Here is a 72,089-nt window from a genome sequence, read left to right as displayed (position 1 = left end):
TTTAATTTATTTAAAACTCACCATTGCGGCATATCTGAATGGCGGACTCATTCTCGCAGGTGGGGCTCCATTGTTCGAACTCGAATTATACGGTTAGGTTAGTATACGGTTCTTCAAAATCTCTCCGGAATTATTCATCACCATCAAATATCGGTGTAATGGGACTTGCATGAACAGGACTAATACGATTCTAAAAACAGATTATACAGATTATTATTTAATTATTAAATAATTTAAGTATAATATAAAAAAATGTTTTTTCTTACAATGGCGGCAGATCTCAACAATAATAATAATAATAATAATATGAAAATGCCGACTACCATTTTTTTTTAACAATTATGGGTATTTATAAATAAAAATAAAAATTCTATTTTTTTTTTAAACATAATTATGAAGGGTATATAAATATTACAATAATTGTATTCTTCGATTTTTAAAGATGCCCAATCATTGACAATATTGCTTAAATTAAGTTTATCCACTATATATTTCTCTATACTGAGGATCATCAATGAATTTAACCCGGAGTTATAAATTGTAGACCTTAAGTGGGTTTTTATGAGTTTAAGTTTGCTAAAAGTTCTCTCTTTTGTTGCAACACTGACTGGAGCGGTAAGAGCTAGATCACAAACCATTTTTGCCATTGAAAAAATATGTTTCATTTCTTCAGATTTTTCAAATTTATTAGCAGTTGTCAAATCAGGCTTATTTGTAATACTTCTCAAAATTTCCAATTCAGCTTGAACTGCTTCTGCAGTTCTGCGTCTTTGCATGTTGCCACAGAACCATAAGGTGGTTAATGCATTTTTAACATTTTCAATAGAAATATCTTCCTTTTTGAAAGGGACTGAAAATAATGAATACAATGGCAAAATTACATCAATACATTTTTTTAAATTATCTTTAGATAAATTGATGGAAGTTGATAAGATACACTGGAATTCTTTTCTATAAACTGTATGCATGTTAAATTCTACCCACATCTTAGAATTATTATCTAAACAAGTAGGTGGCTTTTTATGACGACGGTGTGTTTTAAAATAGTGTTCTGGATTTCTTCCTAAAATTGTTGAAAAGGATCACTGTCAATTAAATTATTCATTGAGTTTGTATCTGAATTAATGTCTTCTCAAATGTTAATAGTTGTATCTATTAAAGTAGCAGCGTCAACTAGAGATAAATTTTTTGTTTCAAGAGTTTCTGCAAGAGCTTTTAATTTATACATAATATTTTTCATAAACATTAATGAAACTATAAAATCAAAGGAGTGTAGCATTTTATTAAGACCACGAGCTTATGTTCTTGTCGTTCTATCATAAGCATCTTGATGTGAACTAATATAATGAAACTATCACAAATAGCTTCAAATGAACACCAAACAGCTTTTATACGAGACTATATGAGACTCGTAGACTCTGCCCTAGCTAGTTTTGGACAGGTTTCTCAGCTGCAATACATTATCCAAGTCGCTGATTTCTTTACACAAAATACTATATCGTTTATAAATAGATGAAAAGAAAACGTACAAACTTTCTAAGTTGTCAATCATATTTGAAATGACCGAACTAGAATACATCTGTGCTCTGGAAAAGTGTTCATTCTGTGTGTTTGGCATGGAATGTAAAGGACATTGTGTCCGACTAATTCTGAAACTTTAGCTTGAGCTCCATTTAATGAGTCAGTCATATTGCTGGCAACGTTGTAGGATTGAAAAGCTAAATTATCTGTACACAGAGAGTTCTTTGTCAAAATATCAAAAATTTCTGTCGCAGTTCCGAGATCCGTTTTATCTTTTCCTTCTGCTACTTCTAATAGTCTTTCAACTGCTTGTCCTTTGCTATCGACATATTGTACACAAATTGCTAAACAATCTTTGTGGGAAACGTCCATGTATCCATGTAAATGTTGCATCAGCCATAACTGAATAAAAATTTGACTCATTACTTAACATTTCAATAAATTAATTTTGTGAATGTGGTCCGGGATAAGTTACTTTATAAGGTCTTAAAGATGTCATTTAACCATCGTTTCATCAATGGATTATGTCTTGATAATAACTGAACAAATTGATTGAAATTTTTGCTTGATTCATCACTGTCCCCCCCCCCCCCAAAAAAAAAGGTAATTCTTGTCTACATAGTGTACGAGCTATGTCAAATAATATTAGAATGATTTCCTTATTAAATTCTTCTTCTTGCTCTAATTTCATAAAATCACTTTGTCTAGGCCTATACAAAATAATGTCAATATGGTTTGAATTTTTCATGAAATTACAGTTATCACTTAAAGCGGCTTTAAGAGATGGACAGTTTAAGTGTTGCTTCAATTTTCCAGGCTTATTTTTGCTTCTGCTTTTTATCTGATGCAATGAGTTAACTCCAAAAGTGGTCCATGATGAATTTGCATGTGATCGACCCAACTCAATGGGAAATAATGAACAAACAAAACAGTGAACGGTGTTTATAGACAAACTATATTCTCACATTGGATATTCTTTATACCAACTTGGATTAAAAGAACGTTGTTTGGATTTGTCTATACTATTATTAACTATGTATCTTATAAGCTTAGGTTGATGTGGTCCTAAATTTATAAGATATTGCCTTTGAGCAGCTGTTGTAATAGAAATTCTATTGCCTGGATCATGAGGAACCAAGTGATTTGTTTCAGATTTTTTTGGCTTTGAGTTTTTATTGAGCAACTCAGACAGAAATATTGTGCGACACTATATTAACATTTTTTAAAAATATTTCAGATTTGATTTTTATATTTTCAATAATTTGTTGACTTTCCAAAAAAAATAAAATTGGATTAGGAAGTACTTCAGCTTTTAATTTTGTTATTAAATTGTTGCAATGAGTTAAGTTAGACACAATGTCTTCCAATTGATCCGCACAAAGTAACCAAGATATTTCTTCTTTGTTTTGAACAGATAGGTAATGTTTTAATTGAAACTATTGGTGGAACAGTTAAATCTTGAAATTACAGAATTAATATTAAAAACATTCTTGAAAATAATTTTAACATACTAAAAAATATTTGACTTTTAACAAGGTTATAAGATTTATCATTGTTTCTCATTTTTTTGTAATATTATTTTATCAGAATAATTATTATAATATAATACTTATTAATACTTCAATATAACATTAACAATTATAATGTCAGTTATTTGAATTTATCCTTTCCTTAATTATTATTTTAATCACGTGATCTGTGGAATTTTCTATATTCAATTTTGAAAAACCACTACTTTGTTCATTCAATATTTGTGAATAATCTTGTGTTAATCGTGGAGTAACACTTTCAACAATTCGCAACACCTAAATAGTATTTAATTCATAATGTTAAAATGCTAAAGTGCACATTATACACACTACTAATAGAGAATAAATCCTCATTATTCTTGAAATATTACATACTTTATTAAATAATTATCTTAAATAATATTTAAATAAAACCTAACAATTATATTAGTTTTAATTCAGTTTTCATTAAAGAATCACTAAATATTCTTCAAATTGAAATAAATGTTATATCAAATTGTAATTCAATACATCTTAAAATCAAATCTAACAAATTATTATTTTCTGTAATCTGCATATATAGATCACCAAATGATAATTTTGAAATTTTTATCAATAATCTTGAATTTTTCTTATCTCAAAATAAAAATAAGTACCTAAATATTTTATGTGGTGATATTAATATTGATATAATGAAAATTTCTTATAATAGCAATGATTATTTGAATATACTGGCTAAACATGAATATATAGTATGCATAAATAATTTTATCAGAGTCACTGAGTCCTCAAATACTTGCATTGATCATATATTTATTAAAAATGTAAAATAAAATAAAATTAATTTGTACATATTACGATGTGATATAACTGATCATTATGCTACAATACTGATGTTATCTGATGAAATGTTTAAAATCAAAAATAATTGTAGAAATATAAATATAAAAAAGATAAATTTTGGGATTTTAAATTAATTAATTTTGTTAGAAAATTGGTGTTCCACTATGTCTTTTGATGATGTTGATTCTATGCTCGAGGTTTTTAATTCTAAAATAAATGAATTTATTAATCATTCAACTATTTTGGTAACTAAATTGAAATCAAAAAAAAATGTCAAAATTAAAAGAATGGATTTCAACCAGTATAATAACTTTTATTAGAAATAGGGAAAAATTGTTTGCTAAATTGAAATTGAGACCTTTTGATACACGCTTTAAACAATTTTATAAAAAGTATAGAAATATATTAAATGTATTAATACGAATATCTAAACAATTATTTTATCAAAGTAAATTATTAAAAGCTCAGTCTGATGGGAAACAAGTATGGAATATTATTAATGAGGTAATAGGAAAATCAAACAAAAATAATAAATGTGATATTAATAAGATAACAATGAAAAACGGTTGTAGTACTGAATCAAAAACAGAAATTTGTAATACATTAAATGACTATTTTATTAATGTTGGGAATAATTTAGAAATAGAACACATAAACCATGTGCCTGATGACCATGAAGTTATAAAAGATAGTTTATTTTTTAAACCAATAAATAGTGATGAAATAATGTTGCACTTAAATAAAATAAAAGACTACCTATAATTCTTTTTATGAAAATAATTTGTCTAATTACATACTAAAAAAAAAACATCTAAAGCTATTTCATTACCATTGTCAATTATTTTCAATAAATCTCTATCAACAGGTAAATATCCATCATATTTCAAAAAATGTATTGTAATCCCATTATTTAAAACAGGTAACAAACTAGAGTGTGATAATTATAGACCGATATCCATATCTCTAACTTTATCAAAAATTTTTGAAAAATGAAAAAAAAAACAGAATACTTGATTTTTAAATAAAAAATGTTTCTTTTCAAAATGTCAATTTGGCTTCACACCAGGATTATCTACTACTGATGCACTTTTTAAGGTAGACAACTTTGTTAGGAATAATATTGACAGTAATGATAAGGTAATGAGTATTTTTTTAGATGTGCAGAAAGCTTTTGATTGTGTGAATCATAAACTATTAATGTTTAAATTAGAAAACGCAGATATTCGTGGTATACATAATAATTTACATAAACCCTTCTTAAGTGGTAGAACTCAAAGAGTCAAACTAAATGATAAATATAGTGATATTCTAGAAGTATCTTGTGGTGTACCACAAGGCACAATCCTAGGTCCCTTATTATTTATAATTTTTATAAATGATCTCCTAAAAATCAATATCAATTCAAATACCTACTGAAACTTTAGTTTCATTTGTTTTAATCCACAAAATTATAATACTTTAAATACTAACAACTTAATAGTTCATTCATTAAAATGTGTCTCAGCTTTCAACAATACATGTAAATCACAATGTGTTATTCTTGAAAATGTTAAGGAATTAAAATACCTTGGCCTAATCTTAGATTATAGATTAAAATGGGTTAGTCATATCAATTATTTAAACAATATTTTACGTAAATGGTAAATCTTTTTCATTTTTAAAGAAGTCAAATATATTTTTAATTACTCATACAAAAGAATTATTTATTTATCCTCTGTACAATCAGTTTTTACTTATGGTATATCAATTTGGGGAGGATCTTACAACAATCATTTATCTAGATTATTAACAACTATAAACTGCATAATTAAATATCTTCTAAATCTATCATTTCAAACAAGTACCACGTAAATTTATAAGGAACTAAAAGTTAATAATTTTAGACATATTTTTAATTTTAATACACTAGTTGAACTTAATAAAAATAAACATTTAATTATTCCTTTTGACCATGATCATTATACAAGATATAAACATAATATAAACATATGTGTACCTCATTATAATAAAGTCTTTAGTCAAATGAGTGTTTTATATAACGGTCTAAAGCTATGTCAAACCTTAAATGTCAACTTTAGCCATTTTAGTAATTTGAAGTCATTCAAAAATTATATAAAAAGTCTTGATCTGTCTATTATATAATTCATTTATTAACTTTAATGCAACGTTTTTAATTATAATATATTTTTGTTCTTCATACTTTTATCTTTTACTCTGTTTATAATATTGCATAACTATACTTTGCTACTTCTTAATAAAAACCATTACTAGTTTATTATTTTATGTATTAATTTTTAAGTTAATATAATTATAAGAACCGCTTCCCCAGCACAAGCTTTTTGCTTTTAGGGGGTGCTGCAACTAACTAATTTATGTGTTAATATAATGTATCACATGTTGTTTCGCAAATAAAGTATTATTATTACATCAGTTATTTCAATTTATCCTTCCCTTAAGAGGACGCTACACCTACATCGGGGTGTTGTCTCCGTCTTACAAACGTACAACATATTAAAAACCCTTTAAAAACTGTTTTGTGCGAAATAGAGCCACTCAAGCTGTAGTATAAGCTAAGCAACAAAATTTTCACACTGTAAACAAGAGAATATTTACTGTACAACGTCATATTTATTTTTTCGATATCACAAATACAAGAAAGTTCTTATTGCTTATAAATTAATTATTTCAAACTTGAATAACTTTTATTGTATTTGTGATATCGAAAAAATAAAAACAATGTTGCACAGTAAATGTTCTCTTGTTTATAGTTAGTGTGTACATTTGGTTGCTAAGCTTGGACTACAGCTTGAGTGGTTCTATTTCGCGCAAAACAGTTTTTGATATGTTGTACGTTTGAAAGACGAAGACAACACATGCGGGTGTAGCGTCCTCTTAATATTGAATACAAAATTATTATTTTGATCACCTGTTCTGTGCAATTTTCTGTATTTAATTTTGAATCAAAACCACTACTTTGTTCACTCAATGTTTGTGAGTAATCTTGTGTTAATTGTGGAGTAACACTTTCAACAGTAGGCACCTCCTAATAGGTATATATTAAATTTATAATATTTAAATAGTAACAATTGCCAATATATTTACCTTAAATGGAGGATCATCAAAATTCTCATCAAAATCAGTTAGATGATCATTACGGGTTTGTATATTTTGTATATATAACTGCACCTAAGTATTATTTGTAATAAATAAAAAAATGATATGTTTTAATTTAAGCAATACATATTTTGTTGATTGAGTATATATTTCTTAATGTATGATATAGAAAAGAAGTACTATTAAACATATTTATCAATATCATTAAGAACACAAGATATTTATATATTAAAAAGTGTATACCTATATCTACAAAAATAAGTAAGTTAGTAGGTACCTCCCTAAATGTATAGCTAATTATTTAATAAATTATATAATACTCTTATAATTGACAAGTAACCACCTACATTATAATGCGTATACATTTAATTTATAATACAATACTTTTTTATTTACCTTAGATCTTTTAAAAGGGGCTTCAAACGGATTTTTAGGAGCACCAACATGCTGAATATTAACTTTTTCTCCATCGTGTTCAGTACGTTCGTGTTTGCCTTGGTAATCTTTATCGAATGTCGAACCACATTCGAGGCATTCAATTTTAACTCGATTACGTTTGCGTTTTTCCTGTACTAGACATCTTAATATTTATAATAAATGTTAAAATGTATAAACAAGGCTATGAAAAATTGATCGGCACGAAAAATGTAAAAGTACGTACAACGCACGTGCCTATTATTTTTAAAAATATAAAACAAATGCACACTACACGTTTACTCAGTCTTCAATCTTCACTCATAAAATAAAATGATTTAACTAATGTAGACCGTAGTAAGTATATAGTAACAACTATAATAATAAATACTAAATAGTAAAAAGTAAATAGTAATCTCATGAATCACAATTCGTCTATTGGCAGCACCGCCTGCACCTCGTATGACGATTTACCGACTGGCGAGTGGCAACATTCATGGAAAATGTAGTAATTTCAGTTTATTTTTAGATAATTTACAGTGAAAAATAAACCCAACAACAGATTAAAGATACCAAGATCGTAGCTGATTGTCAACAACCAACTATAATTGAACTAGGTACCTACTATAATATATTATAGGTATCATTTTCACTTTTCAGTGTGGCGGGTCAACAGCCTACGTGTCAGTATATTGTAAATTGACAATTTAATTATGAATATTAAATGTATAATAATATTTTATATTGCATAAGTGGTCATTTAAATGTTATCCGTGTACTCACTGTATTTACAAAATATGTAATAATTGTTTTCCTTAAGTAAAATTAGGTCCTTCTAGGCTATAATGAAACTGGCGGTATCCATTTCCACCAAAAGTGTACTTTTCCCTTTTCCACCAATACTCGTTTCCACCAAGACGAGTTATATACTACCTACGCTTATAAGTTATGTTAAAAGCTGCTAAAAAGTAATAAATTAATATACAACATAATATAAATGTATATGTTACCTTATAATAATAATATTTAATATTCATAATAGTCAAAATTGTCAAAATTGTCGAATGTATAAGTTTGATAAAAAAAAAAAATGATTTAATAGTATTATATAATAGTAAAATGTTACTTTATAATAATTAGTGGATATATATTTTTTTTAATTGTATGATATAGATTGTGCAAAAAACGTACTTGTAATTTAAAACAATAATTTGTTTTAATTAATAGTTTTATTATATAGTATTAAACACAATATAAGTTAAAAAATTGGTTAATACCGGAACACAGTTATATTATTACTAGCTGTCTCGCTCTAACTTTTATACCATATTACTGCATATATTTGTCGAGCCGAAATAGTTTGTACTAATGGCTAAAAAAAAAAAATTAAAAAAAATATATACCTAACCTAACCTAAAATATATTTTTTTTTTGTACATTTTTATTATGTTGTATATAGATTTATTACATTTTAACAGCTTTTAATATAACTTATAAGTGTAGTATATAGAACTTGTCTTGGTCAAAACGTGGTCAATATCTCATTTAGTGGAACCGAGTATTGGTGGAAACGGCCAACGGGTAATGGGGGAAAAGGGAAAGTTACACTTTTGGTGGAAACGTGTTACGCCCAATGAAACAAGTCCGACTGCCGACTGGTATTTTCGTTGGTGGGGAGGGGACCCCCCAAGACCCCCCCCCCTCGGAACGGCCCTGCCACTACATTACTTAAGGAACAGTTAATAGGGGTGGTCTCCTATATGTATAAAGATACACATATCTTAGATTTTATTAGTTCAATTGAAAAATAATTCGTTAAGTACCTATAACTGTATTAAAACAAATAAATACTTAATTTTTTTTTGTTTAATTAGCGGAATTACGCGTCTTCGCCAGTGTGTAGTTTTTGCTTTCTCAAAATGAAATTCTTAAATCAACACACACTGTTGTATTTTAAGAAAAAAATTTATTTTACTTAATGCTAGTGCTAAATAGTATTAGTAGCTGAATTATAAATAAAACAATAATAATAATAATAATAATAATACATATTTACAAATGATTCTAATAATTCTATACACAAAACACATATTGTTATTGAAAAATGATTCTATAGTTATAATTATAATTTGAATAAACACGTTTATCGCACATCGATAAGAAAAGTTTAATTATTTTTCGATAACGCAATAAATTTGTATAATAATTGAGCTATTCACCGTTCTCCATACAACTTTAAAGTCTTAAATTAATCAAAATGTTATGTTAGTATAGTTTGTAATTTCAGCAAGTATTCCTACGTCATAAATATGGCAGTTATTGCTGCCGTTGCTAAGTACGATCGTCAGTAGGTAAATTAACTGTCGTTGTGTCGTATCGAATCAAAGATCTATTATATTATTATTATATCTTTTCTAGCTGATCCCTTGAACTTCGTTGCCCTTTAAAAATGCCAACTCTACATAAGACTCACTTGTGATAATGTGAGCAATATATTATCTGGTAGGCAATACTTCGCAGGTATAATATTAATCTATCCTCAAAATTTCAATTCGATAACTCAAATAGGTTCGGCTCTGCGTTGATTATTGCTAAAATAAATTTCCTTTATACATAGCGATTCTTAAATTATACATATACTTACAATAGCGGCATATCTCAACAGCCTGACTGGGTCGAAAAAATCCGGGCTAGAATCTTCCCCCAAAGGCATTCCGGCTAGAATTCTATAGTATTCATCTCCACCATAACTGGGTGTAATTGGAGATGAATTATTAAACATATAAAAATCAGATTATGTTTAATTCTCAAGTTCTATATATGAAAATCGCAAAATAAAATACTTACATTTTACAGTGGCTGGAAATGATGTTTAAATGTAAACCCGGCGGCGACAAGACGAGCAAAGACGATGTGTGGGTTAGGGTAGGGGGTAAATATACGTCACGCAGGTGACAAGTCGTGATGCAGGGATGCGGTGATGCGGCAGCAGAACCCCCCCCCCCCCCCCGAATCATACTACTTACAATAAAATGTATTTTTTTCAAACAAATAGGCTACTATTAGATCGTGACGATCGTGGCTAGTACTATATTGGTACAGTTATCTAAAAGATAATCCAAAGAACGTCAAAATAATCTTTTATATTTTATCTAGATAAATCCGGAATATCTTATATTATAGATACTTATCTTTTTGCATTTTTTCTGACGAAAGATAACATAATATTATGTATTCAATACAGATCAATGTATAATGCTATACTATGTGCGTATATTTTTAATATTTAGTAGTTTAGGTTAGTTATATATTATTATTATTATGTTTTAAGGCAGTATAGAAGTCGTGGCATGTTGCAAATAATTTTCTCCAGCTAAATCAAAAACATGTGCGACGTGCTGTACGTAAATCACTGTCTAATGCTGCCAAAAAAATAAAATATAATAGTAGTAGTAGTAGTAGTAGTAGTAGTAGTAGTAGTAGTAGTAGTAGTAGTAGTAGTAGTAGTAGTAGTACTAATAATAATAATATTAATTACTTTGACAGGTTTATGCTATAGCTCGGAACCAGCATTTTAATATATCGTTAAATTTTGAAAACCTTATATGATGCCGCTTGAATCAAATAAACTCTCAGTGGTTCCTATATCTATGAGATATTATATTATGATGTCTGCGAATGTGTTTAAAATAACCTTAGGACGTTTTTTTTGTGCCAACATTTTCGTGAATTTCGTTAGAACCGAAACGATTTTTGGCAGTGTCATTAGTTTGGTGTATAATCAACCGGTATATTATCTAGGCCTACCTAGAATGATTAATACTAAAATATGGCGTTGATAAATGGCAGTTTAAAAAAATATAATGTACTGTTTTTTGTTTTTACCGGCGTATAATAGATCATAATATAACATATTAATCACACGTAGTTGGTATATTTTAATTGCACTTTGATTTGTTTATGGTGTATGATACAGTAGAATCCAGTTCTAACGATATTCAAGTGACCCAGAGAATAAGATAGTTATATCTGGATGATAAAAACATTAATACTTCACTTGAGATATAAAATCTACCAAGTATATGGCTGCTAACCGTTATATACGGAATATCGTTATGCTCAACATCTAATTCTTCTTTTTTGTCGTTGAGAGCAATTTATTGTGTCTATTGACCACAAAAACTACATCAATCATCATAATCAAATTTTACTTTAATAAACAATTTTTTATATAATATTATGTAGTATATTAATTGTACGTGTTAATTTAAAAATAATAACCTATTAACAACCTATTTATATTGAAGAGTTATAATAATACAAGTGAAGCAAAATAATATTGGAATTTTATGTGTGATCTAAGCACTATTAAAACAAAATTAATATAGTACTTCAAATGTGATTAAAAGGTCAGAAAAATATATTTTGTATCATATAAATAATATTAAAAAATGAAATTTTTATATTAATCTTATGTATTATAAGAATAAATGTTTTTCAAGTATTATAAAAAATAAATGTTTTTCAAGTATTATAAAAAATAAATGTTTTTCAAGTATTATTTCATTGCACACAAAATGTTTAAAACACACTAAATAAGCATTTTTTTAATATTATATTTGAAATTAAATGTTGGCCATTAAGACATTTAAAAAATGTTTTTATAAACATAACTTTTATATTAAAAATACATTTTTATAAATATTAAAAAAACATTTCTTTGCTGCTTGGTTCGTAAAAAATGAACTCTGATATATATTTATTATTTAATACAGGTAATGTATATCATAATATGTTTTTCTATATGCCCGGTGTATGACCATAGGTACCTACATTTGTATTCTTTTAGGATGTACATATTTTGTAAGAATGATTTCATAATAATTATATAATATTTTTATTTTTGCCCTTAAGCCTAAGCATATTCATTATTAGTTAATACTACAATTACTATCCATTTATTTGTATTATTATAAACTGTTAAAAATTGTATTATTTGTAATTGAAATTTATTTCAGTTAAATAAAGAATTATTATTATTATTATTATTATTATTATACATATGTCTAAATCGTAATATTATAATAATGTTTGGTATATCGTAATGAACCTTGAGTATTGCTTATTGGTTTGCTTATTATTATTTAAAGTAAAAAATCTACTTCAGTTACTATTATATTAAAAATTGTAATTGATACATTTCGGAGATAACATTTTCAATGATCATTTTACAGTCTTGTAAAGTATTCAAATAAAGGAATTAAAATACCTTTTTATTATTCGAGTACTATTTCAAATATTTTTTGAAAACAATTATTTGAATTGGCACTTTACGAACAATTTTGTTTGTAATTTGTATTCATTAAAAAAGGTATTTGTGACAGCAAATTTTTCTATTAAAAATTGGACACATTATAAGTAAGATATAACAATAGTTTTTTCTTTGGACAAAATATGATTGACCAACTTTAATTTACAACCAATCTAAAACTTGTCATATTAGACGGAAAAAAATAGTATTCGAATACTTTTTTGAGTATTCGATTATGTATTCAGGATATATATATTTTTTAATGTATTTTAATACGTATTCGGAATACTTCAATACTCATTTACTCGAATACGTATATTCCGAATCCGAATACAAAATAAAAGTATTCCTTACAAGACTACCATTTTGTGAGAATAATAGTGTGTGCAGTTATGTATTGTTATACCTTCCCTCACAAAAAAACTCGTCATAGGTATTGTATTCGATATTTGTTTATATTTTTTGTTTGGTAAAAAGCTTCAACTGTGAAAGACACTAGTCTACAATAGTATTTTTTATTCATTATTATATTGATATAAAAACGTAGAACTACAATGATATTATGCCAATCGTAGTTTTTTATCAATTAGAAATTAATCTCGTATGCGAATGTGTTCTAGTTTAAAATTTTAAATGCTTATTTTTTTAAGAATACGAATATTGTCGATAGACAATGTATTGTTGTTACAAGGTCACTCACAAATTGTTGGCACAATGCGAAGAACGCACATTTTTTAAGTTTTTTATATTTAAAGTGCAATGTGCATCTACATATTATCACACATCCACACCTTACCCCACCATTTCGCGGCGTCGAATCCATTGTAACTAAACCCAAACTACACATTAACCTAAAAAAAGTCAATGCCAAAAATGCACTAGTCTGGCGGCACACGTCAAATCCTCATTAATACTTCTTTCACGCGTACAGAAACTAAAATTAAGAAAAATATGCGTTTCACACACGAAGAAATTATTTCAGCACCAATAGTCGCGAAAAATATATGCAATATCTGATTTATTTTTAATTGCCGAAATTCCATTAATGAATCTGAACTGCAGATTTAAATCAATGCTGTTTTAATTTTAAACGATAATGTCTTCTTACACATAAAACTACAGGAGTACTTATTATTATTTATTATTATTACTTAACGCTAGTCTTGTTTAGTATTCGAATACTTGTATTTAAATACATTGCAAATACTTTTTGACAAGTGTGTATTCTTAAATACTTTCAAAATACATTTTCTTTGTATTTTATTCCAGAATACTAAATACTTTTTTTTTATATCGCGGTGTTTCAAAGAACAATATTTTTGTCCCATATTTTGTTCTAATTTTAAAAACTGGTCTTAAAATACTATTTTATAACGCTTCTAATAATTTTTAAATAACACAATACCTAAAATTCATATCATCTGCCTCGCTGATGATAAATCGATGACAATATAATAATACATTAATATAGGTATGTGACATCTAACATTTTTGAACCAATTAAAGAAAGTATTTATTAATAATTTGAAGTATACATTTGCGATGAACTTAAAATGAATTTTAATGTACTACAAAAAAATTATTTTAAAGTATTATTATTTATGAATACTTTTAAAATGTATTTGTATTTAAATGCATTGAAATATTTTTGAAATGCAGTATTTCAAATACAAATGACACGGAGTATTTAAATACGCATTCTGAATAAATTATTTAAAAAGTATTATTAACAAGATTAATGTTAAAGCTCACTAATAACTAAAGTAAGTTTACGTTGATTTGATTTAATTTTAAATTAATTGACACTAATCATATAGGTGTTGAAGTAAAATGAATATTAATGTCAATATTATGTTATCATCATATCATAAATCCAATAATTATTATTATACGCTCGTATACTTATAATGTTATTTAATAAAAGTTATTATGTCATAATCTCTAAGTTATCATAATAATTACTACATTTATAAAGTAGAAAATGTTTCTAAATTGATCATACAGGTTCTAGTGTTTCTAGTCATTATAAAATCATGAGAATGCTTCAATAAATACCTAAAATGTACAAGACACACGTGGTGTTAAATTGCATATTCGTGCGCCGTCAATAAAAATAATTTAATTATTATGAAACTTTTTGATAAGTATAATAATATTATGAGAAGATTCGATAAATAAAATAATTCACAATCATTATCTGTTCACTTAAAAAGTCTCGGGTTGATCCTTATTCCTTATTTATGTGGAACATACATTGAATGAAGTACAAAATATTATTCCTGTATCGGTTTTTAGTAGAACCGACAATCTGGAATTTATAGTCATTTTAATGGTTATTTTAAAATTGAAATATTGAAATATTATAACAGAATTACAAGAAGTAATTAGCGTTTAGTAATAATATAAAATATATTAAATTGTTTATACATTTTTAACACCTAATTATTCATAGGAATTTTATATATTTTTTTAAGTAAAAATTATAGTTCGAATTGTAGGTACAAGTCTTAAAATAATATAACTATGTTTATGTACTTCTATTCTGTTATGTTGATTAATTCATTGCAGTTTATAAGTATGCAATTTCACCGTGTGTACAACCTATATCATGTATTTTTATGTCTATTCTTAATAAATATGCTATAATTGGTACGACTCAAAATTATTTTAAATAATGTACTCTGTGTGATCTATTTAGAAACTTGTTTTTTTTTTAATGTAATTATGAAAATTGAATGTATTCTTGTTACCGGTAGTATAATTTGTTATTAGCCAAATTTAATCAACAAAATGTATTTATAAGTATTTTATTTAATATGTGTTATTATTTATCTGCAAAACAAGTAATTTATTATAATTAACTGACCTAACCTACATATTAGATAATACCTAACCATTATAAATGCAGAATGCTAAATGTACCAAACCATAATACCTATATAATGTACAATGTATTATAATATTATAAAAACTTGTTTAAACGGTGTTAAAAAAACTAAATTATCAGATGGATAAAACAATATTTTATAAATGTAATTATGAATATTTAAGAGTAACGCTTTGATAAATTTAAATTTATTACAATAAAAATTAAAAAGAAACGTTATATTCGTATAAAAATCAAATTATTTATTCATTGAAAATTGAAAGTAAATATTTTTATTCGAGTTTAAAACATAACATATTTATTTATTTATTTTATAAACAACAATTTGTTTATTAAAATCTCGTTTCGGTGACTTTTCATAACTTAGTGTCGAGTAACAATAATTTATAATATTTAAATAAATAAAAAAAAAAATATGGTTTGAACAGTTTAATATCTCGGAATTAAAAAAGTTTTCTCTCACATCCATTTTGCTATAAACAAGAATCTTATAATTATATTACATAAACAGATCAGACGTAGTTGTATACGATTATTGGTGCGTTGAAATCTCGACCGACGTGATGAATGTATTTTTCGGTCTGCAAATAAAGTATTATTGGATTATTGGGCGATTTAACATCTGGCAGAAAAATGCATTTTTGGCATCTTCTTTTTTAGGCTAATCGTGCGACTGTATGATCAGTGCAGGTCGCAATGGATACTCGACGATATAAAATAGCGCAGGACGCACATAAAAGATTAAAGATTTTTAAGTCTCATTTGTTTGTGTGAATAAAATATTTCTGACAAATATCAAAGCAATACAGTGACACGTTAAGGTGTGATATCTAATAATAATAATTTAATTACCAGCAACGGTTTAATTTTGATAATATTATATAAATATACGAAATGAATGTACCTACGGATAGGAAAGACATTCTCAAGTATACGTACCTATAATAATTATTTGTTTTTCAATTATGTGAAACTGTATACATATTACATATGAAAAGAAAACAATCATCAACACTATATGTCTATATCATATACGCTGAGCATATATTGGTACTGCAGTTTTAAATGTGTTTTGGGTAGAAATATAATAATTGGGTTATACATGATAGGTGTATTTTGTTTTCTCAGCTCAATTCGAAGACAGAGAGAATTTTACCAAACCAAATTGAATGAAATAAGTTCTTGATATATATTATATACCTAACTAAGTAAATGTAACTGATTTTCGTTGATGTGCCCACGTTTAATTTGTTGCAAATGGAGTTGAATTAAAAAAAAAAAGTTTCTACAAATTGTCTATATGATAATACCTCCGTCATAATACCGTGTTCGCATTGACCCGAAATCCGGTTTGAGGAAAAAACTTGTACCATCGGAGAATCAATTTGCAATTTTCTCCATTCGGCCTGCTGTTGTTGAGTTTAAAATATAATAATTTGTTTTGTATACGTCGTCGTATTCATTTACATAATATTAAGTTAACCTACCCATATACGTCTATAATACTTATTTTATACGATGTATTTTAATTTGTATTATTAATGTCTAAAGTGAAATTAAATCAAATCGATTCCCTATAATATTATTATGGTTGTGAAATTATTTTGACACAAAAACAAATTTGATAGTATGGCTGATATTAATAGGTGTATATTTAATACATTTTGGCCAGCCAACACGTGCAATGTGTTTTATTTTTAATCGCATTCGGTCAACGGTGTAAGTATTATTATGTCTTGAGATAGTCAAACTATTTGACTGAAATACTGCATCGTTACACATTCAATTCGATGTAAGTGTACCTAATAATGATACACATGCGCGCGATGTCTGTACGTTATGTTTTGTTTTTTGTGAAAATAATAACTCGTGCGTTTTCGTCGATAAAAATTACAATTTGTAATTAACGTGAGTGATAACAAATAAATAAAATATTAACATTATACAATAATAATAATATAGTAATAATAATATTGTAAATAATAGTAAATAATAATAAATAAATAATACAAAACAGTTCTGTAGTACAATGTTATAATATTATATGATACGCCTTAAGTATTAAAATCAAAAAATAATGGTAGATTTTCCACAGTGGAAATAGAAAAATACATCATACCCGATAATATATTATAATACTACGGTCATAGGTATTATATCAATAATAATATTGACTCTTTGGTAGCATTCGATTACTATTAATATATAATAGTAATCGATGCTGGGACTTAAATTTTTAATATTTTATTCCCCATGCCGAATTGATATAAGTAGAGTATACCGATTTTAATAATATTACGCATGCGCCAGATATATTATAATATATAATTAATATTTATACGGACAACGTTCGTAGACTCGGCAAAAATATAAATAATACAAACACGCATTTTCAAAATATAGTTAATAATAATATAATATTAAATAATGTATAATCATGTATATAAAAATATATATTTACTCATACGCATGTTAGCACTTAATAATTCCATGTAATCACATATATTTTATCTAGGTAACTAGTACTCGTAATCAATATAATAATAAAAAAAAAAAATAAGAAGAATATTAATAACAGTAAAATAATAATAATAAAGTAATATAATGTCAATATTAAAGGTGTAAAAATGGTTTTCGTCCTAACCAACATCCCACACGCTCGGGAAGGAGGTGGCAGAGTGAGCATGGGTATATTATAATTTCGAAGACATTATTATATTATTTTGAACATTATTTTATTGTGTACATATAATGTTCTGTTATTAAATAAACCGTAAGAAACTAACATAATATAATAATAATATTTCGATGTTTGAAAATCGGACTTATTTGGTGGGTGGGCGTGAAAAAAAAAAAAGAAAATACTCGGTAAACTGCTTAATATCAACATATACCGTGGTCGTAGAACTGATGACTTAAGTCGGGCGGTCCTCCGCCCCCGCCGGAAATCAAGTCTTTATTGTAGTCGTACAATTCGTCGACGCAAGACCCGTAAACATTACCGGCACCCCCGACGCACACGTTTGGATAGGGAACGGTGGCCATGGACGCGGCCGCCGTAGTGGACGGTCGGTGGTACACGCCGGCGGGTTGGTCGGCCACCGATACCACCGGAGCGTAACCGCAGCCGCCGTTGAACATGGTGTCTTTAAGTACCGGTGGGTCGACGGCCACGTGGCCGTGTTGGCGATAGGGGTCGTTCGCATAAGGTTCCACCGAGTACTGCTCTTGGAGCTGCTGCTGGTGCTGTGGTTGGTGCTGCTGGTGGTGGTGCTGCTGCTGCTGCTGCTGCTGGTGCTGTTGGTGCTGCCGAGGGTGCCTTTTGGCACAGGGGTGCGCCGAGAGCATCTTCATCAGTTCGTTCCTCTGCGTTTCCAGCTCCTGGATCTGCGACTTTAGGTCGTAGTTTTTCGTCTCCAACACGTTCGATTCCTGAGAACGTATACAAAAGTCGGTTAAAATAACATCGAGTCGAGTCAATAACAAAAATACACATATTAACATTTAAATTATAAATCCATTATAGTTGCACGCCGTGCGTTATATCCCTATACAATATCAAAATAATATAAAATATAACTGGAAAGCATTTTTCTATGAAAAAAATGTAGTTTTCCGTTACTAAAAATGTCATCTTTCACTTGGCAATGACGCAACGATTATGCATCATTAGAATATCGGTAATATTGTCAGCATTTATTTTTAATCGACGTGTATAAATTTGTCATATACCTTGCGGATTCTACAGATTCCATCAGCAAAGCATAACGCTGCAGTCGGGTTTTGCTATGTAATGGTATGTTTTGGTTATATGCGCGTAGAATATTAAAACCTAATAATTGGAGTAAGTTTATACATGGCGATTTACTGCTTTCAAAAAATCTCGATCGCTTTTAAGATTCGCTATCTAACGAAATAAAAATCAATGTGTGAAATATTTGACATTTCGGAAAGGTAGAGAAAAACGTATGTAGACAAATAGTTTTCACACGATTAACATTTATTTTTCTCAAGTACATGACGTATATGATGTATTTGTTGCTACGATTTCAGACGTGCATTTCAATTTCCTAGATTTCGATTTGTATTTAACTCGATGACAGACTACAGTGTAATATTATGTACGAACTATATACCGTATAGTCATACCTCCCGGTATATGGTATTGGGTTTTGAAGTTAAAATTTTAAAACCAACTGCGCGTTTTCTCCTAAGAAAGTGTCCGAGGCTCGAGCCGATCCAGACACGATTATTCGAGCACATCACATCCGGCAGCAATACTAATTTGAGAATATTATTACGTACCCGCTATAGTCCGATAAGCTCCGCAGTTTAAAGAATATTTGAAACAATAATAATAATTATATCCAACTACGTTTTGAAGGCTACGCGTCCAACGTGCACCTACAGCTGCAGCGGGAGTACATGTCTATTATATATAGGTGGACTGAATACAGTGAATTTCGAGACGTGCACAACGGACTCTTGACCTTGTCTGTACATATTATATTGTTTCAATCCTCAAAAGTGACCGACTCTTGTTCGGCACTGCGTTCGTCGTTCACATATTATACGTATAATATGGCGCAGGAGGTTGTTTTCAATTTCGTCAGAAATATAATTGCTCAACCCAAAACGGTTTGTCTATTATAGCCATTTATAGAGGAACGCACAAGGTAATAGGCGTATTTATAATATGCACTAAACGTTTTAGTAGATAAAATATATGATGTCGTTGTGATTTACACCGCCAGGGTCATATACACACGAATTGCTCATAGTTGAAGCTGCAGGAGGTGGTCAACATTTTTTTATATTAAAATAACAGGGCAGTAGCTAGTATGGTTTCGTTCGTCGAATAGACTTAAGAATTTTTAAGTTTTTAATCAACCAGCAAGTACCTACGTCAATACGCAGAACGATTTCAAACATGTTTTTTTTGTAAGTACCTACTCTTATCTAATATACTTGCCCTGAAGTAAAATATGTATGGTCTACTATAATACATAGTATGACTATAGGCACTAAGATGTTATGACAACAGCATTTATAATGCATTATATAAACACTCATTATAAAGTCGAAAACGTGTTGTGTATCATTAAAACATGTAATCGCAGTAAAATGGAATACTATTGTAAATAATATGTAGTGCATTCCAGTGTACGACCCAGTCAGAGTATATAGTGCGTATCGAAAGTTGATAAAATAACAATATTATGTATATTGTAGAAAATGTCAAATCTCGTTTATCGATTTAAAACATCTGATATTAAAATATTTTCATCGGACATTAGAGTCGTTACACAATAACATATTAATACCTATCTATTCTATTATTATTATGCTAAACTGGTTTAGTAAGTCAATGTGATTTTATTAGAGGTTTAATGAACTTCGATATTTGGTATAATACCAGTTTTATCAAGAGAACGTTTTTCCGAGAAAAAAAAACTATGTACATATTATCTCCTAGCCGCGAGGTCGTCAGATAACTCGAGACACATGGTGCGATGTTCTGACGTTCGTGGACTTTTTTAAATGAAAAAAAAAAATTACGTTTCGCGAGGGCCTATACACATAGGTACTGCACCGCCACAATCAAATATTGTTCCACGGCAAATAGATTTTCATACCGCGACCGCGGTTTGGGAATGAAAACAACGCAATTCAAACAAACCGACGACAAATATTTAAATTGCGATTGCAGGGGAAAACGTCGGTATATTATCTAGGAGTGTGTTTTTAGTGCGTCGTCGAATCGTGGTTCATGCGCGAGGTGACCGCCATGCGCCTTTTACCTATATCAAAACTCTCGGAATGGTTATGGGCATAATATGAGACGCGTATGGTATTAAACATACGGTATATAATATAGTATTATGTTTACCTTTATAGGTAGGTAGGTACTTCACAGAATATTTAAATACATTATATTATTATTATTATTATTTCTCTGAAACCCGAGCGGGAAGTGATTGTGTGGTAAAAAAAAATAATTGTTTTTAAAGTCAATACAGTCAATAATCCAGGGTCAGAGCACAGTTCTGCGAAGGGTCAAGTAAAAAAAAAAAAAATTAATGGTTAAAAAATGTACTCAAATCGAACGTTTGCAAACGCGACAAGTACGTCCGAGTCAGTCGCACGTACTCGCGTATATAGGTAAAAATCGGAGTACGATTAAATTGTAACCCACTTTCGCGCGTGCGGTGTCTTGTATACGCGTCACCGTCGGTGTAATACTATATATTTATAAACATATACGCACACACACGCACACACACACACACACACATACACATTACACATACACAAACAGAGTACACTCATATAATAATATGTGTGTGTAATGCCGTGCCTGGCGGACGTGCAAGGTTTTATTTTTTTTCCGACACGGTAGTCCAACGGTTTTCGGGACTGATCCAGATGAACGCCCGAAGTTTTCGGTGCACGTGCGATTCGCGTGTTAGGTGTTACGACGACGGCGACGACGGAGACGATAATACCCAATAATATTCATCCATATATAATTATACACATATTATTGTGTCTATATATACATACCACACGTATACAAAAACAGGGAATGCACTCTTAACTCATCGGTTACTATATTACTACATCACTCAGTGCCCTGTTCATATTTTTGAATTCTGTTTGCGAGACACGAAACTAAACTATTGGATTCTAGATTCCCATGACTTACAATATCGTCTAACTGTTGTATTTCGAGCACGAGCTACAACTTCACTTATTCTGCGTGGCCTATCGTGCGATGTATGGTACCTGTATAGGCTTGACTGCTGCAGGCATTCAAACGATGAAACGAGTCTGGGCCATTATTACTATTGTAATAATCAATAATCATATTTTTTATAGTTGATAACGGATCTATATATTATAGCAGGTAAGCACTTGTAATAAAATACTATTGTATATTTATTCGCCATAAAGTCAGTCGATTTGTCTTCTCCCCGTACTTAATAATGTAACGTACGGTTTCCGGCGACGATTCCTTTTCTTCTCAGCTCTCACACAGCGTCGATAATCGCAGGTAGGCACATACAACATTCATCATATATATCTAATATTATTATACGTTCATGTATATTTATATTTAATAACATACACGTGAATTCTAAGACCAGTTCCTCACCAAGCCCCCCCCCCCCCCCCCCCACAACAGAGACAGCTTTGAATGTACGTATATAGGAACGCCGTCAGNCCCCAAGCCCCCCCCCCCTCCTCCCACAGGTCGTATAGTTTCACGCGACAGATAACCACAAGTGTACAAAACACCATACGTACATAATTTATACCGAGCGCGCTGTATACCTATGTGTATACATATATTACAGCTGCAGCAATCGGAGGAGATTCTATTTCCGACCGAGTTTCTCTCGCTCTCTCTCTCTCTCTCGATTCAACGCGACACCCGTGTAGGCGTACAGCGCGTGTACGACATTATATACGCGACCGATACGCACTAGGATTTGTGACCGTAGGGCGACATAAATCCACACACACACACACAATACACAAATGCACACAAATACACTGCTCCAGTACAGATGCTGCTGCTGCTACTACTACTACCACCACTGTAGCACGACAACAACTACAACTACTTCTACTACTACTTACTACTACTATAATAATACCATATACAACAACAACTACTGCTGGCTGCCTGGCTACACGTGTGACAATAGACCTGGCGACGAGCCACGATCGTCACGACCCAACAGAGATTAGACGATACAGTAATAATACATATTATTGTTTATGCGTTTATTGTTTAGGTACTTATTATAATACTAATATAGTGTAGGTAAGGAGGTACAAGTACTCACTTGCATCAGATTCGTAGTCTTTTCGCGTTTTTTCAGCCGACACTTGGTCGCCGCTATTTTGTTGCGTTCCCGCCGCTTTCTTCTCCTCTCTTCGTCCTCGGCCGTTAGCTGAGCACACAAAAACAAAAAAACACCAATCGTTATCACAGTAATTAAAACGCAGACTAAACACACCTGTGGCATGCCACGCGTAACCTTATCACACGTTTACATGACGCGTGCACCCGAGGAGTCCGTTCATAATATAGTACATAGGAAACATATTATTATTATCATTTATTACATACCTACCTACATTGTAACAAGCACGAGAGAGAGTTATCGCGGTGAACTCAGCTTTATCGATAATTATTCGCAGTATATACAATGATGTTACTCAATAATATATAACCAGTACGGATTCTGCTAAGTGATGATCTGAGATTGGTAATTATTAGTTTAAACGTACAATGTCACACAGATAATACTATGTCCCTCGAGTTTTTTTGATTATAAAAAATATCACATGTTATAGGGTTTATTTTTTGAATAAAATAAAAGCATAAGTACATAGGAAGTTTCAAAATGAGGATGTTTCCATGTGTGAGATTTGCACAACCCCCCTCCCTATTCCAGTGGCCTGGGCACACCACATTTCGACACAGAGCAGACTCCCCTAACTATAATATTATCTTGACCCAGTATGCGTAAATAAGTGACTGATTGAATCTGAACGTCGTGATTATGATGATTCATGATTACATTCGAAATATTTCGATGGGCCCAGATAATGTAATTATATTGTAATATTATATGCGCTCACGCCAAAAGGATTATAAAACGGTTTTGAGGCCGCAATCCAAAATAAGTCACTGCAGCAGGCGCATGCGACTTGAATGCTAAACACAGACGAGCTCCATAATTATTTACTATTATTATTACTATTATCCATATCGTCGCACCGGCACACGCGTCAATCGCATTCTTCGGCTATATTTTATCGTAGGCGTACATTCGAAAGTGACGCGTTGTCGCAGCGTTATCATATCTATAAGAACGCGATTTGTACAGAGGAAAAAGGTCGATGGACGGGAAAAAAACACTATACAAAGACCGATATCGCACGCGTGCGCATTAATATAATATAGGTATACCGCAATCTGACTCGTGCGTATAGAACGAGACTATAATGTGATTAATGACACATTTTAGCACCGTGAACGAAAAAAATTATTATTTTTTATTTTTTTAGTTGAGTGAAGGTATTACAACTCGGTGCTCCTAAAAAGTGCTACCCGAACCGATTTCCATCACCCCCTTCTAACTATATAGCACCTCTTTTAATCACTAACCTAGAGTCCTAGCCTATAGGTGCTGAGCTAAATGTGATATATATATATATTTTATCATTATCACAGCATGTGGTAAGACCTTTTATAGACGTGTAATATTTATATTAGACGCTTACTCCTTCGCCATGGGATGATACATCATCTCCATCGTCGTCGTCGTAGTCGTCGTCGCCGTGAGACTCCTCGTCGGTCCGTCGTTTTTTCGCGTACCCACCTCCCGGCGACGAGGCTGCCAAACCAGCCGACGCCGTGGCCGCCACGATCATCGCACACGCACCGGAAGTGATCGTTCCGCCAGTCTCCACCGGACTTCCAACGGCGCAAGTCGATGTCGCGGTTGCTGTCACCGCGTTCCTCTGCTTGGACCGGATGGCCATCTTGAGTTCCTCCTTGATCTTCAGACTGGAACAGATGCCCTGCATCCTGGCCGTCGGCGACACGGGAGAACACGTCGACACGGGAGAACAAGTCGACACGGGAGAACAAGTCGACACAGGGGAACACGTCGACACGGGAGAACACGTCGAGCCGGACGAGTCTTCAGAGTTGGCGGAGAAGCTTTGGAATGGGTCCATCATGGATATGAGAGTATTGATCACATCAGGTGTGTTCGGAATCGTTGAACAGCCATCTGGTAGCGCAGCGACCGCGGTCTGACCGCCGATACCGATCCCGGTAACCGAGTAAGACATGATGACAGAGAAAATGGTAGTGAAATATGGTGCTTAATAACCTCACAATGTGTTTATAGATAGCGATGATAATAATATAGGTACGCCGGTAGTGCCTGATCTAGACAGAGGAGACACGTGTGCCTGATAATGATCCTGAAAAACAAAAACAAAAAATTTTTAATCCTCATAGACCAAAATATATGAATTATATAATATTTTATGTTAAATATGACTGTTTTTGTAGTGAACACTCAAAACTTTGAAATATATTAAATTATGATAACTAGAATACCCATACAATATGCACAATTTGTTGTCAAACTTTTCAAGGTCAAATGTCGACGAGATCGATTTTTTGTCCTAAAAATTACGATTTCAGTCATTTTGATGTAATTTATAAATATTATTCGTAGGGATTTTTGGCTTTCCTTTATTCTTGTTTATCATTAATTACTATAAACTAACATCATATGCAAATTGTTCTTGCAGAAGATAGATTAACGTACAGTATTAGGAAAATATATTACTTAATGTCTTAATGATTATCAATTTTACCTAGATTTTATTTATTAGCTTATCTAGCTTTAAATATTATTGCTCTACTAAACGCAGATAAATATATCCTTATAAATAAAGTTCGACAATCGAAATTGTTTTTCGTATACAATGCAATTTATAAAATTTAAATTGTACGCATCAATTATAGTGACCAATACTCAATGACGCAAAACATTCGTTACCTATACAGCAGAGACGCTTCTCTGGTTTTATATTTTTTTTCAACATAAATAATATGATTTTGAACTGATTTTCCAACCGATTTTCGAAACGCTTTGTTTATTGACATAGAAACACAAATCTACAATAAAAACAAAAAAAAAATTAAATTAAATCCCTAACAAAATATAGTATGCTGCTATAGATATTTTTCCACTGCACTAAACCCAAAAAAAAAATCAATAATTCCTCAATATTCCGTGCAGAGGAAAAATATCTAGTTTAGCGGATGCCACTCGATTATAATATTATATACGAACGAATTTTTTTTTTATGGAAACCCCACCTACGATCGGTTTAGTTTTCCTGTGTGTATTTTTACACACCAAACCAGCTATATAGTATTATGTATAATAAGTAATAGCAATATATTCTCTTCGTTAAATAGGCGTTTTGATTAAATATTCAAATTAGTAAGGTTTATTTTTTTATTCCGCCGTCATCGGTCAAAGACGGCCATCTCCATTCCTCCTCTTGCGACCAAAAAAAAAAAAAAAAACGAAAAAGAATAAATACCAAAAATTACATGAGTTCCATTTTTCGAGATCTATGGCTGAATCGCAATTTATTATTTCGTACCCCGAGCTTCGTAATAATATAAGAGCCGACTATATTTTTAATACTAGTTAATATATATGGCGTGTCAACGACAAACATATTACCATATACATGAATTATGTGAGATATTTGTCAAAAAATTTTATATTTTTTTAAATGGCTAATTTATTTTTATTGATGAAACACGACATTGCTACTCGGCCGCCTGCAATACACGAATATAATATTTAGCAGTATTATACGAGATATTATGACATTTTCATGTTATGTGAACCTCGTAGGTTTAAATACCCAGCAAGTTATTAAGTTTTAAATCGTAATATTTTACGACTTTTATGATTTTAACTATAATGTCCTGTGGTATTATATCATTTGATATTTCACGCATAAATACCAATACATAATAATAATATGTTTATATATTATTATTTACATAAAAAATAATAATATACAGTAAACAAAATACAAATCTTGAATTATGTTTTAATATACCTATATGTACAAATACTATGCATATCATATACCACCTATATTATACATTTTTACGTATACACTTTATTGCACTTAACGATACTATTTCACGACGAGTATTATGTAATTATACTTTCAACATTAACAATATGATGCTAAATTGCGAATATTTTATCAACTTGTGTTTTTCAACCGGTGAAAAATCAGTGAGATTGTAATATAGTTGTGTTGAATTAATGTACCCAGTACCTATATTATTAATATTATTTTTTTCATCAGATTAAACTCGATAAGTTTTCAAACGGCTATACGAATACCAGACTGCTGCACGCGTGCATTAAAAAAAAAATAATAATAATAATCTTACGATAAAATAAAATTTTAGTGGAGTGTGCATTAAATTATACGCGCATTATAAGGTATACAGCTATTTATGTTTGTATACATATTATAATATATATAATAATAATATACTTAAATACAACATTACATATACGTTAGTAATGGGCCTTATACGAGTAAAATAATAATATTTAATAAAAAGGTGTCTAAACAAGTATACGACATTGCCGTGACGCGTATGATGTATAGCCGTTTTAGGAACATAATAATAAAACGTATACCTAACCTTTTCGGTTGTCGGACTCGTCGAGTAGGCTTCAAGCTGCTATGGATAAATTATTGTGAAACACTCACAACATTAAACAGAGTGCATGAAAATGAAAATGTCCGTGTACCTATAAAGGTACTTAGAGCCGGAATTACGTGTACGACATTCATTTTCGCTACACAGGATACCACAGGTGGCCACGACGTGGAATGCGATCTTTGTCCAACATTGTGTGGAAGCTGCACGGACAATTAATGTCGCATGTAGTGTACTTAGTGATCTTGTTTTATCCTTATATATTTTTAAGTTTTTTTTACTTTTTTCAATGACAACATACAGTTTTCATTTCGTATTTCAAAGCAGAATATTTTTCCAAGTATTTCGATACATAAAAATCGAATTTAGGACAAGTAGTTGAGTTATAAGTATTTAAAGTTTGATGAGCGAAGTGGAGTGATTAAACTGCAAAATGTTGTTCCACTACTCCCCCCGTCATAACTTTAAATATTATACTTATAACTCATGAGCTTCTCTGATCCTCAATTCGGTTTTTTGTACAACGAAATACTGTGAATAATATTATGCTTTCGAAGATTAATTTAAAACTGTACGTTGTAATTAAAAAAAGTAAAAAAAAATATAAGGATAAAAAATACAATTTTTTTAGTAAAAACATTGCTTTGTAACGACTCGAGACTATATGTATTTAAAATATTTTCGAAAACATTAAAACTCTTTGTTAAATGAATCACCCGGTATACTGCAATATTATAGCTGCCAGTATAAAATATGTATAATTCTGCCATATCCGTACCCCCGGGTCAGAGTACATTTGGAAAAAAAAACGTGACGTATTGGATTTTAAAATAATAATTTTGCCTTTGCTCGAACTTCCTCGTACTTTTTACGTAGCATATATATTATAGTAATGCGTACGCTTTGGGCGCGGAAGAAAAAATATAAAATTTAAAAAAAAGTCATTTGTTATACAATTCTCGGAAATTATTATTTTTTTTTTGGACCCTCGTCGTTTCTCACGAACTTGGATGATGTATTGTTTTCCACCTTAAAAAATCCGTAGATCCACGATTAACGCCCACGCACCTCGCGAATACCCGACCGGAAGACGAGAGACGATCTAAAGAATATATATGTTACGGGCAAAGTGGAAAATTCGGGCAATGTATACAATGCCCGGGCATTGTACACAGTGGCCGGGCATTGTATACAATGTCCGAGGTATATTGGGCAATGTAAATTGTGAAGTATTTATATAAATAATCTGCATAATATATTTTGTTAGATGATCCTGATAAACTAATATGAACTTATATTCGCCATCTGATTGTGTTTGCATGTCGATCAAGTCAATTTGATAGCGAGAATTCATTTCAGAAGATATGATTGGTTTTACAACCAACCCTTTTTTAGTTGTACTTCCCTTCTTTTTATACGATTCACAATTATTTAAGTATAACATTATTACATCTCTAGTTATATTTTTGTACTTTTTATTAATCTCTTGTTCCATTCTATTTCTACCTCTATGTCCAATTTACAAATGAACTTCATGTATAATATCATATAACTGAACATTATGCACATAATATTTTATTGCATTACCTTTAAACACATTTAAAATTTAATTAATTTAAAAAAAATTGTAATACTCTTATATAAATAACCATATAAACGAGTATAATTAAATTAGTATATAATATCATTGATTAAGTAAAATAATATTATGCAGATTATTTGTATAAATAGTAAATACTTCACAATTTACATTGCCCAATATACCTCGGACATTGTATACAATGCCCGGTCACTGTGTACAATGCCCGGGCATTGTATACATTGCCCGAATTTTCCACTTTGCCCGTAACATATATATTATACGTAGTGGACGTAGCGCGTCGTCGTCGCAAAGTCGCCTGCAGTCGTCGCCGAGCGTTACTTTTTCTATTTTTTAATTTTTTTTTAGGATCAAAGCCAAGTTGCGTCAGTACGATATTGTACAACACGTATAGTGTTGTGGCCGTTGACAAACAACCGTAGATACTCAACAATATTTTCCTAGCGGTATTGAATTTCACGGTAAAGGTGACGGTTTTTATTTCGCATAAATTAAGTAGGTACCTAATGAATATGGATGCAGAACAATAAAAGATTAATAATTCACGAGATTCATAATTATTAGTATATTGTTATGAGTACCTACGGTTTAACATGATGCGAAATCTGTGATATATATTCATAAGCATAATATAATATGAGTATAATAATTGTTGTACACGTGACATACCTTTTATAATGAGTATTTTTTTTATATTTTTTTAAAAATATAAGTATATTTCTCGTATAATAAAATCATCGATATGTGACTGTTTTATATACGTTCTACGTTTTTTTTTTTATCATTATTACACATTTGAATATGTTGTCAGTTGTGCAAGACCGCAACAGTGCTTTTAACTTTCCAAACTGCAGTGTGTTGGTGTGTCCGTGCTATAAAACTGCATATTATGCATATTATATATAGGAACTATAATTTGATTTTTACGTTTCGACAATAATGTTTCGAGAGAGGAAAACTTGCAGTAAAAAAAACAAAAAAAAAATCTATTATCTACAGGTGTACAACTGTATGACGTGGGACTCGTATACTAAGGTGCACTCCGCATATAGCTATATTATTGTTCGTTTGTTGGGAATTCCAAAAACTAAAATATGAAATAAAACGCATAGAATTTCTACTGATATATTATTATAACTACTATAATATGTACGTCTGCGACATTAATAACGAGGTGTGGTAGGTACCAATCTATTTAGAATTCCGATCGGTTGTTTGTTTCTTTTATACGTGATATGCGAAAAGTATTAACTATATAAGCTAGCCACTAGGTAATCTCATTTGATATGTGTGAAATGTGAATGATAGACTGGACGTATTTAATATAATATTATTTTACGATTTAAATATAACTAACTTATTCATTCGAAATGCTTAGTATAAATGATATTAAATTCACGCCGAGCGTATATTATATTTATAGTACCCAACCAAGTCACTGAAAGCCATTTCTAGTGAGTCACCGGTAACCGTTCAACTTTATTATAATATATTTCCACGTAATTACATAGATATCGCAACCTGTGGATGATCGATGTTTACACGTATCAATCATAATATGAATTCGATCAAAAACAAAATATCGTTGTGTGTAGGTACACTGCTAGAGTAATTTTATAGTATACACAATAAGAATAATGGACCTATATTATTATGTATGTATATAAAAATAACTACTTTAGTTATTAAATATCGAAGAAAAAATATCCTGGGTATGGACTGTAGTGTTTGTAAAAATCGTATACAAGACAAATGATTTGGTATTCGCGATAAATTATTATAATACCATACACGTTTAACATTTTAACCGTTGACCTATTCGGCCGTGTTTACTCGTAACAAAACATAACGAACTTTATGATATATTGTAAAATACATATAATGGGTGTATCTTTGTATTAAATATTAATTCAGTATTTAAAATTATTAGCAATGTTATTTTGTACACAAACACGCACGGACGTGATTGCCGAACGCAATAAATTATTATAATATTATATACTATGCGCGCGAAATCATAAAGCGTGCACCGTGTAGGTTCAAACCTAATGATTACGATAGGTACCTAATAATTTTCGATCCTACATTGTTAATTATAAAGTAAAATCTAATGGACTAGCGTTTTTTACTTCCAGATAAAAGGTTCGTTTGATCATAAACGCGTTATCGTAGAAGGTGAATTATTGATCACTTTCTTTCCATTAGGTGCAGTTTCCTGAGACGATAAGCAGGATTAATGAGAAACCATATGGCCTCGATATGGGTAAATGCTCATCATCAATTGTACATAATATGTGCGTACTGTGTAGTTACAGTGCGTTAATAGTGGGTGTGTGTTTGTGTGTTAGTGTTAGAGCATATTTACAAGTATATATTTTATATTATATACAAATACATATATTACACAAACACATATATACGTCCACATGCATACATATTATATACATACATACATACACACATACATACATACATACATACATACATACATACATACATATATACATACGTACATACATTTACATATACACTTACTTAGATATTATATACATAGTACATGCGCATATTTAAATGAATTAACATTCATGTTTAATCGTCAGTTAATATAAACACAAAGCTCATTGACCATAAAAATATTTGCACTCAATTCCGAACAAACTCTTCAAACGATATCATTAAATTAACAAATTAACATGGGAATAATATTATAATATTGTTGTTTTGTATTTTTTCCTTCTAAGCAACATCTAGGTTGTAGAAAACACCGATCGACGTAGCAAAAATAATATATCAAAACTGCACGTGATCGCAGTCATCGAGTGTAGTTCATAAATAAATTAAACTAAATGTTTCTTAAATGAATATCGCAGTGTTTCACCAAAGCGATTTATGTGGGAGCTCAGAAATTATTATTTATGATTATTAACATTATGGTAATAAATAATAATAATAATAATAATAATAATAATAATAAAAAAAAACAAAGAACTAATAACGACATTGTAGTACACCTATCCAAGTGATTATCATAAATACAATTTATCTATACATTAAACTAAACAATGTGTAGTACACTATTGAAAACTGTCTTTCGCAAACGCGTGATAAATCATAATATTATGATATATTATGTGCATTCTATAGACTTTTACTATATTATAGTAGGTATAATAATAAAAAATAAAATGTTTAAGACTAAAACAGTATATTATCAGTTATCACGAGTAAAATATAATATATTAGTATTTGCGTGTACATAGGTAAGTACTTTTTTCAATTTTTTGCATCACATTTCGAGACGTCATTGTTGTGAAACCGGAAATAAATTACAATTTTGGTTCCAAAACATCTGCATCTGCAAATACTGCACACAACGCTAAGCATTTATTACTATTGTTTTATATGTTCCGCTACAACACATAATAATAATTTATAATTAAAGGTAAAAAACAACAATTTGCCACACATTTATAACGTCGTACAATCGACTACGACGATGTCAATTGTGGATGATAAATTATCGAATCTATTCTCTTCGCTATTTATTTAATAAAAAAACAACTCTATACGCCAATATTGACGCGCACGTACCGCGTATAATAAACGCATAGTATTACTATTATTATAACGCTAAAATGTGGTAAGAATTGTAAATGAACGAGTCGAGGATATTATTATGATATTTATGCATGTAATTTTTCTTCAGAATTTCGAATTTTAGTGGGTGTAGTACCTAACGTTTAATAATAATTAATTTGTTTTGGGCTCAAACACACGTATGCTTTATTATAATGATATAGCGGCATACCTATGGCTAATATAGGTATTATGCTGTGGTAACCGCGGTATAAAGGTGAGCGGAGTCATATTATTATATATGCCACCAAAACCGTAAGAAAAATGACAGACGATTGTTACTTATCGAGATCTCTGCTGTGTCATGTGACGTTTTACCTACCTGTCGCATGCAATAAACGCCTTCGATATTATCGTACCTAATTCGTTAGGTTTTGACGGGTTACTGTAATTCGTAATAAATAATAATATTTCGTGTATATTGAGCGCTGCACACACATAATATGCTTATGTTTTGCGGTGGTCTCAAATAATAATAACAATAATAATACTAAAGTCGCGGTTATTTTTATGATGTTTTTCCCTGTCCGCGAGCCCGAACAACCTTGGCAGCCATTCGACTTTCAGACGATCCAAACGTTTCATCAAGTTGCACAAGACGCGCGTATTGTATAATATTATAATATATTCGAGCACGCATTTGATGAAAATAACAAGGTAGGCACCCATGTGCTTGACGTATAACCCCGGGTATGGAGAAAATCGTATTGTTTTATTATATTATTGTTATTGCATTGGATAGCAGGTCCTTTAATAATACGGAATTTCGAAGAAGAACCCTTTCGTCGTCTTCGGTTGCAGTTCCTGCGAGCGGACCACGTACCTACGTCGCAGAGCCGATGAGGGAATTCGGTTTTACTTTTTCGTCCTGCGCGGCCTCTATATAATTATGTATATACCTATTATGCGCCGTTTCCGGTCAGTTATATGGACGGCCGCCGTAACGAAACACTTGAACGCAATAATTATGAGCTACACACGAGTATTCACATTTAATATAAGCGTGAGCGCACCGAGTCACACAAGCATATATATATAATATGCATGTGTGCATAATACTAATGTTTTATGAATACACAGTGTTTGTCCCTGTCAATTTTCTTTTTTTCAACCTTATTTTCCACCTAACTTTTAATAGCAGCTCAAGCGCCCCTGTTCACATTTGCATAATATGTTTATACATTGTATACAGGGGGTCCCACGAGTTTTACCCGTTATTGCGATTTATCGTGAGATGATAGATGTATCATAAATCTGTTTTTTATTAGACTCACGGAGACGATGACTACATATTTTATTTTTTAATTTAACTCAATTTTTTGGTAAAAAGTTAAAAAATTTGTTTTTATATTTTTGATACAATTGAAGATATACCCATTTTGTAGAGTCTATTTTTCTGAAAATTTTGACCTTTCAAATTTTATTTTCATTAATTTCATGTCTTTCAATCATTTTTTTAGTTTGTAGGTAAAACTGCAAAAAACCGGTTTTTGTCCGAGCGGCGAGTCCCTTTTTACCGATAATGGATACTTATATTATCACCACGGGACTGTTTGTATTAAGTATATTATAATATTATGTGTTTGACTTATTTATTGATACCGATTGTTTCAGCACTACAGCGTCTGTCTCCGTTAACGACTTTATTTTCAAAATAATATTTTTGAAATATGGTTTTGAATGATGACTGTATATAGAAGAACCATAGTTAATATACAATTCATAATAAGTACCTACACCTATTCGCTGTTGACTTTAGAATAACAATAATAAAAATGCTTGTTTTTATTATTACAGATCGACTATCATAGAACTTTTAGTACTTGTGTAGCATTACTAACCAGTATAAATGTTCAATAGGTATTTTAAAAGTTGAACTATTAACTTCCATTACTTATACACTCAAATACTTTTATACATTTTAAGGTCTTGTAGTTAGTGTATTTGGTAACGACTTGGTTGGTGAGTAGTGGGTATATTCACGGTGGGACATCCCATATACAATAATATCCATACACACATGGGTTGAAACGAATGGAAGGAAACCCACAGTTAAGTGCGGGACCACATGATGGGTTTTTGCGAACATAACTCCTAGGCGCCTCTTTCGCATAATAAATTATATATAAAAAAAACGTAACATTTAATTCAACTCGATTTTTGTCCCTAGAACTACAAGAGAACCAAATATGAATAAATCACGAGATTTTTTTCTATTTTTTTTTTTTACAGCTCGACGAAAACGTATTACAGTGGCATGGATGACTTTTTTTTTCTTCCATAGTGGTGCGATTATTTTATAATAATATATGAATACACATTATATTATACTGGTTTAACAACCAACTGCGTCTCTGTGTTGAATTACAGTACACTAATAATTGTACGTACAAGTGTACAACTGTACATAAGTTACTGCCACTGCAGTGGTGCTATACAATAAATTCTGACTTGAAAAATCAAAACCATTTTTCCGTTTTTATACAAACATACGAAATCGTTCTCGCATTAAACACCTGCAATATTACATTACAGCTGTAGGCACTTTTAATTTCAGGTACTATTTCGAATCGTGTTCTTCAAATTTGTACTCATATATAGTATTATATAGCTGTACAACATTACAATGTAGTTGTAATATGGTACGTAAATCGTATAAATTTCCAATCGGATATAATTTTATAATGGTTTTTTTTTTATACGGTTCAACTCCTTATAAATGCTTAAAATTGACTAATTATCTCACACAGACGTACTGTTTATATAAAGGTACTTATTACATATAGAATCAACGGATTTACAATTATCATAATGTAATAACTATGTTATGTTATTATCATCACATTATCCACACAAGTTGTACTTAATAAATAACTTTTCCCTTCACATGGTGAACACATAGTTCTTGAGTTTTCAATTTGCATGCAGGTTTTGCCTGTTATCTTTACTTGTGTTGCAATGAGCTATTAATTACTAATCACATAGATACTATATAATAATAAATCAACTGTTTAAATCTACCAAAGTACACTTCAATTTTCAAATTTGTACGCAATAAATAATTATCACAAACAAAAGCTAAAAAGTACACATATTTGCATCGTATTTTAATTTAAAAAATAAATAAATATTATATAATATATATAATGCAATCAAATAATAATTTAAATAATCATATGATTTGTTAATTTTATAATATTGATTAATAAAACATTTAATTAAATACACGGAAATGCACTACAGTAAATGCATCATTGCACAATGCGGGTGAATAATAATTGAGCAATATATATTTCAAGAAAACGTACTGTAAAGGGTCCATTAAAAATTTAAAACAAACACTGAATATAAAATATCAAATAATACACGACTGTTTTTTTTATTATTAACATTATTGTCATTTATTGAGGACTTTAACTCTAGTTGCGGACTTTTAATTGTACTAATAATTTAAATGCACTCCAAACAGTAAAATTAGTTTTAATTTTTACAGCTGTAAAACGTAGCAATGTAGAGTAACATAATTAATCAACATACGTGCACGACATCAACTAGCACAGTAAAAATATATAGGATACTGTTTAAGTCATAAGGTTGTTTACAAACTTCAAAGTTATAACACATAAGAAAATGAAAAACTCCACTTTGAACTCCGCAAGTATGAGGAATTCTATAAAACATTATTACTATTTTAAAATTTTAAGTCAATTTATTATATTGTACCGTGGTGATGGAGTGTGCCAAACGTCACATGCAGCTTGTCGTATTATCGAGTTCCCAACAAATTATTTTATCGTAGACCTAATAATATATTTTTGCCGGTACCTGCCGCGTATAATATAATTTATGTCACGCTTCCTACTACTTCTGTGGTGTTACCGCCTTTAAAGACAAACAATGATAATTGGATCATGTCCCAATTATTATAGTAAAACAAAAAAAATCGTTTAATCCCGCTGTCGACGATAAGGCGGATTTTTTTTTTATTATTATTATTTTAAAACGTGTCAAAGTCGTACCGTGATGTTCCCACGCGAGCGTCCCGCTGTAGACAAAGCGCAGCTCGTGTGACCCGAATATCGCACACGAAAAATAGAAAGAAAAAACCAAACAAACAAATAAATAAACTCGCTATTACCATGACAAGACGATATGTACCTTCGCACCGTATGCGCCTAACCTACCTGCGCGCGCGCTCTCACACATACATATATTGTATATATTAAATAAATGTAATTTATTATTATTATTATTATTATTATTACTATTATTTATGTATATATGTATATGCAGTTCATGAGTTAAAGTACTTGTGTGCTGTGTGTATGTGTGTGTGTGTGTGCGTGCGTACAACAGTCACGAAGAGCCGTGCCGGCCTTGGACTCCCGCGCGCGAAGACCGATCATAATATAACGACTGTCGGCGGCGTCGGCGTGTGTGTTGCGAAAATTTCATTACCGTAGAAATTACCGATATTATTTACTTCTGGCTCGCGTTAAATGAAAACGAAAGGCTAACGATGAGCTTTACCCGCGATAGCTACAGGAGACTTGACGAGCGGTGCTGCAGGCGTATTTAACTCGAGCACCACGAGTGCCAATACAATATTTGATCGTTTAATGTTCGTACAATAATAATTTAGTAATTAGTGATAACTTCAGACAGTCCGATGTGTGTGTGTGCGTGTGTGTATGTGAGCATTATAATATCAGACGATGAGATATCTGTTGCATAACTCCTGATAGAGAACCCTTCGGTATGTACCTAAATAAGACCATCGGTCGTGGGCCGTGGCTAAAAGTCTTCTCCCCAAGTCCAGATGACCGAGAACGATTCGAATGTACCTGATAATATTTGTGCAGTATTTAATAGGGTTTCGTGGGAGAGGACGCAAAGTGGACGTCTCGAAGACAAAATTATTTAGTATATTATAATGTATGTAAGGAACTTTGTCTATAATAGGCTGTCCAATGATCTATCTATTAAAAAAATGCCAAACCATGGTGTGCTTTCCTTACTTTTTCATCTATTCTCTGAAAATGTATCGAGCAATTTGAGAATGATCAATTATTATTAAAATAAAAGTTCTGCAAGCAAATCCATGAACGAATTGAATATTATTATTGACGCCGCTATAAATAACTAGAAGTTAAACAAAAAAAAATATATATACCCACACAATACCCGTTGTTGTACGTATTATTAAAAACAATAAAAATGCACAGAAAAAAATTAAAATATTTAAAGCTTGGATTATAATACAATAGTTATATAAACAAAGTCATATTATTATTGAATAATGGGTAAGCGTTGCAAGCTTCTTATAATATAATATGAGTAATTCTGTACATAATTATAATGTAATTTATATACACAATATAGTCGGCTATTACATTTTGTCAACCCTTCGAGGTATACTTGTGAGCTAGATAGTGAGGATTGGAATAATTATTGGGTTAATACACACACTCCGAAGGTATAAACAGAAAAAAAAGTAAAACGACAATGCAACCATATTATATGTTATATAGAGATCCGTAAGTAGTACCCACCCTGCCATTGGTTTGTAGGTACAGCAATTAGGAATGTAAGGTATTGGTTTTAAATATTGAATAAATCTAACGGCGTTCGATCAATGTACGATGTATACGCGAGTGGCGACAAAAACAAAATAAACTCGTTTCGACGACGTTGTAATAATAACCGTATACTGCAGGTACATAATAGATTGCCGGTATAAACTGCTGCTGGTTATAAAGAAAGATAAAATTCCTCTACGTTTTGTTATTATCATCGTCATAATATATTATACCGACTAATATTTTTTAAGGGTGGCGGTGAATTATTATCTTTTTTTGTGATACGCAGTTATAGACTTACATATTATATATATATGTATGATACACAATATAGTATATACATTATACACATTACACCCAAAGTACCACATTATAATATATATAACACGATAATAACGTTTTCTATTATACAGAGTGAATAGTCTTTGTCTTTTCGGGTACAATAACACAATATTTTTTATGAAATTTATCGTTTATTGACCAGATCCAATACGACAACAGTCGAGTGTCGACACGACCAACCCATCGGGTTATAGGACATTATAACGAAATTCCGGGAGATGTAAATTTCTTTAACTTTTTGAGTAATAATAAACCAGGTTTTGTACCTGGTTTGTACCTGTAATAACTAAAAATATGCATATAAATTATAAGATTTGATATAATGATATTATATTGTGTTTCAATGCTTGCATAAAAACGACTCATAATTGTTTATTCTTCTATCTTAGGGGGTTAAAGCTCCATAATATAGAATACATAATGTAGGTACAGTAATAAATTTCGAAACTTTCAATCAGGACGGCAAAAATGTGTTAGGCACTTTGTAATTTTATCTGTTTTTATTTCTTCTCTGTAGAATGAAACGTTTTTAAACAATATGAATGTTTAGAGGACAGCAAAATTAAAAAGAAAAGAAGATACCCAGTTTAAAAAAACAGATAAGGCAGTTAAGTAAAGTTTAGTAAATGGGTAGTTTAATATACGGTAGATATAGTTCAAAACTTCAAACATTTATCACACAATCTTTATTAAATAGTTTTTTTTTTTAAACAATCTTATAATTAACTTCGCAAACCTACAGCACAACTGACGAAAAATACATATAATTAAACAATTAAATAATCAAATGTATCATTGTAAGAAACCAGGGGTGTGCTCACGAGGGAGATGAGGGTGTCATATCCCCCTTTTGCTTTTTTTGTCATATAAAATATATATTATGATAAAATAATTAATGTAAATATAACGTGGTCTGAGAATGGTAAAAATGCAAATCCCTCCTTTCAAAAAAGCTGACCACGCTACTGCAAGAAACTGAACAAAAGTTATTTTCAAACATACTCAAGATAATACGATTTTATTGATGATAAAAAAAAAAAATACTAATTAATAATTATCACAAGTCACAATATTATATTTATTTCATTATTATGCCGTTATAAAATATATCTTAATATCAATAATGATATTTAAAATGTATAAAACAATTATGTGGATGACTTTTGAAAACACCATTTGCATGTATGTATTTTATTTTTTAGAATCTGAGCATTTTATCTTTGTTTTAATCTTTAAAACGCCGAGTTTACCTTAGTGTATAAGTTTTAAATCATTGGCAACACTTACATTGGTTGGTTTATTTCATTATATTATTAAAGTCTGTTATTGATTTCTCAACACGTCAACTTAACGCATAATTTTTTTTACATAAGCTGTTCGAGAAAAAATTGTAACGGTGTGGTATAGAGTGATGTAAATGAAAACAAACCTAGTAAAATTAATTACCAATGGCACATTGCCATCGGCCAAAAAGCAATGTGTTCAACTATAGTTGTCGCGGCGATACGGGTAAATTTAAACTTCAAAACTGTATAATATGCGGTAGTTATGTACAATAACAATTATACTGCACCATATTATGCAGAATTCTATATGCGCATACCTATACATACGCACTACATAGACACTAAACAGTAGAATATTAATTTATCGATGGTGCACCGATTTGCGTGCGCAGGTGACAGTTGGTAAAGCACAATATTATATTGCCTATATTTAAAGCTTTTAATTTTAAAACCATTATTTATTGTGTTTCAAACGCCCTTGTTCGCATACATAATAATATAGTACAACAACGCTTTAGGACGTCCATAATACCTATGGGTAATATTGAAATGTGCACGCAGCGTCGTTTATCCCAAGAGGGTTTACACTTTGTAAAATTACTCGGAATCCGTGAACCGTTTTTGGATTAAGTGGCCAGTCGTCGTTGGTTATGCGATGTGATGCGTGTAAATATAAATATGTAGGTATACTTATATGGACGCGAGGCGTTGTGGAATTACTATACACAATTATTATATTATATTGTTTATTAAATTTCATTATTGAAATATTAATCGTTTGATTTGCATTCCCAGAACAATCGGGGCGACCAAAGACAGAGAGGCTAAAAAATAAAAAAAATAAGAAAGAAAGAAAAAAAACTATTCCCCGGGATGATGCACATGCTGAATTCTCACGATCATTTGGTACATTTCACCGTGTTGTGCAGACGTGTGCGTCTGTGCGCCCAAAATTTATGGCTCACACATGCTCCAGTTTAATATTAATGATAAAAAAAAAGAGAAAAATAATGTACATGGAACGATTCCAACCGGCAACGTTTTATCTTATACATTATATATATATACATATATATTATTATATCCACACAGAGACTTTACAATACGTGCGGTTTATTTATTTATTATTATTTTTTTTTTATTGTATGCAATAAAGGAAATAACGAAAAAGGCAAACAATAGTATCGAGTTTAGAACAATGCAAGTTGACGTGCGATTTTTTCACGAAAATATACGTATTTCCTTTGCTGCACGATATCAAACTTGCTGCAGATCCCGGTCAACGTCACGATCCGGCCATAAAAATAATGACATTTTGAGTATACAGAATGAACGGCACGCAGAAGAGTGCTTATATCGCATATTATATACTATAATTGTACCGAAATATACTGTAAACTGAACGAAAATATTTCGCATCTTACTAGAAATCATTTTTTTTAACCATTATTCATTGATCAAATTTTAATTGCAGCTATAATATTTCTATACATCCGGTATCTACAGTAAAATAATAAAAATACTTATATTATGTAGGTGGTGACTGCGCCCATTGCAACTGCATTATTCTGTATGCATGTCGTACATATGCGATGGTCGTTCGTGTTAATGCTCGTCGACAATGGTTCTCGTGATTTCCAAATCAACAAGTTTACTTTTTTATTTTCATTCCTGTTCCAGGAACACCCATTTGGTTTTATTATCGTTTCCTCGCCGATACGAGTACTGCACGGCGACACGTTCATCAGCGGATAACACGCAATATTAAATCGTCTACGCGTTTGAAATGCCGAATACTGCCGTGGGATTATTAACAAAATATTATCGTAAAAAAAAAGTTTGCACTTCTCCACGTGCAAAATATATATGAATTAATATTTAAAAACGAAATTGTTATGCCGAACGTCTTAAAATGTTCAACATAACGAACGCGTGACAACTTTCTGGACACACAATTTACACAGATGTATCCAATTATTCTTCAAAAATTGTAATGTATGACATTTGTTATACTATTAATTGTTTTTTCGAACTATTTTAGTGATAGGTATAGCTGCATAAGTATTAAATACATGATGTTTGTATTGTCACTGCCTACACGACATTAAAGTGGTAATAATAAATTATTAATGCCCGGAAACAGAACGATTAGGAAGTATTAATTAAAATCATAGGTATCGAAATTGAATTTCTTCTGAATATTAAGCGGATTAACGTTTAACGTCTTGAAGGTCACGTTTCCAGACCACTTTTATTCGATGTTTATTTTTTACTCGTTCACAGGTAAATATATAGTAGAAAGGTTCTAGAGTCATATTAATCATCGTTGATGTTAATTACATTTAGTCGCACACACGCACTCATGCACATTCATATTTATTTAATATTAAATGCCATGAATAACAAATTTAGATGGGTAATATACATTTTATTCTTAAACAAAATATATAGTAAGTTATATAAACTGCATATTTTATGGTTATTCTGTAAGATAGGTATAATTATAACTTATTTAACATTCTATTGGATTATATTTCAATTTACATTTTGCTTTTACTTTACAAGATTTTTTATTGTAAAATTATATTTTAAGGGAAATATAGAATAATAAATGTTATTCTTAGAGATGCATCTCAATTAAAACCATTTTAATGATACAATTCTAGCTAATAACATTTACGACCTTGTTAACACGGAGATCCATTTGTTTTTTTGAGTTTTATTTATAATTTATGCCATTTTACTCTATATGAAACCGCTATTAGGAGTGGTTAGGATTTAAAGATTTACTTTACATAGCATTAAGTAAAATACTAAAATGTTGAACTTGAGCCAATACATAATATCCTATTAAACTAGTAGGTACTATTCTTTATTTAATGATAACTATCTGGTAGTATCTAGAATAAAATTTAAAAAAACATTATCATTAACAATACCAACATTAAATAACTGTATGAAAAATACCTTTCATATTATTATAATGAACAGTCATTTATAGGAGTTATAGTACTGATAATTATGTAACTCATAGCTATATTATACAGGTCGATTTAACACTCAAATACGTATTACCGCATGCTAAAATAAGTACTTAAGACTTTAAATTCAAGCAAATGATTTTTGAAAAATATTTCATCCAAACCAAAATTCGAACAAGTAATATAGTTTTTGAGGATTATTAAAGTATGTGTATTAAGGATAATAGTCCTAGATAATAGTTTAGAAGATATGCGGCCGTGGTAATTTGAAAATTATAGTGATAAATTCAAATTTATTACAACTTTATAATTTGTAAAAATTAACTGAGTATAATAAGTGCTGGACTAAATATTCCATAATATTATACTTAATATTTTATGCAAAACCATTATTAAGAACTATTATCCATAATACATAAAGTTTAATAATACAAAAACGGCTAATTCACTTATTGATTTAGATACGTCGACATTTTAAAAAATACCACCCAATAAAAATGCAGTTGTGTATGTACAACGAAAAAAAAGTAGTTCTTATTTGAAAAAAAAGTGTGTATTAGAATACGGCTTAAAGAGGGGCTTAAAGTGTGTAAAAAATTCTAAAAATTCTAAAAACTAGAATATGAATAAACGCATTATTAAAGGATGAAAGGGGGCAAGGGGCACCATGATTGGTGTATCATTTATGTAGTTATGTAACTATGAATAATCGTAGGTTATATAGCTTTCAATAGAGAAGACTTTTAAAAATAATTTATCGGATATTAATTGAATTAGCCTCTAAATTATTTGTTATTTTTTTTTACATACTGAAACATATTTTGTACATCAAAAACCTATTCATTAAAAATAGCCAAAGGTTAGAGCACTTAAAAAAAGGTAGTCTGTCAAAGTAGTGATACATACATTGTGGCCAAGGTGCAAATTAACTTTTTCTTAAGTGAGCTCAGTTTACTCCTACTTTCATGGGCAACTATTATCTTTTATTTTTATTGCTTAACACTTGGCCAGTTTCTGAATTGGCCTCTTGAGCATTGTCAACGCCTGGTACGCAGATGCCCCGCAAGTACGATTTTTCATTTTTAAGTGTCAAAATTATTTTAATGAGGTTACAGCAGGCTTTATCTCAGCGTGGATATCTCTACTTTAATGGGCTGATTATTTTATGTGGGGATCTTGATTCTTTTATTTTTTTCTAAGTTATATCCATTCCATCATTCACTCGTTAGGTTGCTAAGAAACTGGACAAGTGATAAGCAACAAAAATAAAAGAGTACTGTTGCCCATGGAAGTCGGGGTAAAGTAAAATCACAGAATAAAGAATGAGTAGTTTTGGCCACAATGTAGATATTATTACTTTGATAAACTGACTTTTTTTTGTTAAGCCATATTTTAGTTGGCCTTTTTTAATAGTTAGGTTTTTTTTATGGGGATTTCATTTGTTGGTTTCAGAATTGTTTATACAAAAACAACAACAACAACAACAACAACAACAACAACAACAACAACAACAACAAAACAGCATTTATTAAGAAGAGGCAAATCATAAAAGTTATCATTGTAACTGTGTTTATAAGGGTATGATTTATATACAAATTTCAACTGAAGCAAAATCAAGCTTTATCAATATCTCAAATTTCAAAATACGAGAAACAGAAATATGTGGGTGAAAAAAATTGATGAATTGGTTCATGCATAAAGATACACAGCATGCTGATTGAACTTGGCCTGGCTCACTGCCGTGCGCTCAGATATAGAAAATAGATTTTGGAAGACACTAAACAAATTATTTAAGTTTAAGCAACAACCCATACACCGGTTAACTCTAGTGGACACAAAAAAAATTATGGACCAATAATATTTGTTTAATTTGCACGGCTTATCTAAAGATTTTTTCGTATGACACGTATTGACCCTGTGGCGTGCAAGTTGTAGGTCAAAAGATCGGTCACCTGTTGGGCAGAATTTTTATAAGGACACTCACAGATTTCTTTCATGCTTGCTATTATTTGCAATTACTGCAAATATAATTACGTACATAGGAAACCGTTCATTTAAGTATTATAGTATTTAAAAAAAAACATTGTTTAGGGTTTAAAATTGTAGTGAGAACTCGTAATAATTTAGTGGATATTAAACACCAATTAAATAATAATTTACAAAAACAGCCGTTGAGTGTTTATTTGTATAGTACTATAGTATGTCAATTAAGAATAATTATTACAACAAAGAAAAAAGACTGTCAAACTAAATGTCAAATATTGCAAAAAAAAATGAAATAAAAAATACTGTGCCAAGTCAAGACTCAAAAGTCATGTGAATTTTATAAGAGCATTGTCTAAAATAATTGAGTATGCAATACAAGTATTATCATACGTGAAAGTTTTTCATTGTACTAATGTGAAATATTTAATCAGTTTTGCTTAAACTTAGTTACAAATACACAATTATCATAATTACTGCTTATCAATAATTTTTTATTTATATTCTCTGGCAAACATTGTATGGATACTATACAAGGAGCATATGGGCGGCTGAATACGAAATTGCTTTCTGTGAAGAGCACTTAAGAGCTAACATTTATTTTTTACTCCTTTATTGGCTCTCATTCGAAACAACTTTTAAAACGTTAATAATTCAACTTCTTTGGAGCAATCATAATTGATTATCGTTAAATACTTAGTGCACCTTCAAGAGTATACACGTCATATGACCAAAAATAATAGGTATGTAACAGAATTAATTGCTAGGCAACATACTAGATAGGCATGTATGTGTTAAATGTTTAGAGGATGATATTAACATTTTGTTTCCTTTATAGATGTAAATATTAATGTAATAGTGTACACTACATATCTACATTATACTGACCCCAACTATATAGTAATACATATACCTCTATGAGTATTTAATATTCACTAGATTCATGACTTACGATTTATCATTTGCCAGCATACCCATATATAAACAAATATAGCTTAGCTTTCACCGTTGAAAATTAAATGAATGTAAAAAATTAATATCACAACATATTATAATTGTACATATACATATATAAACTAATTAAAATTATTTCCACTGAAGCCGCCGGGAGTCATAACGAAATAATAAACAAATTAGCTATAAATGATCTGAATTCGGAGAGATGTCTGGAGCTTTCCACTAAACTAAAACATAAATTTATACAATTATAGCGAAAAAACATATTTTTGTAAACGTCCAAGGTTGGTTTGAGCAGTTGTTTAATTTTTGCTGTGCGTATATTTATTCTCCTTAAGTCTCCGGTCACCACAAAACCCTATACTAAAGTAAGAAGCTATTTCGTTCTTTACATTGTGTGGTCTGAAATCTATCTTACTAACCTCAATACATATTATATGTATTTATACTTGATACATAATATATATATTTAATGCAGATATGCGATTACATACACCTATATGTACCATAAAGGTGTATGTTATATTATGTTCATAAGCGATAAAAAAAGTAAAAGACATAAACATTCAACACAAATTTACGACCAAAATCACAAATAGCAATGGATTTAAAATTTGAATGTCTGTTCAAACGATCCGATTATAATTTTATAATATATTATTGCTTATAATTTATATTGTTGTATATTTACAGTGTCTTATGGAACAATTTTTTTTTTTAAATACAATTCAAATTATAAAACAAACTATATGATCGACATACTTAGGTTACTGTAAAAAAATATAGGTGCATTTCAATTACATTTATTAAAAATGACTCTGAAGTATTAATATTTGTTTAATTTAATTAATAGCAATAATAGTTGTAACATATTTCTATTCAAAAAAATGTGTTAACAGTATTTAATCCAAGGTATTAATAATTATTAAATGCGTATGTGTATACACAAAAATAATCATAAATTACAAATAAAATATTACAATAATTCAAGAATAAAATAATTTTTAGGCTAATAACCAATTTTGTTTTATCAGTATAATTATAGTTTATAATAATAAAATTTAAAATTTACTGCTGGAACTTATAGTATTAAAACTGACCATAAACCTAAGCAATTTTATCTGATATAGATCTGATAATAGTTGGAAGCGTGTTATCTTAAAAGGATACTAGAAAAACCTGTCAATTAAATTTGTATTCCTAATATTTGCATAATTATAATATATATCATTATATACACAAATACACAATTTAATTCAATGAACTAATTTCTAATAAGTAATTAGTATTTATATAAGGATAGAAAACTACCTGGAGATTTTAATTGACAATATATATGTGTATATATTATTTTCATTACCACCGTGCCTCTTTTTCATCTAAGAAAATCCACAAGTAAAAAGTAACTTTTTGTTAAATTTCTATTAATATTATCAGATGTAACGAAAACAGATTGTATTGTGTAATTAGCATAACTATGAGCCATATCTTGCACTTATTTGTCATGAGCCTTATAGACACAAACATCTTGATATTCTTAGTTATTTTAAAATGGTATACACACGCATTTCCGATAATTATGTAGCTTGTAGACTTTATATGAACAAGTTCTACGGTAGATACCTGCCTACATCCTTGGCAAAACTGTTTGCCGATTACTCAATATTTGACATAATTATTCAAGATAAACATACAGGTATACTTACATTTATGGCGCAGTAACTAATGTTTTAACGGATATTGTTTATGTTCATCATCACATTGTACAGTCAAGAAGGAAAATTAATATTATTTATCTAATCAGTAAAGATAGATAAAAAAATATACTTAAAATATTTTTTTTATATTGGGGTAAAATATATCAGACAACGGAATTATAGTTTAGCATGTGTAGAATGTAGATAGATAGGTATTATACATTACAACACAAAATACACGTGGTTAGTAAAAATCTTAATTGGTACAACTTCAAAATAGCTTGAAGAGTAGAGAAGAGGAACTAAACATTTTATAACTGATTAACAATAATTTGTTTTTAAGGGAGTAAAAAGATACAATATGTATTTGTTAAAGTGAATAAAATACAAGTACTTATTAATTTTATGGATAAAAAAAAATAGAATCTTAAAGTAAACAATGATCGAGTGCTCATACTCAAGTGTCAAGAATTATGAAGGTATATGTATTTTCGTTTTTTTGCCATAAATATCGTAGTAAAAACTATAAAAACTATAAATGCAAAAATGTCTTATCTATTTATCAATATAAAAATGTCAAATAAAACAGCAAAAATTTAATGATACCCCACATAAAGAGTCATTAAATATTTTTAATTAATGATATGCATACAAATATTAATTGTCAACTTACACCTACTTGATTATATGTAAAACAAATATTTGTTTCGCTTTCACAACAATTTATAGATACGTTTATACAGTGAGTTTAACACAAAAATATAGTCTATATAGTATCTATAGTCATTTAAAAATAAAGATTTCTATTAAACCTATAAAAATCTTATTTTTAATGAATAGTTGAATAATTTTATCCTTATATATTTATAATCCCTATCTATTAGTCCATTAATTTATTTTAATAATTCAGAAACTATACTTGTTATAGATACATAAACATTTTCAAAAAAGTCCTATGCTTAGCTCCAATTTCAATAACGGTGGTGGTTCTAATTTGAACAAAATAACTTTGTATTATTTATTATCAACAATACAGGCTGAGCCCAATTATACATAATATGATAACACTAATTAAAATGTTAACTATGAATAACAACAATAACAATAAGTAAAAACGTGATTAACACAATAAAAGATACGACAAATAATAAAAAAAATGATGGATCACTGTTTGCCATACGCATCATTCTAATGATTGCCTGAATATCAGAATAATTGGTATTGCATTTTGGAATAAAAAATGGATAAATTTGAAGGGTAGAAGAGTAAGGGATTTTAAAGTTAATCATGGAAAGTGAAACAAGAGAATCAATACAGCCATCTATTATGAGGCGAAGAAATTTCAGGTTAACAGCTTTTCTTCTATCAACTAAGGACGATAAACCAAGCTTAATTAAAATTGGGTAATAATTATAAATATAAATCATAGAATATTCCTTAAATGACATAACAATCTAAGTATTTGATAATATTTTTTTCTTATACTCTTTCAGTAAATATACAAAAATATTTCAAAATTATGATATAAATTTAATTGACTCATTAATTAAAGGGAGGAGGGTTAACATAATTTTTGAATCACCCTGTATAAATAATTGAATACTAAAAATAAACAGTAAACATGTGATATATTATTTTTACTTTTAATTTTTATTCGAAAGAATCATTAACTTAGTACAACAGCCGTCTTACAACTACTTATAACACATAAATTAAGTGATTATTTGAGGCTGAAGCTTGCGTAGGATAAACGATAGACACGTGCCATATAACGTCCTCGTTATAGCGTAAACGAAGTAAATTAAATAATTAATGCACTTTTATGCATGAAAAATTATAGATGAATTAATGATTATAACACTGCGATGTAAATATTGTAATGTGCTGGATTTAATGTTCCTCAAAATATTCGAAAAATGTGATTGCGTGGATGCTTATATTTTTTTCTAACATTGTTCGTGATATAGTTTTAAGTAAATTAACGCGTTTAAATTATCTACTTATATATTATTCTCATAGTTGAACAGGAATAACTGCAGTTTATCATTATATACGAGTAATTACTTGTATACCTATTAATTATGTATACTGATAAATTTACCATAGCATATAAACATCATGAGTTCATTTAGATTACGTTGCTAAAGGTTATATTTTGATGACCGTGGATCATGAATGAAAATACGAATTATCGGGTTTATTATATAGGTATATATAATGAGTATAAATTACTGACGATAAATAGTTAAATTCTTATCAATTATTTGATTTAAAAAAAATTGGTATCTAGTACAAATCGGTTTACTTTTGATATATAAATTGGTTAGAAAATAAGTAAAATCTGTAATTATACAATAACATAGTTTTATAACATTTATTGTTAATTTTTATTTTCATTTTTAATTTCGCAATAAATCATACATTATAGTAACAATTAAGACCTTAAGAATATAATTATACCTCCTACCTACCTATTTAATAATAAATCGCATATTGTCAGTGATTTTTAAAGGAAACTAATTATGGTTTTATGTACCTACCTATGACCTATACATGTCTACTCATACCTATCTACTCTTACTATTGTAAGTATTATAGCTAATAAAATACAGACAGATAGACACCTAACAAAATGAAACAAAAAAAACAACCTCTCTACAGGTTAAAAAAGGCTCTATCCTGTACCTTGTGTGTAGCTACCATCAATAAAAGTCTTGTTCTAGGACACCTAATAATATACAATTATTGGTATCGAGACGGGGAAGTGGAGAAAAAAAAAATTGCAGATACTTGGCATAAACCTAGTGAACACGATACAGTTATATGTGTCTGAGTACTTACCGAAAACGGTTTCGAGCTCAAGTCGTCCGGGCACAACTGCGGCGAAGACGAAAGCGGCAATAATCGGTGGTCGGGATCGTAAAAACAACAACGGACGCAGCAGAAATTACAGGAGCAGCAACCGCACAGAAGAACGCACGCCGCTTCGCGACCATCGCGGAACTGAACGTACGGCACTGACACTCGGGCACGCTGCCGGTGCGCCCCGTCGTCCCCCCCACACCCTTTCGCGCCCGGCTTTTCTAAATTTAGCGCTGACGTCAATTCCCGGCGTTCCGATTGGCCGACGCGGCGGCTTGCCGGCCGAACCTATTGGCCGGGCGGCCAGCCGGGGTTTGGCGGGCAAATTCGATTTTGACCGTTTCGCGCGGCCGCTTGTCACGTGCAAACGCATACTCACACACGCCGGCCGCCACTTGCACGCGCGTCGCAGCCCGCAGCCGAAGTGCTTGCCGACATCAGATGTCGTAAATATAATATTGATTACGATTAAATATTTAATTTAATGATATTATAATGTTTAATCTACTGCTGCCAAGTGTATAGGTAGTACCTTCGACAACAACAACAACAACAGTACCTGGGTAATAAATAATAATAGTAATAATATTAGGAGCACTTTGGTAGGTTACCCATACAAATGGTAATGCGATATGACGTTGGTGTATACCTAATATATAGGTATACACTTCACGCGTGTAGTGTTTAGTGAATAACATGACGTATACTATTATGTACTGTACCTATATAATACTAATCTAAATCGTGTACTTACCAATATATACCATAGTACATTATACTATGCATCACGCCACGAGAGAAGTAGCCCGTGTCCCAACCAAATCGCGTTAAAATCCATCAGGAATCGCATTCTTCACATATTTGACTTATCGACGTTGCACGATCGCAATCGTTAACACCACAGCGGCACAGCGCCACATTAAATGGCACCAAGTGCGGGAAACGGGGCATCGTAGTAGTCACTGCCGTCAGTCTGCATGCGCGAAACGGGTTACTTCTCTCGCGGAGCAGAGTATAGGAATATTAATAAAATGTTTACATCATAATTTATATCTGCACGTGGTTACGAGATAAACACGATGATTTACATTGGTAAATCCAGAGTCCCTTAAGTTTTCACTGACCATAGTCCGTAGGTAAACACAAATACGTTGGTCAATTATCTATTAACTGATAATCTATTATAATATTGTGTTTTAATTAATCATACATTTTCAGCCGTTATACCAATAATATGCACACTGCATACAAAAATGTTCACATTTCTTAAGTATTTTTTTCCAAAAATATAATTTATATGAATTTTCAATTCATTAATTTTTAAAAAGTATGTGCTGTATACCTATATGGCTATATTACCCATAGGTATAATATATTTGTTAAATATTATTTTGTTGATGTGTTTATTTATTTATTATAAGGTACTTACTGTATGTTTATTTTCTTATTTATATTATAGGTAAGTGCCCACCTGCAAATGACATAACGTAACTGAAACCAGTACTTTTGATTGCATGTAGTTATAATATATTTGGCATTAGTTAATTGTTGTACTTATATTATTTAGATATGCACATCTTATTTTTTTTATCTTTTAGGTATAGACATATATACTGTAAAAAATATCAGTTTCTTAATCTAATACATGGCGGTAGTTGTTTAATGAAAAGATAAGTAACGATATTGACTGAATTTCAAGATTCCATATGGCCATATGGCTAAGTATTAGTTAATATTATACTATTAATTATTAAGTATAGCACATATTTTACCAGCTGTAGATTAAAATGTCACGAATATACCTAGTTTAGCGCGTTTTGAGTACTAAACTCTGATATAGGGAAGTGCATACTGTTAATTAGTAATATCGGTATTATTTATAATATTTTATTGATATAAATATAGCCAATATCCACACTGGTTATGGATTGGAATAGTATACAATTGTATATAAGGTACGTATTGACTTGTAGGTTATATACACCTGTATATCCCAGCTATAATATATAGGTATCCTAATACCTATTATGAACGGCATATCATTCACCTATATCTACCTATATAGTATGTACAATATACAAAGCCGTACGTGTTTATCATATTTTTCAAGGCAATATGAGCTAAGTTACAAATTTAATAGGTACTTATATACCCATACAATATGTCTATGTATATTATATATATTTATATACGAGTGTGTTACTGTGCCAGTAACGCCACGCCACGCGTAGTCAAGAATTTTGTTCTTTGGTTCAATTTTTTGTTCGTGTATGGGTTCCTATACGGCTGTGGTTATTTTAGAGTTCTGTACAACGATTATTATGTTACTTGTTTTCGTCTTTGCAAGATTGATGAACGAACTTTACAGAAAACGAGTGTAGGGATATTTAAAGGAAAAACCGTTATAGCTGCTATATAGTTATATACCTAAGCCACTATAAGTATATAAATTATATCATTTGACATTGACGCTACAATTTGAGCGAAATCAATTATTTTTATAACATCTCAGAAACAGCAAAACTTAAGAACCAATATAATAATCTAAAGAGTCTACAATAGAGACAATAATATTTTATCTTGACATGCTTTTTCTTTTTCGATCCGTATTTTATACTGTAGCTTATACTGCAATAACTTTAATAACTTGAATACAAGGTTTACTATAAATACAAATATTGCATTTATGTGCGGAGACGTTAAGACTTGAGACACATTGGCTATTAACATTTAAAGTATAATAACTAAATCTACCTACTGCAATTTTTGGTACAGCAAAATATTATTCATTATAAGTAGGTACCTACCTCTATATTATATACCTATAAACGAACCACGGTTCAGATGGTTAGCGAATAGCGATAAAATTGTGATAATAATTATAGTCCTTATCGCATAGACCTATTTATGGAGAGATTATCTACTATCTAGGTACATTTTTAGTAATGAAGATAAGCGTCGGTCGCATTGTTCAAAGAGTGCTTTATATATGAAAAAATTCGAAAAATCAATTTTTACAGTTATAATATCTTATTATGATATAGTAGGTGAATAACGCAACGCAATCAAAACTGTTAAATGCAACATCATCAATTTTTTGTTTCTAAATTTAAATTAATAAAACCCGACTTGCAGGTTCTTACTTTAGATGAAGTTGTGCACGCATACAGTCACAATAATTACAATAATATTATAATAGTCATGATGTTTACCTGGCGTCAGTATGACAGTATTTGTTGCATTTCTGGGTTTTGTGGAAGCTCATAATGTATATTATATATAGTCTACTGATTGTACTATATTATGAAATACTTTATATCAGGGATGGCAAATCCATGACACTCTTGCCCGAGGGGGCACTCGAAAAGATTTTGTAGCCTGGAGGCACGTGAAAATGTTTACTATTATATATTTATATATTATATAGGTAATGTATAATATTATAGAACCTATAATAACCTAAACTAACCTTTTTATACTAATACATTAAAATTATACAATCAAATTATAGCATTATAAAATATAATATTTTTAATATTTTTTTCATGGCACTCTTTAAAAAAAAGGTAATTTCGGGCACGCAGTGTTCAAAAGGTTTGCCATCCCTGCTCTATAGTCCAAACTGTCTAGTCATTCATTGCACTATTATATAATAGGTACATACGGTATATGGTCACTGGTCAGTAGTGAATACAAAGACTTCCGAAAATGTATATTATAATATAAAGATACCTACGGTTTTTGCTAACGTCGTGCATCACTGAACGAATAATACATACTTTACTTTAATTTTGAAGAAACTACTTCATTGACCTGCTTAAAGTAATCAAGTTTGGTCTATGGTTGGAAACTCGGAAATTATATTATAGTATTACCTAAAATAAATTGTCAAAATTCTGACTTCAGACGCTGATAAAAATAGATAGTCGCATTAGAAAGGCTATAAATTAAATTTTTTTTAATTTTTAAAAACACATGAAAAAGCATATATGTATAAACACTAAATAGATTCTACAAAATAAAAAAAAATTGAAAAATAAAGATCACCCCGTAAAGTCAATAAATTATTTATCCCAACAATTATTGTCGATTTATGCTGAACATTTTTTAAAATTTGTACTTACTACAACTTTTGAGAAACTGTCAATTCAATTTTCTAGTTTTTCGATCGAGCAAAAAATGTATAATTAATAATTAAATAATTATAAATAACAAATAATATTCGAAATTTTCTTATTCCTATAAATAGCCCAAACGAAAACGATTTTGTTTGAATTATTTTTCTTTTGTTTCGACACTTCACAATGTCGGGCATTTTACATTTTTACTGAGTAAATAAAACAATTATCATAAACGTCTGAAACAGTTTGAAGTAATAAAGTAAACTGTAATGAATATCAAGTTGGCCAATAATGTTTTCAGTTCTCGCTTAGAAATAATGAGTCAACACTATTCATTAAGTTATATTATAACCACACAAAAATTGAAATTCATTTTGTATTTAACTATAAATAGTTACAACTGTCGATTTCTCTGACTACTGTCTACAACTTACAGTTGTCAGCTGCGGACTGTGTAATCTAACCACATATATAATATATTAATAATATTATATATGGTATAATATCGATATATCATATAATATTATATTATTAGTGTTGTAGTTGTGCAGCCATGTAGATAGGAGATACAAGTCCCAACAATTATAATGACTATTTTTAGTTTTTTCAATCGGATTACCTATTAAAAAAATTAATTAAAAAATGTTAAATAAAAAAGCAAATTAATGCCAGTAATTTTTGTTACAATATTGAAATTGAAATTAATTTTAATCCTACTATAATTTTAGGTTAGTCGGATTTTATGATTTTGGCGACTTTAATTTACGCAGCATAAACCTGTGTGGATGTATCTCCCATACTTATTTTGTATCGTAATATTATTATTCAACAAGTTACAAAAGTTGAGTATTAAGTGTGAATATACAAAATGATTAAATAAATAATTGTACAAACGCAAAATACCTATTTATATCTGAACTTTATAAATTCGTAAAAAATGTTGACGACTCTCCCCGAGTAGTACCTTCCCTCCTTAAATTAAGACCAGTACCTATATTTTCCTAGACTGAAGAGTTTCGCTGACGGTAAACTTTTCCTCCTCCCAAGACAATCGTTTATTGATAAATAAATCACATTTTGTACAAATGTACATATATTGGCTGAATGTAAGAATGTCCGATGGACTCTATCCCCTCTAATTTGTCTTTGGCGTACAAAATAATATATTTAGGTCTATAAGGTTGATTTTGTGAAGTCTTCGTTCCTCACATATTCTTTTTTTTCTGACTTGCTGATGATATCCCAATTTTCTTTTAATGAAGCCCCGCCATGTTCTCTGGACCTAAGTTTGTCTCAAGCTAATACATTATATTATAATACTAGGTGGGTGCACCTACTATCTATACACATTTTATGATGCATTACAGAAATACACCAACCCCATAACTTTTGTCCGAAAGATAAAATATACAATAACTAACATCGGTTGTTCGGTATGCTGCAAGTATAATATATAATACTGCGAACTAATCAGTCTTACTTGACCTTTAAGGAATAACATTTGGAGTTTCGTTACATTTTAAGTTTTGTGAGCTCGCTCATTGAAGCTCTGTGCGACGCATATATATATATGTACAACACTCTCAAGGTCATGGCGTATAATAACGAAAGTTTTTCAACAGATATAATATCATAATACATTATTATATTATATCGTTTGAACTTTGAATACCATAGGATTATAATAGGAAGATATAATATAATATACCCTCTGGGTACACATTGTACCTATACATATCTAGGTATAGGTATAATTAAAGTAAAATATGGTTCTTTGATAACCACATCGATCGAGATCGGCTGCAATGAACCTGCCCTTTTTTCAAATGTTTTTTAATGTAAGATGGCTTTTATGGAAAGAAAAATAGAAAAAGTTGCTCTGGAAGTTCGGGAGAAACTGAAAGGCTTTTTTTCGAAGGGATTTTTGTATAAGTTTATAAATGGTTGCCACAAGTTACATAATATAATTGATCGGATATAATAATATTTAAACTCAGAATTTCGATAGTTGGTCACTATATGTTTAACCCTCTTTAGTTTATGCGAAGTTAATAGACTCAAAAACTACTGGACCATTTTCTACCAAGAGTCATCCTAATAAATTGTTCAAGACTTAGAAGGTGCTTATACTTTATTTTTTTAATCCTTATATTCAGGGTAAAACGTATAGATCACATATACATTTTTTTTAATAATATATTTTTTTAAATTTGTTTATAGGGTTACCATTGGTTACCTACATAATATGTTACCATGTGTGTACGCCGTGTACGTATTATAATAGAATTATTATCTGCAATATATTATATGCATTTTTTTACAAATATATTTTAAAAAAAAATAAATCTTTGGCATGGGCAAAACCGGGTGAGACAGCTAATTTATTATAGTATATTTACAAATACACGGGTTACCCATTTAACATAAAAGTAACAGTACAACAATGAATATAATAGAACATTATACCAAAGAATAACAAGGTTAGGTTAACAACATTAAAACAAACCATCATCAAAGGAAGGGTCTTCATTGGCAAAGTGACATAATGCGTCTTAGAGGCTATTTTAAAAAAATAATTTCTGTTGGAATATGGAAGGTTTTTAAAAACGAGATGTATGAGAAGGGACTTTAAAATTTATTTGGGATAGCAAAGACGGGGGGAATCAATTTGGTTAGTTATCAAACAGCAAATGAATTTTAAATTTAATACTCTTCTACATTCAGTAAGAGTGGGCAGGTCAATTGCGTTAGTGATATTGGTATAATCGTGAGCTAAACGGGGAATGCCTAAGACAAAACAAGAGAATCTCAAAAATCTTTGTTGAACGGGTTCAAGTTGATCATCAGAGTCAGAAACAGCGTATGGTCCCATATTAATATATTATAGATCCGTGTTCTAATACTGCATAATATATATACATTATAGGACGGCAATACCGGTGAATTACATATTAGACTATACCGCATATTGTATCATAGTGTTTGAAATACGTATGTACCTATGTACGTTGTGTAAGTAAATCTTCAGTTTGTCAAAATCGAGTTTTGCTTACTCGTCGATGACCGCAAATAGATTCTCAGCTCTGCAGATTTGCGGAATCTGACGCTGCAAATCAATATAATATAATATTAAATACATACATATACATACCCGAGTATTGTTGTATATACGATGTATAAACAAACGGGTCAGATCTAAACGATCCACCACCATCACCCTTTCCCGTCCAGGTGGTGCGCAAGACGCATATTAATATTATTATTATTATTATTATATTCTGACCGCGGAGACGGGAGGCCGCCGTCACGGACAGCGGAGCAGTGTATACCCATTCTCGGAAATTATTATAGTTTTTAATTTATTATTTTTTCTATGTTCCCGATGTTTGTTTATAGACGGGGAAAAAAATCGATTGTCACGTAAGCGCGGATTTTATTTTGTAATTTTTTTTCTAGTCATTAATCTTATGTATACACGCTGCAAATACAGCTTGCCTTGCAATAATGAAAATCCGACGATCGATTCGGACTGCTGTGCTTCGCTATAGTTTCGACTTGTGCGTATTTTTTTCGGATTAAAAACATCAACAAATACTAACAAACTGTACGCTTTGGAGGAAAAATAATGAAGTCATACGATGGTATATTATGATATTATAATAATATTATATTCGATGCCTGCTGCGTTGGAGGTATATTATGCTCATGTTTCAAACTATCTTTACTCGCATAGAAATTCTTGAAATTCGCTCCACAATTTTATACATTCGTCAAATCACTATAAAAGTGTTTGCGTATTACATGTCAATCAAACAAATTATTTATTCGGTAGTTAAAATTGTATTTTTGAAAAAGTATTCATTCGGCTCGAAAGTATTAATTGAATATAATCGTAGATTGCCATAAAAAATATTTAATAACCAATTAAATTAAGTTTTTTTCCAAAACAATATAGTGTATTGGTCTGTATTGTGTATAGCTATATTATAACTGTACTCTTGTAAATTAAACTAATAGGTGAATATAATATGTACAATGAAACCTCTAAATATCGGACATTCTCGGTCACTGTAAATGTGTCCATTATTCGGAGGTTTAATCCACTATTCAGAGGGTTTAGATAGTAAAAAATATGTAGTTGGTTTCCAAGAAAAAGTCCGATATTTTGTATTTGCTATTAAGAGGTTGTCCGTTAGGGGAGGTCTCACAGTATACATGTATAATATGACTAAATAAACGAATATACGATTCTAAATTAACGATTTTATTACGATCCAATAAAAATGAAACTTTACTTTATTGTTCACTTATATCGCTTATGAGAATATTATTAATATAATGTTGTTTAATGAAGTGTGATATATGCCTTAATATTAATTATTTAGTTTGTGATGCACAAATTCTCATCATAAAATACATTATACATAGAGTAGGTCATTTTTATTTTTGAAAAAGTATATCTATTTTTTATTACTTATATAGCTATAAAGCTATAAAAGTATAAACAGGGATAACATCGTGTACTATCTAAAATTGTATTCTCCCAAAGTCAAAATTACAGAAACAAAATATAAATATAAACTAATAATGATAATAGAAATTGTAAAACCATCATAATTATCAAATTGTACCTGCTAGTTAAATTGTAGTTATTAGCATCGATGAACAATCTATTAGGTAATGCAATATTGTTAATTTGTTGTATGGGTTTTAACAGTTAACAGTAGGCACCTATGTGATTTTGGTACTAAAAAAAAGTACTAAAATATATGTATACCATTGCATTTGTATATGCATATTTATCATTGCAAATAATTGTATATTTTTCAAATAATCAAATATATTAAACTTACTTCTTAAAAAGTAGACAGCCGTGTAAAGAATAATTGGCGGTTTTATTGATTTTAGTTCATTTTTGAAAAAGACTTCAATAAACCATCATTCCACGAAATATTTAGTTTTATTGACTTTATTCTTTAATAATTTTTTTTAAAATAAAACAAGACTTGCATTTTTAATAATATAGATATGTGCCATATGTGTAATGTATTGTAGTACTCGTTCGCCATGATAATAGTCTGACTCGATTTTCGCGGTTCAAATCGATAAAAATAATAATAATCATTGACAAAATATTTATACGCATTTTATGTTATATATTAACCCCTGCCCTGGTAAGCATTACATCTGGCCTGCTTGTCGATAAACTGGATATAAACAAATTTATTGTTGCCACCCAACTGCGATAGTTTCAAATCATACCCCAACAATTAGGTACTCATAAGCACGAATACACGATTTTCCAAGTTAAATCAAACAATAATAATTTCGTATTTCCATTATAGTCTATAGACATTTCGTATGTATGAGCTCATTGTATATAATATTCTGAACATTTCTAGTTTTCAAATCCTTTATAAGTGACTATGTCAATATGATAATCTTGAAAAAATGTGACAAGACAATGTTCTGCATCACACTTTATTAAATATTTTTTTAAATAAAATGATTACAGTAATAACTTATAATCTATATTACATCTACAAACTTATATTTATGAATCAATAAATTCGATATAATAGTTATGAGTACATGCAACCAAAATTATAGCTTTTTATAAGACACTATAAAATCTGAGTTGTATATAATACATTATTATTTTTCAATAATATATATTATATAATTTGTCTACAATAACTATAGAAACACTCAAAGTAATCTAAGCGTATAGAGCTATTAATTGTTGAACTATGATTTGTATTTCTTTATTATTTAAAAGAAGACAGTAGCCAGAGAGATAAGGGGTCAGACCCCCCCCTCTAATTTTTCCTTCAAATATTATTGCGGTTATTAAGGCTAAAATTTGTCAGTCAAAAGAACATTTTTATACCTAGTTACTCTAAATCCACCCCCACCAAAAAAAAAAAATGGTTACGACCTTAATATTTTAAAAACATACTCTCGGCATAAGAGGGTACCATATTAGGAGTGATTTATAGGTATTTGTTAATGTATGAAGTATATAATACATTAATATATATGGCTAACAAATATTCATAAGTCATCATATAAATTACTAAATGATCAGTTTAAGTCGTTTAAGAGGTACTATATAATGGTTTTTTTTTCGTGTAAATTGGCAGCGACAATGAAATCAGTATAGGCGGAGATCGGGAGATAGAGTTCCACGGTTTTTGTTTATCAAAGTATACAATAGAGCTCGTCATATATTTATGCAATAATGAGGTTTATTTTATGTAAATACTTAAGTTTTGAGCATGCGCAGTTAACTCTCTATTTTAAATGGAAACCACATTTTCAACACTAGATATTTTTCTTTTTTTTTCCCAGACATTTGAGTGATCAAACTAACTTCCTCGATTAATATTATTTTAAATGCCAGATAACAATTTCATGCTCGTGAAATTAGTTCTACTAATCGGGTTTTTTTGTGATGAGTGAAATTGGTATATATATTATTTATAATATTTATCACACATTATGTTATTTGAAAAAATATAAAGTCTTTAAAGTTCATAGTTCTAGAGTTTATTATTAAAGTTCTTTAGGCATTTTCCTCTAAACTACACTATGTTAATTGCTATATACCCAGAAAAAAACTTTTTTTAATAATCTAAGAGTTGCAGCTACAACTAATTTAAAGACAATAAGTTTTCATCATCTTTTCACTCATTATTTTATCTTCTTTCTAGCTTACTTTTATAATGTTATTTGTAATCATTAATCATGTTAGTTTTAACCAAGGTGGATAATCCACCTTAGTTTTAAGTTTTAACACACCAGATTGGTAGCCTAGCAATATTTTATACTAAAACATGATGAAAGTAGGTATAATTATAGTATCAACATTTTACAAAGTTTTACACATTTTATTCTTATAAGATAAAGTATACGATTTAAATGTTAAATATGTGTGACTAAAACTTCTAAATTCTAATGCAAATCACCAACATAAAATTAAGTGGTTATATATTTATATACCATATATTATGTAATGTGTATACCCACTATGATAAAAAAAACACATATTTTTTTTCATTCAAGTGAAGTTAATTATTTTCACGAACGATGGCTGCGATTATAATTTTAAATTTATTTCCTCCTGATGTGTATAGTTTTGGGTTTTAACTTGAATTTTAATAAAAAATTACTATCAAATAAAATATTTACTCATTAGTTATTGTTATGAGTAGGTAAGTTATTTAAAATGTTGAAAACATTCTATAAACAAAATATAATATAAAAGGTACATATAAATAATATATCAAGCATACTATAAATTAAAGCCTATAGCTTATGTAGGTACAATTAAAAGGTATATACGTCTAAATTACATAATTTATATATTGTTTATATGTATATATTTATTAGCATATCCACTCTACTATAAAATGTATAATTATTGTAATAATACAATAAATCACAAAATTTAATACGAGACGAGTCCGTCCAGCTAATTAATTTTATACTACTTGTAAAATTATAAAGCAACGCATAAAATAATATTAAGTACTTAAAATGAATGAATAATTTTTAGAAGAATACCAAATGGAAAATTATATCTAATAATTTATCTTTTGTTGAAACTTCTTGATAGACACTTGCTAACACGTTCATCATGATAGAACACACAAATATATATTCTGTGTATTAATAATGTACTTTATAGGTACGTTTAACACATAATATATTATTAATTTTAGTTGATAGTATGATGTTGTATATACATTACACAATATTATATGCACATCAGTATAATCAGTACATGTGTGGGTAGTGTGCATGAACTCAACAGATATTTCGAATTGAATCACTGAAATGTATTGACTATAATTTCAATGGTTTATATTTTGACAAGACATTTTAATTGTAAATTAATTTGAACGTATTCATGAATATTTCAAAACTTTCTTATTCAAACTAAATAATTTTAATTTCTGAATGATGCATTAAGTAATATTCAAAATATTTCTCTCAATTTACCAGCGGGGGAAAAATATCCAAATAATCATGTTAAAAATGTGGAAAAATAATCAAATATAATTACTTACGTCAATGATAATTGTGTGGTATATATTATATGATACTAAATTATACATATTATATTTATTTACTGTCTCCACTCGTGATTATATATTAATTCATTTATTGCATTTTAATAATTTTAAAGACACCCAGGGACCAGGGTCCGTTCAAAAGATATTTGTATGAGCCGACTTGAAGATCTATAGTCCAAAATATCCAAATTCTTATCACCAAAATACCCCTACATTTTCCTAAATTAAACTAAGTTTAGACTTATGTATAAAAACCTTTTTTTTAAAAATTCACTCAATCATATTAAGCAGTATAATAATAGTGTTTTATTTTGTTTAATATTTCAAAAAAAAATAAATAAATAAATAATGGACCCCTCTGAACACGTTCGTTTGAGGTTTATATCTAACCTATGTTCTAAATACAGTGAATTTATGAATGGAAAAAGTAAAACTTAATAAATGCATATCGTTTCTGACAAGTGACAAGACAGAATCAATATAAAATAAAATATAGGCAAAAATAATTTACAGTTTATATAAATGAATATAAAATGATTAAAGTAAAGTAAGTAGAATAATTATTGTTCATTTAGGTAGATAGTCGTAGTTCCTTTATTATTTTAATACGTAAATATTGCACCTACCTACAGCTAAAATATGATTTACCTTATTTGAGTACAGACTTTTTGGAAACAAAAAGATAAAATTATAAATGTTTTCTGTATTGGTAGGTTAAGTTAGCCTGACCTTGATCTGTATTGATCATACATTTTAAACACCGTTTGGTACAGGTAATTAAAAAAAATATTAATATTTTTATGATAGTAAAATAAAAATATTTTCGAAAATTGTATCTCATATGTTTGTTATGAGCAGGGTTGGAATTATTTAGCACTTTAGATTACATAAACTATAATAATTCGTTAAAACATACGCTAAACATATGCAATGAAATTATTAAAAAAATGTGCAACAATTTGTATTTTTAAACAATGTTAGGTACAATAGTAGGTTGGTAAGACGCGACAAATAATATAATAACACGTTCAACCGAAAACACAACTATAGAATATTACGAGTCGACTGCAGGGGTGTGCTCACGGGGTACATGAAAGTGTCATATCCCTCCTTTGAAATTTTTTGTCATATAAAATACATGATAAAGGACGTGGCATGAAAAAAATCAAAAATTCATATACCCCCTTTTAAAAAATCTGAGCACGCATATTACATATTATTACATTAATACCTACTACTAACATATAGACTAAGGTTACTCTTACAACTCTTTCAACATTCAACACTCGTTGGACGAAGATCGCAGATAAAAAAAATTGCCCATTACCGATCAACTTTACGAAAAAAAGAGCCTCCTGTTCATAATATTTTTGCCCTGAACCTCTCAAATTGCAGCTCAAAATGGTCGATGGCCTGCGGCCCTGAGTAAGAGATTTTGTAAGTTCCCACGCGAAACATATTATTATATAGCTGCGGGTAAACGGTCGCATAATAATGTGTAAGTTCTTATACGCTAACAAAAATACAACCATACTTACGGTATCTTCGTTCATACACTAAGATAAAACTAAAGGCATTACTTTCTGTACTTACAAGACGTGTATATTCCATAGTAACATATTATAACATCTTAAACATAATCATAACTAGGTAGGTATCTAATATATAATGTATAGACTTTTCTTTATAACTTATGATGATGCAGGAAAGTGGGTAGTATAGTAAGTATAGTAATATAGAGTAAGTAATAGTATGAATAATCCATTTTGTTGAATATTCGGTTCTTGTTGATTGTAAAAAAAATGGTTAGAATTACGTTATTAGGGTTAGTAGCGTAATTACTCCTGAGTTATTATTGTCATTTAAAATTCAAAAATAACAAAGATAAATATAATATGCTCGACGATGATAACCTACACTAGACATTTAGTGAACAGCAGAGCGATTACCGATTTTTCCCTTTCCTTTCACCAATTATTAATTATAACAATTTAACATCAACAATTGAGCTAACTGTTAATTATGAATTCTGTCAACTCCTATCTATGGAATATTGAGAGATAGAATAAGGATACCCCGGCATCGTCATCTGTCCAGTAAAATTAAATTAAAAAAAAAAAAACAGTACACATTTTTTAACTTTTCTAACTAATTTATATAATCTTAACAAAACCAAATAAGCCAATAAATGTTTTTTGTCGTTTATGCAAATATTTACATCGACCTATTTTGATGAAAATTTAAAAGGCTATGTTCTTAGAGACATCATCAGAAAAGTTTAGAAAGTAATTTGAACAACCCTAAAAAATACACCAAGTGACATACACCTGTATCTAATTCATCACAATAAGCAGATCTTGGTTCACATAGCGAAATGATATAGATACCACGACTTGCCTGTGAAATGAGGTAGGTATACCGACACTAAAACAGAGATACTCGGATGCACCGATAAATTGCCGTATCTCGTTTGTTCATTCTTTCACGGCCGAAGTCGGGTTAATACAGCAGTCAAGTATACTAAAAAATATACTTAAGCAACCTTCGGATTATTATACCTGACGAATCACAAATTTCACGATCCGAAATGCGCGTAGGTAGTATGAAAACGACTACAAAATATTATACAGGAACAGCATAGTTGCGCGTATTGATAGCTATTTAAGGAATCGCCGACTGTGATGGTTTGTCGTCTTTAATTCATGAAATACTTAAAGGGGTGGTTACCATTTCTCTCCAGAGTGCCCCTCCCCACCACTTCCGTTTTCCGAAAAAGGCAATGTTAATATTTAAGCACTAGGCACATGTTGATCCTCTTCCGTTTGCCATCATTGGCTATACAAGAGTAGGTACCTACTAATTTGAAACAAAATATGAATTTTGGTATTAGCTTGGTGTGTTATAATCATTGTTAAGCCTGACCTAGTCTGCAAGAACATATTTTTTTTATGTAGATATATACTTAGGCATACATTTTGTTCGAGTTCTAGCAATATGGAAGTTTTGGAAAAAACATTAAATTTTTCAAAATATTATATTCTGACTGCATAAACATATACAATAATACAACTTTTTGTGATTTTGATACATACAATCTTTAGTATTAATTAGTTTTTTATTAGTTTCCAAGTTTTATTAATAATAAACCATTAAACCATATACCCCATAATAAAATAAATGTATGACTAATATGCTGTAATTATTTAAATTTTAAAACATTATACGATTTGAACTATTTGTATGACACTGTTATTATTATATTATTATTATTATTATTATTATTACCATTAAATCATTTTAAATTTCGAATACTATAATGAGTATTTTCTACGGCTAGAAAAAAATAACTCTTCCAAAACGTTTTCCAAACCGCATGCATGTACCGAAAGGAGTCCCTTCGTGAATTATTATTAGGTATTTTTGTTATGTTAGGTTAGGTTATTTCTATTAAGGGTTCAGCAATCATTTGTACTATAATAGACTCTAAGGGGTCCGAGAGTTTGGAAAACACTAGTCCAGCCCTATGGGCATGTGCCCTATACCTTGTTCATACCAGGCCTGTCTATTATAACAACGTGCGTTTAATATGGTGTGAAATTAATTCATACCTATAGAAATAGATGATCGAATTCTTTCGGAATTTAGAAAACATTGCAATAACATACTAAATATACAAGCATTTGTGTTGCAAGTTGGTACATTTAAAATAATTCACGTAAATAACGATAAGGTAGTATTATAGACATGCGCGTGCATACTTCCGAACGACGACGGTTTACCTACTCGTTTAATACAAATAATAACACATTAATGCATGATTATATTATCATAATATGATTTATATTATGCAATGCCCATGTGCATTTACAAATACCTTCACTTTCAGCTGATTAAAAATGTTTTTTCCCCACTTTCAGTACCTATAACTACCAGTGTGACTAATGATACGATGATAGGTAGTAGGCACTATACTCACTTTCGATCGTTGTATGGTCGTGGTAGTCACATGCAGACTTGGGTAAAATACTTTTTAAAAGTTTTTGAAATAAATACTCGACTAATTACAAAAAATAGTATTAACATATTAAATTCAATAATTCTTAATATAATATATTTGAAGTTGTTTAATTTAATATGCGTGTAATATTGTAAAAATGCCAAAAAAAAAAACAAACATTATTGTAAATAAAAAGTATTTTTTTAATGGAATTAAATACTTTAAAAAAATATTCTAAATAGGTATTCAGAATACTTTGGGGTGCATGATATCTATTATTTTTGTACAAAAAAAAAAAAATTAATTCGTGACATAATAAGTCGATATAATCCACGTATAAAACAATTCGTGACTTTGATTTGGATATTATAATTACTACGGTGTTTTGAATTAATGTGTTCAATTCAATTTATTTCACTGATAATCTAGAACTATTGTACCTACTTAACTGTAATTTCAACTTTAATATTGGCACAATAGCAGTTAAAATTTGAGCAGGAAACTGTAAATATATTCTATTTTGTAAGCGCTTACCTGTTCAGTAAAATACTAAAAAAATGTAAGCTAACTGTTTTAGTATAATGGTGCTGAATGTTTATTGAATATACCTATCGTTCATTTAGGACGTAAATATAAATTATTGTTTATCACGGTTTTTAGACCTACTTATTCCTTATTAAGTACCTGTATTATGCTAGGTTTTTGTTTGTTTTCATTGATTAAAATATGATTCAATAATTGTGCTGTCTACTATAGTACTATACAATATTATGTTTGTAGTTTCTACCTATATGGCCATATATTATAGATACTCACAGATTAGATAGGTAACTGTCCACGAGTCGTCTAACCGGATAAAAATGTCGTTTTACACACTAGCAGGGTGGTCAAAATATATATCAATATTATGAACAGTACGTAATTAAGTTAATTATGTTAATTTAGTTACAGTAAGTAAGTATAATGTTAAAAAGAAACTCGATGTATTATCACCTTATATTTTCATACACAAAAGTCACAACTTGCAAGACGTATATTAAACATGACCTATTATATTGTGTTGTACAATTTTGTTTTTTATTATTTAAAGTTTTCCCGTCAACGTTCATTTAAACTCGGTGTTACAGAATTTTGTTTTTTTTTCATGGGTAAATTTGTTTTAGGGCTGGACACAAGAATTTTTGTTTTTGACCGATTTTTCGTAAGGTTTTTGTTGTATTGGTTAAGTGGTTACTATTATTAACAAAAATATATTTATGATCCATCCTCGCAGAGGAAAATATCGAGAGTATGCAATGGTTTTTTTTTGTATTCTAACAATTGATGGTAAAATTATTTTCACAAATGTACAATAAGTAATGATACAATAGAACAGGTTAAAAATTAAAATATATTATAATAATTATAGATAATAAATGCGGTCCACAATGCCTATAATTAAAGTGTAATTCGTACCTATATATTAATCAAATAGCTATTTTTTTGGGTATAGCGCTTAGTCTGAGAAAAATAATCTAGTAGCATTATAAAATATTTTGTTAGGAATAATATACAATGTTTTTGTTGATTTACGTTTCTATGGCTGCAATAAACAAAGAGTTGCAAAAATCAGTCTCTCGAAAATCGGTTAGAAAAACAAAAAAGCTGTACCCAGCCCAAAAAACATAATGTGTATCTCTATATGTAAATAAAATATTTTACTGTATTTTTTTTATAGTATACATCAATATATTAAATGAATACTCCTACTCTCAACTCTGTGCCTCTGAATAATATCGATATTACGATATAATAATAATATACACGTTTAAAAGTATTCTTCTCTTTTAGACTTTTAAATTAATAAGGCGAGTTCCCACCGTCAATAACTTATTAGAATCATGTTATACGTAGGTACTATTATAATAGTAATAATATGCGATAAAGCTCGTACGACTGGACGATGATAATTATCCACTGCAGATATAGCTTATAATAAATTATAATAACGAATATACCAAATGATCGCGTATTCGCGTACACGTCATAAAGGTATACCAATCAAGAGTCAGACGTCTGAGAACCGGTTGCGGTAAAAATGAAGAAAAAAACATTTGAAACGTCCGTATGTTATTTGGCATATTGTTCAATATTTATCAATAAAACATGAATATATCTACACACGCGAATTGAACACTCGACAACTTTGTACGTTGAATAATTATCGAACTTTAAATATCAACTGTATAAATATATTTTATAAAAAGAAAATAATTGACGTATTTTGTACATGTACAAACAGGATTGGCCCCGATAAAAACAAAGAAAAATAAGTGTAAATGTAATACTTACACAAATATGTTGGTTGTTAAAATACATTTTTGTATTTTTTGCACATAATATGTACATTTTTTAATTTTTATAATAATAATTAATTATCGTTTGTTAAACGATTCACAATAACCGGTTACAGTTAAAAGGAAAAAAAATATTTAATGTTATGTTGATATTTGGTTCCTATATTATTCAATAGGTATTCATTAATAAAATATGAATAACTGTACACCTACACAAATTAAACACTTAAAAACTTATTACGTTCGATAAATACGTTCTCAAATTTATTATCGAACTTTAAATATCTAAATGACTAAATAGATATATTTTTATAAAAAGAAAATAGTTCTAAATATAAAATTGTGGTAAGTTTTGGTACATATGCAATGTGTGCATACATAATCAAGATTAGACCTGATTAAGAAAAAAAAAAAATTAATAAATTTAAGTGTAATATACAAATATGTTGGCTATTAAAATACATATTTTGTAATGATTGCATACAATTATAAAAGTTAATTTTTTAATTTTTACAGTAAATTAATCGTCGTTTTTTAAAATTCTTATAGAATATAATAATACAACGAATTATTACATTATGCGATTACAAATTATTAGGTTAGGATAGGTATATTCTCGTGTGTCTGTTTTTCGTATATTCTGGTTCGAATTGTCTTATAATAATAATAATCATTGATGACATCACGTCCTGACGTTTCTCACTTTCAAATAAAACCGACACATGAGGAGTATTTTTTTCTTTGAAATATATTTTTATTGTTGTATCGTTACGGCGGTTTTTTTTATTTTTCAAAAAAATGTTTTAAGTGTACGGTTATTATACATAGGAACTGGTTATAATAATATTACATAAAGTGTAAACATTCCAACAAAATATTGAGAATATACCTATGTATACTGCATTATATATACCAAAGTACCTGCTTTCGTTGTATCGTATGCACTGCACAGTAGTAATGCAGTTGAAATATTGAGTGGTTTATGATAAAATAATCACCTGGTGCATGGTTGTCTATACGGCTTAACTTAATTTGCGAACCACGACATAATAGCACGTCACATGTACCTATACGATATCTATTATTATTATTATTATTATTATTATTATTATGTACTTATATCCGTCCAATTTATCGATATGAGCGAAGCCAAATTCCGAAATTTCAATGGGGACGACATTGGCTATAATTCGTTTATACCCTGTGGTCGATTTACCAACGATGATCCACCGCGTACTTGTATACTATTATATATTATTTTGTGTTTTTGAGTATTATATCAACTTGTTTATATTAACATATTATATCTCGGAAACTGCTTGTACGCCCAAAACTATATATTAAACACATTTATTTACACTCGTGGTCAATGTCATATATTCTACAAACTGTACACAACAATATACAAGCATACATTGCATAAACGTATTACCCAAGTTCTACTATCTACATGCTTTTGTTTGGGCTAAGTTTAATTCCATCTGAGAAACATAAATAACGAACATAATTAATATTTCAATTAATACAAGTTCCTGGAATGCATTTGTATCCATATCGTAGCTGTTTTCAATGCATTTGAATTTTGAGTTATTTTATAATATACTTTTGGCACCCTTTCCTGCTGCATGTACTGCATGTTTAACATATTTTTTAGGATAAATATTATTTTATGTTTATCCGCGAAAATGATACAATGATATTATGCTACGCGGCATGCTACTTACATCTTACACAGCATATCATTATATCATTTTCGTCGAATTTATAAAGAATCGCAACTATGTTCAGATTAAATATCTCGAAATTAGTGAACATAATATTATGTTTGTCATTCTTAGAAGATTTACCAAACATAATTATTAACTTCCACTTATATTCGTAAGGATACCAAATGCAATTACGTGAAAATTGTACTAACTATTTATTCATTTTTATTTCTTTTTAACAAAAAATTTGTTGTTTTTTTTTTGTCTTAGCATTCAACTTAATATAAGTGTTCCATTTCACCTCTAAACTCAATATTTTTTAATATCATAATCACTTACCACGTATTATTATTATAATTGATTTTGTATGATGTAACTGTTGACAACCCACGTGATGGGCAGTTTGATTAAATACATTTGTAATGAATGTACGGATACCATATTATACATATATTATACTATTATTATCACTATAATAGTGATATTATATAATATTAAAAACTCACTGAGACAAACAAATTAAATTCTAAAAAAAGAAAAATTGTATTCCTGTACTTCGCGTGATATTAGATGAGTTCAACATGGAAATGAAAATATATTTAAGAAAATATCACACCTGCATGTGCAGTTCTCTCCGTCTACCAAATGTGCCTACAACTGCATATCAAATGTTTACATTCATTTTACTCGGTTGTTTTTAGAATTCAATGAATTGACCAACTATAATATTATGTAAAGGTAAGGTTATTATAAAGAGCTGATCATTTTATTTATATTTTAATATTTTGAATCAAGTTATGATTATTTGATAATTTACATAAGTAGGTACTAAGACACGCAGGTGTCCTCTTAATATATATTCTAAAATTATAATCAAGTCAAAATAAAGAATAATTTTATCATATTTTGAGTAAATCTTAAAAGACAAATTGGTACATAATTGTGATATTTTAAATTTTTAACACAAAAAAATAACCTAAAAATGTCTGTCATAAATGAGTAGGTATATGGTCTATGAAT

The 72,089-nt window shown here is 29.7% G+C and overlaps 1 protein-coding gene across 2 annotated transcripts; it reads right to left on the bottom strand.

Moving 5' to 3' along the window:
* Positions 1–17,787: 17,787 nt before the first annotated feature.
* LOC111035348 (activating transcription factor 3-like) lies at positions 17,788–51,006 on the bottom strand. 2 transcript variants are annotated; one of them, XM_022316932.1, is made up of 5 exons: positions 50,811–50,997; positions 26,197–26,315; positions 24,899–25,609; positions 23,452–23,559; positions 17,788–19,030 (listed from the first exon to the last, which is right to left on the bottom strand). In XM_022316932.1, exons 3-5 carry the CDS (start codon positions 25,472–25,474, stop codon positions 18,482–18,484), a joined length of 1,233 nt encoding a protein of 410 aa, XP_022172624.1. In that variant the 5' UTR covers positions 25,475–25,609; positions 26,197–26,315; positions 50,811–50,997; the 3' UTR covers positions 17,788–18,481. The 2 variants fall into 2 exon arrangements, with proteins under 2 accessions (XP_022172624.1, XP_022172623.1); XM_022316931.1 differs by lacking the exon at positions 26,197–26,315 and having other exon boundaries at positions 50,811–51,006.
* Between the last annotated feature and the right edge of the window lie 21,083 nt (positions 51,007–72,089).

Source organism: Myzus persicae, unplaced genomic scaffold (assembly GCF_001856785.1).
Source record: "Myzus persicae strain clone G006 unplaced genomic scaffold, MPER_G0061.0, whole genome shotgun sequence".
Taxonomy (NCBI): Eukaryota; Metazoa; Arthropoda; class Insecta; order Hemiptera; family Aphididae; genus Myzus; species Myzus persicae.
The sequence above is the reverse complement of the archived record's forward strand: the minus strand, read 5'-3'. Positions and strand labels throughout refer to the sequence as shown.

Excerpts from the sequence above, each read along its gene's own strand:
- LOC111035348 (XM_022316931.1), bottom strand. The coding sequence starts at position 25,474 with ATGTCTTACTCGGTTACCGGGATCGGTATCGGCGGTCAGACCGCGGTC. Across the intron at positions 23,560-24,898 it reads TATCATCCCATGGCGAAGGA|CTAACGGCCGAGGACGAAGA; the intron begins GTAAGCGTCTAA and ends TTGTGTGCTCAG. Across the intron at positions 19,031-23,451 it reads AGACTACGAATCTGATGCAA|GAATCGAACGTGTTGGAGAC; the intron begins GTGAGTACTTGT and ends ATACGTTCTCAG.